This window comes from Lissotriton helveticus, chromosome 4_1 (genome assembly GCF_964261635.1).
Source record: "Lissotriton helveticus chromosome 4_1, aLisHel1.1, whole genome shotgun sequence".
Taxonomy (NCBI): domain Eukaryota; kingdom Metazoa; phylum Chordata; class Amphibia; order Caudata; family Salamandridae; genus Lissotriton; species Lissotriton helveticus.
Window position 1 is genome coordinate 1,387,796,096 of NC_136063.1, and position 72,089 is coordinate 1,387,868,184.

The window sequence follows — 72,089 nt, forward strand, 5'->3', positions numbered from 1 at the left end:
TAAACACTGTCATAAGCACCTTAAATAAACATTGTTTTTTAATGATGCTTAAATAAACAAATAAACATTGTTTTTTAAAATAACATGTAAACACTGTCATAAGCACCTTAAATAAACATTGTTTCTAACGATATATTGCATGTAAACACTGTCATGTTTATGCTCGCTTCCCAGACAATTCGATGTCATCGCTAACGATGTATTAGGTAATGCGATGCACTTGCATGCGTCCTGATGACATGCGAGGTAATGACGGGCACGATGTAATTGCCGCGTTGCAATGTCAGCGCGATGCGATGTATCCGATGTAAGGGGTGCTTCCCATGAATATCCAAGGAAAAGATGGATTAAACCTTTATGTAACATTCTAAAATTAAGACATTGTAGCCAGGCAGAGCGGATCCTACGATCTGATACCTCACGATTGGTGGTTTTTTGTGTATCAAGATTTCTCTGTAATGTAATGTATTTTAGAGCTAAAAATAGTTTGAAATTGTAAAAGCGGTTGCACATGACTCTAGCAATTAACAGGTACAACTAGCCTATCTAACTCAAATTTAAATGATGATTTGTTTTTAACTTCGGTAAACCTGTGGACAATCAATTGTTAGTGTTTTGACCTACAGTAATATTGTGATCTGTGGTGGAATGTCTGATTTTTTAAGAACAACCCCTTTTTTTTAAAAAAATTACGATTTTTAAACTTATATTTATTGGATTTGTAATTAATTGTTTTTATCTGCAAGTTGATGATGAATTGGTGGAAACTCTGACCCCACTTAGTTTATTTGGTTTATTACTGTCAAACTTGTAAAATTGCTCCGATATTGACATCAATGTAGTGTAACTTTTATTTTATGTACTTTTATGGTCTAAATTGACCAAAATAAAGTATTGAATTGAATTGAATTGAATTGAACATTTACAATCCATGACTCTTATCTGTCTTTTTAATGAGACCGTGCCAGTGGTGGTACAGTTGTGCTGGGAGCCACGAATGACATCCTTTGGTGTGGTACCCCAGTAGACCAAGGAAAGGCTGTGTTGTAGACTAAGGTGGAAGGGGAAAATCTATGAACAGGAGAAAGAAATTGCATCAGTAGCAGTTAATGGCACACAGGGCATGTATGCCACCCATGGATTGACAGTGAAAGGAGCAGCAGATACACAGTGCCCACAAGGCGCTGAGTGAGGGTTGGAAGTGAGCCAGTTTGTGAACTCATGAGCTCATATCAATGAGCAGGAGGGGTTGAAGGAAGGGTCAAGAAAGCAGCAGAGGTGGAAGTAACAAGTGGCACTGGCCCCCACAATGATGAGTAGGAGATCTGGACTGAAACCCAGGAGCGCTGTCCTATAGTTGGGGAACTGTACCAATGTGGTGAACTAGAGAATTATGTGAGCAGAGCCCTGCTTTATCAGGAGAGGAGAAACATACAGCAGATGTCTTTCCCTTCAACCTCCCTCTGAGCAAGACGTTTGAAGACAGTGGTGTCTCACCAAGGCTCATAACAGCTGTACTGAGGATACCAGAAGTACCACATACATTACGAAAAGGGTGTTTTGAGAGGAGCATTTCTACAACAAAGGCTGAGAATGATTCTGCACTTTTTCTTGAAAGGTGAAAATGTTTGTACCTCCATTTTTCTGAGACTCTGAAATAGAAATGATTGTTGCATCATATTCCCTGGTTGAGGGTGGCCTTGGAATAGAGGGTACTCATGAGTGTAACAGCTACACTAACAAATTAGGTAAATATTGTCCTGTCAGAGCTGTGCATGAGCCATATCAACCAGTGACACTCCGACTTGAGATTTGAGCTAAGGTGTCTGCCGTGTTTGGGTGAGGCCAAGAAGCCAGATAAACTGGAGATACATACCTGCCATTAAGGGTTATTGGGGGATTGGGTGATGGTGTGAGGGCGTGCTGTGGATTTGAAAGAGCCAGATGTGTCAGAGGATGAAACGGGAATAAAGCTAGAGACCAAACAGCCTGACATCAGCCACTGAGCTGAGAGACGAGCCCTGAAGTGCTGCCTGCTTTCCACCCCAAAATCAGATGCAGTGGTGTGACCTCGGTTGGTTTGCCACTTTTTGCATGCCAATGCTGGCTGACCCTAGCCAGACAGAGGATTTTACTTGCCACGGAGAGAGAGAGGTGGAGATTATGAGTGTACATGTGTATGCCGTTGACAGTTACTGCGTTGTATGTTTATGGGTGCTGTTTCTTATTGATAAGTGCTGTTGGAGCCTACTTAATATCTAAATACAGACACATCTGTTTAATGTTGGGAGCATGTAATGTTCTGGCTAATATGTTTTGTTGCATGTAGCTATTATTTAGTTGCAGAAGGCCAGTTGTACATTACCAGTTTTTTCAGATGAGGAAATGACAAATGTAACTATTCATTTCACGCATGTAGCAACCCAGAATCTACTTGCTAGACTTTCAAGAAAATACACCTGTGACCGTCAGAAAGTTTACTTTCATTGTTCAAACTTATTTTTTTCATATATGTTTACCTTTTGCAAGAATAACTATGTTTACCCCTGATAAACTTGCTCTATTTACGAACTTGTTGGTTGTTTGTAGTTGCCGATATATGTGGCCGCTATTGTGTGCGTTGGTTAAGGTGGCTCGAATTGTGATATGTTAATGAAGACTGATCGACAAAAAAGAAACCCACAACTTTTTTTCTAGAAACAGGCAACAAGATAAAAAAATACCTTGATGTAGTGGGCGTCACAAGTTAGTTGCAGAACATTCACTGGTCCTTCCTGACCACTTCAATGTCCTTTCCCCAGAACCTGTTGAGGTGCCATGGAGACCCCAGAGGGTAAAGCGGCATATCAGTGACCTGTGAGGGCACGTGTAGAACTCATACAAATGTAAGGAGCATCTGCTAATTTCTGAGGACCACCAAAAAGACGAGTGTGCAAAAGAACTAAAATATGAGCCAGGAGGCAACTGGGATGCACACCGTGGCAAGCGGTTCAGGACCAATAGGAAACAGAACACTGAACCAAATATTAGCCTGACGGTTCTCCTCCATGAACCTTGTGTATAGTGATGGATGAGATGATTAGACTCAACCTTTGGAGAAATCTTACGTAGATTTGGCTATTACTAATAACTCTCATTGCCTAATTCCAAATCTTTATAGTACCCGAGTATGTGAGCTCTATGCCTTAACAGTTGCTTATATATTACGAAAATTCAAATCTATATATGTGCCTTAATGTGTGCTGTTATTGAATATTAATTCTCCAGTATTAGGGGTGTCTTTCATAGATTCACATGCCTGAATCATTCCCCGTCGTCGGAGTAGGAGTCCCACGGTATATAAAAAAGCAATAATATGCCATAAAATATATAGCAAATATCAGAAATACAAAACCAGGAAGTAAGTAGCAACAGCTACAGTAGAAAAAACTTCCACACTCGTGACCATCTTAGTCATTATGTGTTAGTCCAAACTGCAGCCAATCAGGCGACAGCACCCACCAGAATGTTCTCCCCAGAGGCTCAGGCTCTCAGATTTTCTACCGCACGTCGTGTGAAGGGAGTCTTCCTGAGCTCTGCTCAGTTTTTTCTTCAAGACCTCTATTTCTTCAGGACTTTATAATGTCTACTTCTAAGTCTCTGTTTAGGTCCTGTGATTCTTGCGGAAAACTTAGATTATTCAAAGAAGATCCCCACAAGAAATGTTTATATTGCCTTTATCCTGACCACAAGGCAAAGGAGTGCAAGATCTGCCGGACCTTTCCCCCTAAGACCATTAGGGACAGAGAAGGAAGACTGCTGTTGTGGCTAAACAGACTAAAAGACAAGGACGACCCTTTGTCTGAGGTAGGAAGCATTGCCTCTGGTTCTTCCCATATTTCCAGTAAAAGGAAGGCTGGAGTTGAAGTAACATCTCCCAAGGTGAAAGTGGCAAAACAGGCCCAGCCTTCTCTGGATTCTTCTGGACCCAGTGTTTCAAAGAATCTTCCTCCATCTGTGAAGATGGATAGTGCGTCTTCTAAAAAGTCTGGGAAATCTGCTGTTCCCAGGAAATCTTCGCAGTCTATGCCTCCTCAACCGCCACCTTTGACAATGTCAACGTCAACTAAGGAGTGTGTTTCCTCTCCTGTGGCTACGTCTACCACCTGCACTATGACTTTCTCATCTCCTCAGCCAGCTCTAGTGATGTCTTCAGCGTCTTCTCCTACGCTGGTTCATGTGCAGATAAGGCCTATCTCGTCGTCGAAGATCGTCCCGTCGACGACGGCTAAGGTACCGTCGACGAGTTCCACATCTAATATTATAGTGTCGACGGGCGGTTCCCCGTCGACGATGAAAATGGTGCCGTCGACGATGAAATCCTTGTCGACGGTTAAATCGACGTCGACGACGTTACCGTCGGCGACACCGTCGACGAAGTTACCGTCGACGACACCGTCGACGAAGTTACCGTCGACGACACCTACCGTCGACGACACCTACCGTCGACGAAGTTACCGTCGGCGACACCGTCGACGAAGTTACCGTCGACGACACCGTCGACGAAGTTACCGTCGACGACACCTACCGTCGACGACACCTACCGTCGACGAAGTTACCGTCGACGACACCGTCGACGAAGTTACCGTCGACGACACCGTCGACGAAGTTACCGTCGACGAAGATATCATCCAAACACTCGTCGACGACGAAACTGGATCAACCGTCGACGACGGTTCTGTCGACGAAGAAAAAGGTTCCGCATCAAGAGACAGATTCGTCGATGACGGAGGGTCATCCGTCGACGCCACCATTGTCAAGCTGCACTGCGTTACAAGTCTGGTCAGCGCACCCGTCTGGAATACCGTTACCCTCACCTGCAACTACGGCAACGTTGTTAAAGAAACGAGCTGATAGTGAGGTCCTCCCTTCTGCGCACATAGTGCCAGAGAAACTTTTGGACTCTGACGATGAGGGTTCTTATGAGGATGAAACTTTTGGAGTGGCCAGAAGTCCGTCTGACCTCCGGATTAAGATTCAGGATGGTGATACGGAAGAAGATATCCAAGAAACAGAGCCTTTGCCACAAGAGAAGAGGCCTGCTTCCGGCATGCTGATGCCTGAGGAATTATTTTGCAACTTACAATTCATGCTCACCGACTACTATAGGCGTTTTCCGCCTTCCGAGTCAGGTGATTCTCGGATGTCTACGCCAAGACCTACGACAACAACGCCGCTTTCAAAGCGGACACAGCCAGTTGGGTCTGAGCCACTGGAACAAGGACGTACAGCATTGCCTATGTCTGAAGTCATAGCTCCTCAAACAGAGGATGATCAGTACTCTGATACTGAGGAACAGGAGGAAGGAGAATTGGATAATAAGTCAGAATCGTCGGAGTATGAGGATTACAATGCAAACACACCCTCTCCGGCAGAACCTACGACATCTGAGTCACCTCCTGTGGACATTGCCTCATTCCACAAGATCATGGATAGGGCAACAAAGAGGTTCCTAATACCTATGGAGTCGAAACAAGATGAATGCTTCCTATATGACTTCAAGTCTTCGCAACAGAAACAGAGTTGGACCATTCCAATCATTGAGTTCATATGGAAGGAAGGACTGAAGATTATGTCCAAGCCTAACTCTTTACCAGCAGCGCTCCCTCGAGTGGATAAAAAATATAGGGCGCCTAATTCAGCTCCAGCATGCCTCATTGGGCAAGCGAAAGCAGACTCTGTGGTAGCGCAGGCAGCGCAAAAGAGATCTTCTAATCCATCAGCACTGGTTTCTGTGCCGCCAGATAAGGACGGGAAACGTCTTGATTCAATCAGGAAAAAAGTTTCCACAATTGCAGCTACGACTATTAAAGTCGCAAACTCTCTGGCCATATTAGGGAGATACGAGAGGCAGATGTGGTCGGACATCTTGCCGTACGTGGACAAACTTCCTGACCCAGATCGAGCAGAAGCAAAGAAAATCCTTCAAGAAGGAGAGTGTGTCTCATCTGAAATGATTGATGCAGCAGTGGACGTTGCTGCAACAGGGTTTCGCCAGCTAGCAGGTGCAGCTGTTCTCAGGAGACAAGGATGGTTGAAAGCAACATCTTTTAGACAGGAAGTCCAAACAAAAATTTTAGATATGGCTTATGATGGAGAGCATTTATTTGGAAAACATGTAGACGATGCGCTGGAAGCCATCAAGAAGGATACGGATACAGCACGTTCGCTGGGCACACTGCAATACAGGAAGTCTTCCTTTCGTGGCACAAGAGGAAGAGGGAATTTCTCTAATAGAGGAAATTATAACCAACAGCGCTCCTATACTTCCACCCAGGGAAACCAAAGATACCAGCTATATCGTCAGCAGACTTACGGACAAAGAAGGGGAAATTTTTCTCAGTCTAGAGGAAAAACCAATTATCGTGGAAGAGACAGTAAAAAGTGAGAGACGCATCCTGCCGCCACTTTGCCCCAACCCGCACCAAATTGGAGGAAAAATATCCCAAAATTACTTAAATTGGTCCAAGATTACAACGGACAAATGGGTTTTAGATGTGGTGGCCAGAGGTCACATTTTGGAATTCGTAAAAACTCCTCCAAATTCTCCCCCAAGAGGACCTCCTCCAGCACATCTCAAGGAGCTGTTTGCCCAGATCAATATCATGATTCAGAAAGGAGCAATAGAAAGGGTTCCTCATCATCAAAAAGGGAAAGGTTTTTACTCAAGATTTTTCCTTATTCGCAAGAAGTCGGGGGAATGGCGACCCATCCTCGACCTGCGTGCCCTCAACAAATTTCTCAAAAAACTGTCATTCAGGATGTTAACACTGCAGGAAATCCTCCATTTTCTTTCGGCGGGAGAGTTTATGGCAACACTCGACCTTCAAGACGCATACTTCCATGTTCCGATTTTTTCCAGGCATCGGAAGTTTCTCAGGTTCAGAGTGGCTGGCAGGGACTTCCAGTTCAAAGGTCTTCCCTTTGGACTGCGCTCAGCCCCCAGAGTGTTCACAAAGATGCTGGCCCCGGTGGCAGCTCACCTTCGATTGCAGTCAATACAGATATATCCGTATTTAGACGATTGCCTTATCAAGGCCAGTTCTTTCGACACGACAAGAACTCACATTCAAAAGGCTCTGTCACTGATGCAAGACCTGGGTTTCACAGTGAACTTCCAGAAATCACGCCTAACGCCATCAAGGAGAAAAACTTTCTTGGGAGCGACATTAGACACCAAGCTCGCCCAAGTATTTATCTCAAGGGAGAGACAGGAAAAGATACAACGGCTGGCCGCTGCGCTGTTGGTAAAAAGCTGCGTTTCAGTGCGCATGTTCAAGTCTTTCATGGGAATGATTTCTTCCTGCATACTTCTCACCCCCAATTGTCGCCTTCGGATGAGGCCCCTGCAGGAAGAGCTCAGTCACCAGTGGATTCAGGTGTCAGGGTCCTTCGAGGATATCATAAACATAACACCACGAATGCGAGCAGCGATTCAATGGTGGAGCCACGGATGCAACATACAAGTGGGATGCTCTTTCCTCACGGAAGTGCCCAGGTTCATAGTAACAACAGACGCGTCAATGACAGGATGGGGCGCACACCTCCAGGGCATGACGGTCAGCGGCAAATGGGACAAGATCCAAATGAAATGGCACATAAACAGGCTCGAATTGCACGCCATCTTTCTAGCCCTGAAATCCTTTCAGGCGACCCTACAAGGAGCTACAGTCTTGATCCGGACGGACAACACCACCTGCATGCATTATCTAAACAAGCAGGGGGGCACGAGATCAGCCCGGCTGTCACACCGGGCACAAGAGATTTGGAATTGGGCTCTGCCTCACGATATACATCTGTCAGCTGTCCATGTCCCGGGAGTCGCGAATGTGTTGGCGGACTCTCTCAGCAGATCCGCAGGTTGCACCCACGAGTGGGAACTACATCAACCATCTATAGACCACATCTTTCAGACACGGGGGCATCCGGATCTGGACTTGTTTGCGACGCATCAGAACCGGAAATGCCCATGCTTTGCAAGCTGGGTTCCCCACAAGGACTCATGCGGGGATGCCCTTTCAATGAGTTGGTATCAAATATTCGCTTACGCTTTTCCACCGATACCATTGATCCCGAAAGTCCTCAAGAAGATGAAGAAGCAACCATGCCGGGTGATCCTGATTGCTCCGCGATGGCCCAGACAATACTTGTTCACCGAACTGCTCCTTCTTTCGGAATGCGACCCGATCCAACTTCCTCGCATTCCGAATCTTCTCTCTACCCACAAGGGCAAGGTATATCATCCGGACCCGAACTCTCTGAAATTGTCGGCTTGGCTCCTCAGCACATGGAATTTGCACACTTAAACATTCCACAGGATTGCCAGGAGGTGCTGGCGAAGGCCAGGGCTCCTTCTACGATCAAAACATACAGACTTAAGTGGAAGCGTTTCTGTGCATGGTGCCAGCCTAATGGTCTTCATCCCATTCACGCAAAGCCAGAGCAAATTCTACCATTCTTTTTGCACTTGGCCAGACTGGGTTTGGCACATTCTACTCTTAAAATCTTCCTGGCTGCCATTTCCAGATATCGTCAGGATGGATCTAATTCTTTGTATTCTGTACGAATTATACAACAATTTTTCAAGGGATTGTTTCGTATGTTTCCGCCTGTGCGGAAACCTCCACCTACATGGCATCTGAATGTCGTGCTAACTCAGCTCATGCGTCACCCGTTCGAGCAGATCCATAAGGTGGACCTGAAATTTGTGACATGGAAAGTGTCGCTGTTACTAGCTTTAACATCTGCTAGAAGGGTTAGCGATATTCAGGCTTTCACATCTAAATCTCCTTTCATCCAATTTACCACTGACTCAGTAGTACTACGGACTAATCCAACGTACATGCCTAAAGTGCCTTTGGATTTTCATTTAAATGAGCCGGTTGTCCTCAAGACTTTCTTTCCAGCCCCGCAGTCTCCAGCTGAACGAGCACTGCATTCACTGGATATTAGGAGATGCCTAAAATTTTACCTCTCAAGAACATCTACTATCCGTAAGACGGACCAGCTGTTCGTGGCTTATGGACGGCAGTGCCAGGGCTGTGCAGTTTCAAAACAGACCATTGCTAGATGGGTCTCCTCTACAATTGGACTTTGTCATCAACAAGCCGGTAGGCCCTTACAGGCCTTGCCAAGAGCGCATTCTACAAGGGCGGTTAGCTCTTCCACTGCCCTTTTTGCTGGTGTACCGCTTCGACAGATCTGCAGAGCTGCTACGTGGTCTAGCAGGCACACCTTTACTAGACATTACTGTCTAGATTCAGCAGACGATGTAGATGCTTCGGTTGGAAGAGCAGTGCTGCGTAATCTTTTCAAATAAGGTGAGCCTCTGTTTCCACCTCCTCTTTTATGCTCTTTAGACGTTTTGTCATATGTTGATGGATTTGTTTTATATGTATACGATAGATATATATATATATATATATATATATATATAGATATGCCACTCTAACGTCTATGAGCATTGCATTGTGAGTATTGCTTACTATTCTGATTGAGGCATGTGAATCTATGAAAGACACCCCTAATACTGGAGAAGAACAATAGTTACTTACCTGTAAACAGGTGGTTCTCCAGTATTGGTGTCTTTCATAGATTCACATGCAACCCGCCCGCCTCCCCCCAGAGACTCACTCGGACATCATGGGGTTTCACTCCTGTGCGAGAAAATCTGAGAGCCTGAGCCTCTGGGGAGAACATTCTGGTGGGTGCTGTCGCCTGATTGGCTGCAGTTTGGACTAACACATAATGACTAAGATGGTCACGAGTGTGGAAGTTTTTTCTACTGTAGCTGGTGCTACTTACTTCATGGTTTTGTATTTCTGATATTTGCTATATATTTTATGGCATATTATTGCTTTTTTATATACCGTGGGACTCCTACTCCGACGACGGGGAATGATTCAGGCATGTGAATCTATGAAAGACACCAATACTGGAGAACCACCTGTTTACAGGTAAGTAACTATTGTTCTTAGTTCCCATTTCGTTTTTGTACCAGCTTTAAAGCCTAATAAATCCTTAGCATCATTGCTCGCCTGCACACATTTTAAATGGGTTTTCATTTTTGTTATCCTTTGTTGTACGCTGCACATTAGCTAAACCTTTCTAATAAGCGTCCCCTTGTTCTGAAGTAGGCACTCTGAAACAAGGATTTTAGAAAGTAGTAGAGTCAACTTTTGCTAATAATACATGTAACATCTTCCAAGGCCTCCTCGCATACTTACCGAGAGGGACCTTACACTTTCTCTTTAGCACCTATCTTTAGGTTCGTTTTCTCTCAAGTCCCTGTTTCCGTTTAGTTGCATTAAAAAAAGTGTATGAATGTAGCACCAAAATGCCAACATTTAAGCATTACATACACCCGTTAATCGGAGGCTGGTCCATTGATAGGCAAATGCCTTGCTTATTTTTGAATGCTAGTTTACTTTTTTGGTCTGCACTTTTATACATCTGTAAGGGGCTTTTGTTAATATAAATTGCTTCTCTAGTTCCTGCCAGAAATCTACCCCTGGTTTGTCATGGTGAAAAGGGAAGACGGAGAAAGGGTTGCAGAATGTTTGGCTCTGGTGAAGCTTAATACTTCTTTGTTCTTCCAGTACGAACTTCAGTCTTGAGGCCTGGCGAGAAGCTCTTGCCTCCACATTTAATAACATAAACTGCCACTCTATAAGCCATAAGAAATTGTCAAATCAAGAACTAGACTGTACTTCGGCAATAAAAGCCCATATGCTTTAAACAGTTCCAACATCTTCCTGACTGGGCATAGGGCCCTACTGAAAGTTTAACATATCACCCTTTCAAAATGCCAGGTAATGACTGAGAAACCCCACAAAGTCAAAATGAAGAATCTTCGATGTCTACTGAACAAATTGTTTACTTACAAAGGCAAAGACTCAGGATCCTAACCGGTGGTCCATCATCAAGCTTTCAATGGAATTATTCTTCCCCCATGCCACCATCCTCTTCTTTGCTCCTGGGCTTGAGTCCTGAAGTAGAATCAATCATGTACAAACGCTGCCGCTCTGGGCAATAATTCATATTCTGTTCTTGGGACTGACATTGCTGGTTTACATGCTCCATTCATACAGTAAGGTTTTATTGGACATATGATTTCCGGGAGGAAAAAAGGGAGCAGATGTGTTGTAGTCAATGAAGAGAAGATGTCACTAGCAGCAAGATCTCTGCCAAGACTATTCTGGATAGGTGAAATTTTCGCCAAAGTTCCTTCCCTATAACTAGGAAGTGCTTCATTTGAGCCGTTGGTTGTAGGTGGGCCTCATATGCACTGATTTTTGGGGACCAGATCTCATTTTTTCATCATCAGTCTTTGACCCCGAACAAATGAGAGAAAGGTAGAAAAGAAGGAAAGGAGGAGGAAGAGAAAGATAAAAAACAGTGTCAAAGGAAAAAAGGAGGAAAAAGAAGTTGCAAGAGTGAGATGAAGCAGCTGAAAGTGTAGGGGTGTGAGAAAAAAAAGAATCAGGAGGTGGAATCTTGATTAGCCAGCCTTGATATTCGGCCTCTCGACATTTGACAGCGTTGGCCAGGGGCTGCTGGAAAAAAACATTGGGCCTCACACTTATTCTTTTACAAACTAAGCACTACAGCGAGTCAGGGCTTGCTTTCGGGCAATGCGACCGGTGCAGCAACACCTGGCATTGGGGGTGGGGGCGCTGTGTTTAGAATTACCCTATGGGTTTGAATCCCCATGCTGCAGAGTTCCTTGTGTGTCCAGTAGTTTTCAGGTAACAATAAAAAATGGCAAGATAACTGGTGATTAATATTCCTGCAGGAGAGAGAGCAGAGTTGTGTCTAATGCCAGTTTTGACTCATCAGAAAGTAGCACAGAGGGGTAAAATGCCTGCTGCAAATGACGTGTACCATACAAATCACAGAATTCTATTTTATGTGGCTAGCTCAGTGGTTTACTGCTTTTATCACAGAGATCATTTTGGTACTTGCAGTTCATATCTACAATCCTAATATAACACGGTGACATATGACGTGTCACCAAAGTGCTGCATGCAAACTGCATGGTATATTATCCTAATGTTGCTTAAATGGGTTAGTTTTGATGGAAATATATTCTTCTTAGTAAATGTATGTTTTAAATCCTGGGTTTGTACTACTCCAGACCAAACACTTTTAAAATACACTGCTTACAAGTATAGATGACGTGATGCCTACACCTTGTAATCCTCGTTTTCTATGTAACATTTCCTATAGACTGACACACACGTATGAGTCATTGTCTCTGTCTAATATGTTAATGTGCGTGTGATGTAAAGTTCTGTGACACCATACCTTGGTATGAGTAGAGCTATAAAACAAATAAAATGTCTGTGATAGAGGGGCTTTGGACAGGGTCGGATTGGTAAGGCGGGCACTCATGAAATGGCTGAAGGGCCGGTAGCTGAGTTCTGAGTCTGTGCTGTTAGGATGCCTCCAGCGGCCCAGGGGGTGCCTGAGTGGCCTTTCTAGAGGCAAATGGGCGGAGGGATCACTCCCATTCTCTCGCTGGGCAGACCCATTATGGTATGCTGATTGAGTAGGGCCTGAGCAGAAGTGGTCTCACTTGCATTCTTGTGTGGCTCAGCAGTGTGAACTAATCTGTGCATTTTTTTCATCTAAGTGACATTAATAAAACATGCCCCCACGCCCTTTCTTTTCATAAAACTTCACTGAAGCAGTGTCTTGTGGAAAGGCAATGCGCAAATGTGGCCCACTGTTTTTTGGTGAGACTCGGACGATTTTTTATCCCAATCCAACCCGGACTATGGAGAGATGATGGGCAATGTTCCAGGGCGGTAGGGAATTAGTGGAGAAGGTAGTCATAGTGGGGGGGGGGGGGGGGGGGGGAGATTGTCTCGGGAGCCACCAGCGCTAAAACGGCCCTGCAATGAAGTCATTATGGGTTAGAATGATTACGTCACTGCATACGTGGTATACTTCCTTTAAGACCTCTGTTCAGACACTAGAGAATTAAGTCGCGACCCCTAGAAGAATTTACCAGCACATGCTTGTATATGGATACCTGTCTGAACCGAAATACACGCCTTTCATATGGCAAGGTGGGGGAGGCCTATGCTGGCCCAAATTACTGTGGCGTGAAAGATGTTGAATGAGATTTGCAGGGCCTGCTCTGAAAACGAGAGGCGTTGGCGTGTGTGCTATTACTTGTGGTAGTATTTCCGGAATGTGTACTCTATTTCAAACCAGTTACTGTTTATTTGTACTGGTAATTTTCATAGCTAAAACGTTCTCGCAGACGCCTTTTGACATTGTGTAAAATTACCCAAGACAGGAAAAATGCAAGTGATTGAGTTTCAGCACCCAAGGGGTCCTTTTCTTTTTTTTTTTTTTTAAGACTCTCACTTTACCCGGCTGTGTGAAAAAGTGAATGATGTCATTGCAGCAATTTGTGCTGTGTTAATGTGATAGAGGTCTGAGGTAGCCTGACGTGCCAATAAGCCACAGTGCCTTCTGTTTCTCGAAAATGAAGCAATGCCTTGGTGGAGGAGCATTAGGCAATAAACTATGTTCAGTCACTGAAGCAACCACACAGCACGCATCGACAGACCTGCCAGCGGTTTGCTGGCATTTTCATATCTCTCTGCTGTGATTGGGTTTTGGTCAATAATTACTCGTTAAAACGTAGCGCTAAATGCGAGGCACAGAAAGGCTGCCAGGTCATGTGCAGACTAAGAGAAGCGGTGTGTGCGTTTAGTGCCTTATCAGTACAGAAATAACCAGATTACCTCATCGCCATGCACTGATAACTGGCTGTGAAATGGGAGAGCCCGCGTTGGTGCTGTTTTTGAAACCACCCTGACAGAGGTCCGCTTGGTTTGAAGGCTTTCGACGGAAGAACAGGGCGTGAAGATACCCTTGAGCTGGTCTGATTGGCCCCAATCCGCTCACGTGGAGTAACATTAGCATGTAGTCGTGATGGCGAGCTCCCACCTTCCTAGGGTTACCATTTTTACATGCCTATATAATATTGGATTGTGTGCAAAGCACTCTATTGCCAAAACTGTCCCAACCATATCTAAATATGTATTTATTCAGTGACTTAGGAGGATTCCATGGGCTCTAATGCATGCACAGAAAATGGAGCCTCGTTCACCTGCATTGATTATTTAAATAAAAAAAACAGGTGAGGTGCAGTAGGTGCCTGAAATCTCTAGGCCGCTGAATTGTTGCTGGTTCCAACACTCTTTGCCCTGATACCCTCTACCCTCTGGCTGCGCCCATTGTGGGCCCGGAAGCTATTGCATGATTTAAGAAGCATCTCAAATCCACGTGCTCCAGCAGAAGTGGGTGCGGCCTGCACGCCAAATGCGAGTTCAGCTTTAGTCCTTGACTTTGAGTGTACAGCAGGTCATTCGTGTGCGTAAAACGCAAAAAAAAAAGACACCAGTATGGTCTGCAGAGTGTGTGTGGGGGTGGGGGGGGGGGGGAGTGACACCATCTCCTGACTCCTGTGGGGGTGGGGCATTGGTATGAAATTTTCCTCAATAGTGTGATGAACTGCACCTTCACTTAACATGAAGCAATTAACAAACAACATGAGGCAGGTTACTTACAGGCGGGCATGGGAGTATTGCCTCTTCCCCCACAGGCCAACAGGGATAACTAAAACATACTCGGCTTCTTTCGTGTCACTGGGTTATCTAAAGCAACCCGGCCATGCAGGCCTGGCTCCGCGTGTTTATTGACCTAGTGCTATCTGACACATTCCCTCGTGTGAATGGAATTGATTCAGACAAGCAGAGTAAACACGCCTCTGTGTTTACAGTGTCTCTGGGAGGGCGGGCGCAAATATTCAGACCCTTTCACCAAAGAAAACAGTAGGCTTTGCAGAGAAGGCCTACTGCTCCCACTTCAGTGGTTTGTTTTGGGTGCCATGGGTAACGTTCATTTGGAGCACAGCGAAGGATGTTATGGTATTTAATGGCGCCAAGACACAGCTGCGCCAACATGTACATGACTGGGGTGTAGTTCGGGGTCATGTTGCAGGATTGTGGTTGGTTGCTTTGATTCTAATCTGTTCTCCAAAGTACCGTCTTCATTCACATCAGGTAGAGGAGCATTAGCATACACGGACATTTCTACCCCCAAGGTGGTACATCAGAAATGCTAGCACTAGAGTGGCCATTTCGACCCAGTCTTAATGGTCTTTCAGAAGATCTGGAGTGTTACTATACCAAACTAAATGATACCTCAAAAAAGCCTTTTCATCTTTTCAGGGGCACCTGTCAAACCAGGACATTCCTCTGTTTTGTCTTACTGATACTCCTTTTATCGACAATAGAAAGACGAGAGGTTGAGCGTGTCCGGCTAGGACCTAGCTTCACCATGTCTCATCTGCCCATGTCACCACTTGACAGCCAGCCTCAAGTGCAGTTCAACGGTGTGCTGGCACAGGGCCGGTCGACCCTCTGCCCCTTGTTCTTTGAAAGCAACGTCCTCTGAGCATGCCTGAAATGGAGCACGGTGTATTTCTCAATGGGCTGGTATACTACGGCGATCATTCATTCATTCCCCTGCCACCTCCGTCTCATTGTGGTTCCCGCATGCTGCTAGGTTACATGTGGTGTATTTGATTTCACGCCCCCCACACACAAAGACTTGCCCGAATTCACCCAGTCAGCACGTAGAATATGCGTACCACACCAGACAGCACCTCTAGGTGAAGGAAGTGATTAACATAATGGACACCTCGCCCTATAATGTGGCCGTCACAAGAGGTTGAAACCCAATCTGGAAAAAACGCACATCCGAGGTAACCAAAATTAATGGTTAGCTCGGATGTTGGTGGTGTTTTGTTTTTTTTAACTACTGCTATAAACCACTGACCTGCGGAGACTTCTAGGAACAATATCGATACACATGCACGTCTACCAAAACGCCTGAGGCGCCGAACCCCACCACCACCCAAGCACCCTCCTTCTCCGCAGGTGTGCACCTGGGCATTTCACAACAGAGGCCCAGGTGCAAGACCAGGTTATACTTTTACAGGGTATCAAACCTCAATGCCCTCTTCATTTTCCTTCAAGGAGGACAAGCGTGGCTAGAAATAGCGACACTGCTACATCTGCAAGGTCAGACCACGCTGACGCCCCCAGCAACCCCCATCTAGTCTGTCCTGCAACATTCAGACTCAGTCTGCGCACCTCTGGTGCCCTCTTGCAGCCTCGCGGTGTTGCAGTCTCCGTGAAGAGTTTGCTAAGGTCCCTCATACTGTACTGGAAAATTCCTCGAGAGCATACCGCATACGGCACGCGCGCGCACAGCCACCCTCACACCCATTACATCATCGCCTGCCAGTCTCCTCAGCAGACACAACGCATGCATGTCTGAGTGCAGGGCTGCACCCTGATCAACACGGCGGGGGAGCTCGCAATTAAGAATGCAGCTACTCGCGGACACATATGTGGGAGGGGCAGAGACAATATACACAAAGCATCAAACCAGTCGCTTTATAGGGTTCAGTTCCAGCTGATTTTATTTCCTTCTCGGAAAAATGGTTTATTTACAGAAAGCATTAATCTGACAGGCAGTGAACTTGACATAAGCTGGCATGGCCCCCTCCCAATGGTTTTGTGGTGTGGTAAGACACTAATATTCTACACAGCATATTGCACAGGATGGATGATTTATATAAAAAAGTAAAAAAAGAATACCATAAGCAGATCTGCCTTCACAGGCAGGTGTCCTAGCAGTGCCTGTCATGTTATATTAACATACATAAACACACAATCTTCTTTTTTGCTTATTATAATACAGACTTAAATGTACAAAGATGTTTTCACTTTCTTGTTTTTCAATCTTAAAACACAACAGCTATAACCTGAATACATATGCTATCGTCATGCCATAAAAGACTAAAAACAATTTATATTTTTCAGCGACAAGTAGAAAAGGATTAAATAGTCAAATACAGGAATGAAAACGCAGTACATAGTGTCGCAAACTCAAATCGGCATTAAGATAGATCCAGTGGTTTAAACGGCACGTCTTCTTGTTTGTTGTGTGTATGTAAAAAAGTGCAAAAAAGATGTGGGTTTTGAAGTTTAAAGCTACAGGATCCCTTGTGCTGTGTGGATGCGCCAGCTGCTTTTAAAGCGTTTAAAACGACGTATTTAAGTCACTTTCAGAGGTTGTGTTGTGAAAAATGTCCAGCTACAGTGCATGGATACTGCTGTATGTGTAAAGGCGAGCAGTGGGCACCGCCGGGAAGGGATCTTGTCACTTTAAAGAGCCTGCAGATCAAGTGTTGTAAACATGGAAAGAGACGCCAGGCGATTTGTGACATACCAGACCCCGGCCGTCTCTAAGTCCCCAGAATCAGGAAATCCAAAACAGCAATTTACACCGATTTAACACCCCTTTATAGATCTGTTTTATGTTTGTTTTTTTACAAAAATACACTGAGAAAATAATCAAACGTTTTCATCTCTTCTCTTTTTTAAAAGTGTCAAAAGTCTACATTTAAATATAAAAAATTAAAAGATAAAACTCTAGCCCTTCCGCGAAGGAGACATAAATGGGGTGCGGGTTTTATACAACGAGACTACCAAACAAAATTTCTTTAAAAAACAGTCAAATGTTTGGCCAGTATATAAATATGTCCACATAACATGGCATTTGAGTACATTAACGAGAAGGAAAAAATTACACGAGGATGGAAATCGGTGTGGCAAAAAAACAAGTATTTTTGATTACACCTACCAAGGAATAGCACATACATACTCTGAGTAACATTTGGTCCTGATTTCCTTTTTAAAGTCCAGCACAGATTTGAGTTGCGTTTGAATCCTTTAAAGAGTTAAGAGCGGAAAAAAAGCTGGTGATTTGTGTCTGTAGGAATCAAACATAGCGCCATCTATCTGCGTATTACCCTAACACTATTTTTAAACTGTTCAACAGTCTCGACAGGAAAAAATCTTCGAAAGACAGACAGGATAACATGCTAAGAATAAACAACCCACCAGCGAAATCATCCGGCGCGATTCAGAATCAGGGAAAGAAAAGGTGTGAAAAAGAATCGCGCCCCCTTTCCTGTACCACATAAATACGTTAAATTGGCGAACTGGAAAAAACAGTCTCCTTTGCAAAGTTTGTTTCTTAGTGTCCAGAAAAGTCATTGATACAAGAAGAGGTGGAGCAAGAAAAAACATACGCGCTGCCTTCTCGGTTAACGTGCAAATCCATCTCAGTCTTTATTATTACTTTGTATTTCCCTGCCTAGTTTCCAGTTTTAGAGGGGCGACTGCCAGTCCTCCTACGCCCTCTGGCCCCTGCTCTGGGAGGAGCAGTCATTCTCGGGAGAGTGGACCCAGCTCCCTTCTTCCACGGGGCAGTCCCTGCCATTAGAACTCTCCCAAGTTTTGGTCTGGACTCCTTCAAGGAAACATTGTCTATTAAAAACGCAAGTACTAAAGAAAACGTAGCACTGCTTCTTTTCTGGTGGGCCCCAGACACCTGCCCGCAAAGTGCCGCCCTCGCCCCCTCTCCAGCCCGTGTCAGGGAGCCGGCAGGGGTGCAGGGCGGGCGGCTGGCTCTTCTCGCCATTCCCGCTGTCGAAGGCAGAGCGAAGTCCCTTTGGAAACACAAAGGTGGGTCGTGCGGGGGTGTAGTGTCGCCCCCTGTCCCCGGGTGGGTTCCTGGCTGTGGTGTGCGCGCGGCTGTGCCCTGTCCCGCCGGCCCCTCAGTAGGTGAACACCAGGTTGGAGATGCTGGACTCCAGCCAGTCCCCGGAGATCATCTCGCTCACCTCGGGCGTGCAGTAGTCGGGGAACTCGAAGTGCGAGCCGGCGCCCGCCTCCAGGCTAAAGTCCAGGTCCCGGTCGAGCGCCGAGGAGCCCAGGCACATGCTCTCGAAGCCCGGGCTCGGGTTCAGCTCCAGCAGCTCGTCCTCCAGCTCCTCGTCGGACGAGGACGACGAGTAGTGCGAGGAGGCGGACGACGAGCAGGAGGCGGTGGAGAAGGAGGTGGAGGGCGCCGGGGACGGGGCGCGCAGGCTGCCGTCGCCGCCGCTGCTGGTGTAGCTGTGCGGCGAACCCGGCGAGGCGGATCCGCCGTCCTCGTCGTGCAGCGGCGGCGGGTACTCGTCGTAGAGGCTGAGGGGGTCGCCGGGGTCGGTGGGGCTGCAAGGGCCGGCCGGCACCGCCATGGGCGAGGACGAGGTGAGCCCGCTGCCGAAGACGTAGAGCCGCTTGGGCTGCGGCGGCTTCTTGTCCGGCAGGCGGCCGGTGGAGCCTCCGCTGCCGCTGGAGGAGGTGGAGGAGCAGGAGGAGGTGCGAGACTTGTACAGGGAATGGTGATCCAGGCACAGCGGCTCGGGGTACGACCTGCCCGGCTTGGCGTGGTGGGGCTTGCCGGCGCTCTTGGAAGAGCCACTGCTGCTGCTCTTCTTCACGGCAGGCTTCAGGCTGTTACTCCCGCCGGCACTGCACAGCTTCTCCCCCGGCTTGGCGGCGGGGTTGGCTGCCTTGACCTTCTTCCGGGGACGGTACTTGTAGTCAGGGTAGTCGGCCATGTGCTTGAGACGCAGCCGCTCCGCCTCGCGGATGAAGGGGATCTTGTCGGCGTCCTTGAGCTGCTTCCAGCGCTTGCCCAGCCGCTTGGAGATCTCGGCGTTGTGCATGTCCGGGGATTGCTCCATGATCTTGCGCCTCTCGATCTGCGACCAGACCATGAAGGCGTTCATGGGCCGCTTGATGTGCCCGCTGGGGGTCTTGCACCACGCCGGATCGTCAGCTTTACCCCCGGCCGAGGCGGTGGAGCCCGGGGTCGGAGATTGCGCCACCCCCAGCTCGATCATCCCGGTGCCGGAGTCGGACGAGTCCCCAGCCAGCAGCGCCTCGGTGCTCTCGGCAGCGGCGGTGCTCTGCTGCACCATGGTGAGAGCGATGTCAGGATTGCGAGCCGGGCAGAGCACAAGGGTGCAGTCAACAAGCGGAGGGTGCAGGGGCTCGCCCGGTTACAGTCACTTCACTATCGGTCGTTTCAGGTTACCGGGAGGCAGAAGCGTGGACCGGCGTCTGATGATGCATCGGTGGCAGTTGCAGGCTCCCGCGCCCTCCTCGAAAAACCCAAGTAAGTAGACAGTTTGTGCAGAGATCCCTGCAGCCCAGGCCTGGACAGTCTCTGTGCCTGAGCGATTTGTAATGTGAAGTCAAAAAAGAAGAAAAAAATCAATTCCACTAGGGCAGGATTCGTTTATTGGTATATTTAGTGGGGGAGTTTGCTGTGCCTGAGTAGGCAGCTCCTCACGTGTGAGCTCCTTGCATGCACAGGATGGTGAGCTGTTGAGGTTGTGCTCGCCTCTATCTTTCGGTCTGACATATATCCTGCCTCTACAGCTGCTTGAAGCGCTCCGGCTGCATGCCTCGCGTCGCTTTATCCCTTCCCCAGGCGGGTGCTAACCAATCAGTCGCTGTATCCAACGCTTCTCCGCGCTGAGCCCCGCCCTCTGCCGCCGCGATTGGCTCGCAGCCGATGCAATAATAATCACCGCGTGCAATGAGAGGCTCTGGCGCTGACCTCATTCCCAGCCACAGAGCAAACTTTTTGAAAACGGGGACACGAGCGGCGGCTGAGATTTCTGGGTTTAACGTGAGCCTATCCGGGGACTATGGACGCCGTCTTGGTTCTTCAGGGGAGGATGTACGAACGTGTTAAAGGGTGGGGGCGTGCCCTGTAACCGGAGTCGGGGTGAAGGGGAGGTAAAGGGGGCGTGCGCACTGTACATGGACTCCTGCCAGAGCCGTGGAGCCAGAGACCATGCCTGTCAGGCAGCACTGACGGGACCCGCATGCCCTCCTGCAGCCCTCACTGATCAAAAACAACAGCAGGGCAGCGGTGCCGGCGCCAGTCGTACCAGCTCCCCTGTTCCTCGGTTCTGAAGAACGTCTCGTGTGTTCTCTCGCATGTAGTGACTGACGGGTGTTTCTGCGCAAAGCAGTGCACACACGGCGTTTGTTGCCTGGGACGTTATTTGTTCTGAGAACTCTCGAAGATATGTTGACCACTATCTATGGTGACTATACCCTCATCACACTATTGGAATCGCATGTCACTTGCTCATTCTGTCATCCGCCCTTTATTTAAAATCACATCGCGTGTGCTCAGTTGTTCTAAAATGTTTAAAAATGCATTTTATACAGCCACTGGCGCAAGTGTTTAATGCCACGTGCGATGGTAAATGCTCAACGAAAATCACAGACTTGTCTTTGATACACCTTTTTTTGTTCACAAGGTAAAAAGAAATACGGTATAAAGTAATGGGTCCCTGAACCATCTGTGGAATAGCTTGAATGTCTTGAAACTAAATTGTAAATCCGTCATCTCTGCCCTAGAGCGCTCTGAATCTTGGCTAGGAATTGGTCGTTCCCCTGTCTAGTCCGTGCAACGATGTCGAAGCACCCCTGCTCTCAGCCAGCTCCAATGCAGAATAGTCCAGGAGCTGTACAAGAGGAATGACACCTCTTGCAGCTGTTACAATGCAGCCGAGCAGTGATAGCATCTCCAGTAAGGTCGCGAACGGGTTGGGATATACAAACATTTGGTTTTGGAGCTTCCCAGAGTACCTCAGCAACCGTCAAGCTTAGATTGGTTTAGAGATAGGATGTTTTTTTCAGGAGGGCGGGCGCGTATATGCCCACACTGCTCTACGTGACCCTAATTCGTGGGTCATGCCTTAACCTGTCTCCATTTTCAGCCAACTCATGCCCCGGCGTTAAAACACTCATACAGCCCACCGCATCTCCATAGGCAGGTGTGCCTGGGTGCTTTCGTGACAACTCAGAAACGACTAGCGTAGTGGTAGTGCTCTACGTGTACTTTATTTTGTTGCCCCTCTTGTGAAGGCTCTGGGCAGCCGTCCCTTTAAGGTGCCTTCCTTCGCGTCCCCCGGGGACAGGTGTTTTTGTCTGCCTTTCCGTGCACTTCCTCCTCCGGCGCGCGCAGCATGCACACTACAACAGCGGACGCCAAGCACGTGCTGCCCCGGCGGCGGCGCGCGGCGCGGGCGGGGCTTGTCACGCCGCTATTGTTTACTAACGGCGGTGGGCGGAACACAGGGCCTTGTCAGGGCTGTGAGGCGGTAGCTGGCCTTCCAAATCTCCTCCCGCGGGGCGGGGCCTGTGCCTGTCTGGAGGAGGTGTTGGCTCCATGGGGCTGTACTTCGGCGCCGGGGTCAGCACCAGTCATTTACTGGCTGGAGGGCTGTGTGTCGCCAAGTACCGGCCAACCTTCGCTCTGTATGGCGCCCAAAACTTCACAGTCTTGAAATGTAGAATAAGCTTCTCGTTCCGAGACCGCTGAGCTGGTTGGGAAGCAAGCGTTTTTATTCTACGAAGGGAAGGGGGGGTCTTCTATATTCGACGCCCGCGGCACGCGCCCTCCAGACAGCGCCTGTAGACGGAGCCTTTTCCCCGCCCTCGCCGCGTGTCCTGAGCAGGGTGACGGTTCACACGAGGCTGTGTTCGACACTGGCGGAGGCAGAGGACGCTGGGGGGCAGAGCTGCGTCTGCCTCCATGTAACCATTGGGTGCAGGCGAGGCGAGCACAGTCGACTGAGGTGACAGAGCGCTCGCTCTCTGCACCTCGTCTGCTCTTTAGAGCACCCAGGCCAGTGAATTTTCTGTATCCAGTTCCGTGCAGTATCTTGCTCGTTGCTCCACAAGAGGGCTTGTGACCCCTCTAAAGCATTAATACTTGTTCCCCCCTCTGTAGTCCGACGTTAAGCTGGAAAGGTAGTAAAAAGGAGTCAGAAGCACCGATTAACAAGCCGTGGAGTGCCAATTGGATTTTTTTTTACTTTAAAGTAAAATACAAGAATGATATTCTGCGATCGCGTGTGAAGAGTTTACAGAGCTGCAACTCACCTCGTTCCACTAAAGATGCTGCGTAGATAAAATACGTTTATTTTTGAAAAATAAAGCTTAGTTGATCAGGTTGCCTGCTGTCTGTCTACTTCTGATGCAGGTTTGACAAGAGTGGACAGTCTCTTAGTGTTTCCCATTAGTTGGTGAACGCAGGTTTAAATTGAATTTATGTAGCGGTTATTACCCCTGACGAAAGCAAAGCATATCCTCTGTGGCCACCGCACGGAAGTCTGCCCCTAGTAACAGGACACAAGCAGTGGTCGAAGTAGAAGGGATCGGAGGAGCACGACCTGCCCATACGTTTTTAATTTAAGGAAAATGGTTTCCCTTACTTTCTGGGAAAAGATCACCCCCCTGGAACGGTTAATTACGAGAGTTGAAATGCTTCAGATGAGGTGTAAGGCAGGGAGTCTCCTATGCTGTGGAAGGTGAACATACAGGTAAACAGCCCTTCTTGGCAGGGTACCTGCTTGCCTAAAAAAAATGTAAATGTGTACAATGAGTCAATCAGCAAATGTAAAGGATATCCAAAGCCTGTATTGGCTTTAATTAATGAAATCACTCGTCACTGTCCAATGAGACATTTTTTTTTTTTTTTAGGTCTCGCCTAGGCAGCGCTTGCAATATCTCTTCAAGACATGCTGTATTCAGGATGGGGGCATAAAGCTCAGCCCTCTTTCCGCCCATCTTTTTAATTAGCTTCTGTCCCTGTCCTTTGTAAATGGTGGCTTTTTATTGGTCAATAGGCTTAGTAGTCCCTCCGTAGTACTGCCTTATCTCTTCTTGTAACCTCCCATGAGGACACCCCCTGTTACATGTGTTGTTACTCCCTAGGTTTTAATTACAGCCTCAAGGCACTATTTTCTTAAGAGGCTTCAGGCAAGACACTCACTTGGCCCTAAGCTAAGCTGGCAGTGGTTACTTTGCTCACTAGAACATCTCACATTTATATGAGACCATCTATACATTTCCCTTCATCAGCTCCACACCGAGTACAACCGAATCCAAAATGAATGTAATAATTCTTTTGTCACATTTCCAAGCTCCTAATTGTATATATGGACATAGCTATTTGAATGTACTCGTAGTACTGTCTTGCTTGCAATGGTTCATGGGTAGGGTGGATTTTTAATATCTTCTGCAGGGTGCAGTACCATATATGACCAAAAGAGGTCCACAGTGCTGGTGCCTTGCTTACTAGGGACCTCTAAAAGCAGCTTTCGGTACTGCACAGAGACATGCAGTGCTGATGCCTTGCTCACTAGGGACCTCTAGGAGCAGCTTGCGGTACTGCACAGAGACGCGCAGTGTTGGTGCCTTGCTTACTAGGGCCCTCTAGGAGCAGTTTGTGGTACTGCACCTAGACATGTAGTGCTGGTGCCTTGTTCACTAGGGACCTCTAGGAGCAGTTTGCGGTACTACACCGAGACATGCAGTGCTGGTTCCTTGCTCACTAGGTACCTCTAGGAGTAGCTTGCGGTACTGCACTGAGACCTACAATGCTGGTGCCTTGCTCACTAGGTACCTCTAGGAGTAGCTTGTGGGCACTGAGACATACAGTGCTAGTTTCTGGCTCACTACACAAGCATTTGCAATGCACTAGGTCTCACATTACTGAAAGTATGAGCTATTGGCGTTACATTATTATTTGCAACGCTAATACCTTAAACTATCAGTAATGCGAGGCCAATTATATTGCAAATGCTTTTAGTGGTATTGGAAAGGAGTTACCAGCTGGGATGAGAAGTGTGATAGCGTATTTCCCACTGATTAACGTAACTTCCATTTATTTTACATTTAAACTTGTATATTTTATATGTACGTACCTGAAGATGAAAAATTGAAAAAGGGACAGAATATTTTGCTTTATAGCCAAGCCCCAGACCCCGCTCCCACGCGCCCCGCCCCCATTGCACACAGCATCTCAGTTCCCTTACTTTTTCTAATGCACTTCGACCGCTGTAGCACAAGTCACACCTGGGTGCCTCCACGAAATTTGGGGTGGAGACTCTTTAAGAAGGCTCACATTTTCTGCTCTCCGCCTTTCCCCGCGCAAGGATGCATTGGAAACCACCCACCCAGCTTTGAGAGCAAGATGTATTATCTAATGTTTCTGTTTTTCAGTGTCAGAAGCTGAGTTACTGGGCTTTTTTAACACAAGAAGCACAATACGCCCCAAAAATGGAAATAAGGCTGCAAACTGTATGTCCTCGGGCCATGTGATTGTCTGAGTAGAAAGAAACAGTGACACACTTATCCTTCAAAGGACAGTTGGTATCCTTAGCTTTTAACCTCTCTGTGTCTCACGGGTGCAACAACTCAAGATTTCCAAGAGGGCAGCAGCCCCACTTGAGAAGAGTGAGCCATGGATGTCGATGTACTACTGAGAGTATTGTATTCCTGGTGTTACTCAGTTTTGTATTGAGGGTGGGTGTCAGCGATTAGATTTCACCATATCGCCGAGTACTCGAATTAACCATAAGCTAACGCTACCTGCGTGTCAATAAAGTTAAGAAACTTTCAATAGTTTCTCCCAACCAAAAAACTGTGGTCCACGTTTGTGTTGTTGCATGTATAATCATATCATTTGTTGGGTTGAAATGATGAACAAGTCTTGGTGTGGAAAAGCTAAGATTCAAATACAACGAAGGACATGCCAGATGTTCTCTTTCTGAAGCTTATATAATCAGAACTACAGGGGTAAGTATTATTAAATCTGGACATTTCATGGTAGGCCATCATTATATGCAAGAGGTTGGCTGGAGCAAGGGAGAGCAAGCCACATGTCATAGATGCTTTTTTAGTGTCTCGTCTAGTAGAATCGACAGGAAGAAATGTTTTTTTGGGGTAGATAATCCTTTCTTTATATAATACTCAACATGTAAGGGGAATTTAGCCACTGTTTCCTAATCTATAAAGGGTCAATTTCTGCAACGTTCTTCTAAGCTCTCTCCATCGCTAAAAGTGGCGGTTGATCCAACCATAGAACATGCTACCACTCACTACTTATCATTATATTTTCTTACGTTTGACACCCCACCAAAAAAAAGCTGTTTCTTTCTAAGAACCACAAAGGTGTCCAGCTTTAACTGCCACTGGGTTTACTTCATAAGAAAGCACCAGGGATGTTATTGAAATCAGTGCTTAATCTGCGCCGGTGCTTTACGGTGCTCAGCCCCGGCTCTTATTTCACAGGGCTGGAGCTGTAAAGTTTTCCTTCATTGGGTGGCTGGCCCGATAATAATAAAAAAATGAATGTACCTGTCCTTCAGGATGGCTGCCTGGTATATTTTAACTCGTTGAGTGCGGTAGACGGCCCCCGGCCGCCCGACGTCACAGTGGGCGTGTGCAGAGGATGGCCAGGGGCTCTCTGAAACACGCCCACTCATTAATTCCCCAGCAGCACGGCAGAATTTGCAGCGCAGCCAAGGGGTTAACAGGCTAGCCCACCCTGGTCCAGGCATGATGATACTGCATCTTCTTTAGGTTAGCACAGCTGCTTGTTACGCAGACCGTCCTGTTTAGTCAATTTTGCTGACGCAGATTTGATATTTTTTTTGGAAGCCTGCCACCAGGCTCCCGTAGCTGAGCTGGGGCGAGGCAAGCTGGATCTGCCCAGGATGAAGTTTTCTGCAAAGGCACTCAACAATCAGCATTTAAAAATGTTAAAATTTTAACTCAGCAAGTTAAAAGTGCGCACTCCTCGCTGCCTAGAAATAAAAACGTCTGGCCTTATTCTGCCCTCGTCGTCGTGTTTGAGACAGAGAGCATTATCGGCCTGAGACCCTTGCTGCTTGCTTGAAGACATCCATATTTGGAAAGCAAAGGCTTGTAAGTCAGGCAGTCGGACAAGGCAACATGGTTCTATACAATTTTCAAAAGGTAAGTGTGTGTGTATGCACGTGTGTGTGTTTACTGATTTAAAAAAAACGGAATGATTGTGAGCAGGTGCAGGAGGGAGTCTGGGCACTTTCCTATCATTTGCCTTTTCACATTTACACCGGCAGTTTGTCTGAGTAGCGGCATTTTAGGGGAATGTTTAATTCTAATCCATGTTATAAAAATGTATATGCATACTCACCTGTTGAAATTATATATCCCTTATTAATAAATAGCAAACTAAGAATACCAATGTACTGTGTGGTTTCCTAAAGGGAACATCATAAGAGACGCAAAGCCATTTGTACCATTTTCCAAGAGGGAAAGATATTTAAACAGATTATTTTAGTTCTTCTATGTTTCGATCCCAAAACAATGACAAAATAAAAATGCATTACAGCTTTTTTTAAAAAGAAGTAGTTGCGTAATGGAGGCTGTTTTTTATAGCTTTGGAGACAGAGCAGGTTCTATATATTCATTTAATTTTAAGAAAAATAAAACGTGCAGTGACAATTAGATCTTGTATGTTTGCATCATGCAATATAAAACCCATATAAAAACCTAGAAAATACTATTTACAAACATTCCTAGTAGATTATATTAGCGTGGGAATCTTCAAAGCAAGCAGGCCCTGTGAACTGTTTTAATTTGTAGCCCTGGAAAGCCCTATTTCTACCATGTGCAGAAGCTGGGTTTGGAACGTGGCATGTTCCAACCGCTCTCCTTCCGTAAAGGGCAGAGGTGGGATGCTGAGGCCGGAACTCATCCCATTGGTTCCTCCCTCACAGTGGTTCCCCAGTTTGTGACCCAGAGGCAACAGACTGTGTTGTCAGTGCTTAATCGGAGGTGAGGGTTGCCCAGTGAAGCCCACAACCACCAGCACTGATTTTAGGGGACCAGCATGTATTTTATCTCAACAATCTTTGAACCAGGTCCTCAAGTGGAAAAACGCAAAGGGGGGAAAGAACGAAGAAGAGGAAAATGGAAAAACAATGACAAAGAGAGAGAAACTAAGAAAGAAAAGTAACCTGCACGAGTGAGATATAGAGGCTGGGAGTGTCTGGTGGTGTATTAAAGAGGCTTGAGGTAGAAGCAAGAGTCGCAGTCTTTGCATTTAGCACCCCAACGTTCCATGACCCCGGCCGAGTTTGTCTGAGGTCAAGTTTGAGCCCCGGCACTTAATTTTTTACAAATTAAGCACTGATTGAAACAAGCTTTTTAATTTGTAATGTTGTAATATTGATTGTTTGTTAGATTTCCTTGTCTCTAAACCTTTCGATCAAAATGTGCCGATATCTTAGAAGGCAGTCTGGGCACTTTGAGAAACCTCTCGAAATCCAAAGTACGACTAGAATAGGAAGTAACTAAGGTACACTGAAGTGTAAATTAAAACCATAGTTTGCAACGATATTCCTTGATTGGAATACTGTTCTTTCTTTTGAAGATGTGAATGGATTGTCTCGCATTTAGAAAAGGAAAACAAGTTATGTCTTTGAGCTAAGTTTACCAACGAGATCCACCAATAGTATTCATCCAGTCCATAGCGTCACACATGTAAAGTGAAAATACTTTCACCTTGTATGTTTATCACTGGCAAGACAGAACACCAATCCGATTTATGTTTAACCCCTTTCAGCCGCTCTGTGACTACTTTTACTCTTTGAGGAAAAAATCAAATCCCCCAGCCACTTTTGTGAAAAATTGAGTGCTGAAATGTAGCTTCTTGCATACATAAGGGAAAATAAAGCTTTTAGCTCAGCTCATTGTGTGCTCCTGTTGGTCACCAATAACAATTTGTAACAACCTATTAATCCCTCATAAACACACCTGTGCGATGAGTTTCAAAAGTACTGTGCATTAATACTCCAAAGGTTTTTGAAGGACAGAGCCATTTCAACAGCTTCAGGGTGAGGGCTCCAGAAAACACGAATCATGAAACAAGACAAAGCGGCAGCAGCATTACTGAGGACCGCAGGTAAGTATCTGGTACTAAATACGTTATTAATGAAGCATGACTTGCATGAGCAACCAACAATTACCTTGCATTTTATTTGTTGTTAGTTTTGGATTATATCTACTACCGACATACTGCCAGACCGAAGGACAACCCACCTGAACCCAAAAGTGTTTTTTTCAATATGCAAAGCCACCAGAATAGGAAAAAGGTCTAAAAATAGTCCCCATTCTTAACCAGGTCAGAGGCATGCAAATCCTGGGCTACCCCTGCCCATACAAAGTATGGTCCCAAAACCCATGCTGTCTGCTGCATCAGTGAACAAGTATGTGTCCTGACTGGTCAGTTTTATTGTCAGGCAAACAATGCTATCATTGCAATATGTGAGGAAAATATGCCTAATCGCCTAAATCCTTCCTAACAGCACTGACCCAGGTTCTGTGATGTTTTGCCTTCCGACTAGTCTTTGTCTGGACATTTGATTTAGAGAGAGTAGGGCCCATGGACATAATTTAGGAAAATTTAAGCTGGCCAGTCAAAGCCTGGAAGTTGTCTTCCATGACCTTTACTTTTTGCAACCATATGTTGTGCATTGGATGACCTCAATTGAAACATCTCATCCATAGGCGGATGAAAAAAGCCCTTCAACAGTATTCATCTCAATACCAATTGAAAGTTAAGCAAGATGCTGGTCCTTTGTTTTTTTGTTGTGCACATGGTACGCCTAAAAATGGCGTGACGTGCAAAAGTAGATATGGCCTGTGTGTATAGCTCAGAGGAAGCTGGAGTCAGGAACAATACGTTCTATTAAATCACAACGTTCGCCTGGCTTTAGTCTTAAAAAACCAAATCCCAGAATGTACTAACTGATTGAAAAAATGTACACGAGACAGCAAAACTCGCTGGCCTACATTTATCAAAGAAGTGTTTGCCATCAAACTGGAAGCATAAGAAATGCGTTACTTACCTGTAACTGCAGTTATCCAGTATTGGTGTCTTTCATAGATTCACATGCCTGAATCATTCCCCGTCGTCGAGACGGGAGTCTCCGGTACATAGAAAAGTAATGTCCTATAGACATATGTAGAGAAAAATAGGCCTAAGGGCCTCGCCTTAGTAGCCTATCTATGTCCTTTTGTAAAAAGGACCAAACTCCAGAAGGCAGCCAATCAGCTATCACCTCCCTCTAGAACCTTCCTGTCAGGAGCCTCAGTCTCTCAGATTTTCGTACGCACCAAGCTAGGTAGGCGTAATACTGTTAGAGAGATAAGTGAGTCCTTCCAGGGGAGGCGGGAAGGTTGCATGTGAATCTATGAAAGACACCAATACTGGATAACTGCAGTTACAGGTAAGTAATGCATTTCTTATCCAGTATTATGGGTGTCTTTCATAGATTCACATGCCTGAATCAGAGTAGCAAGCAATACATTATGCACATTTCTGATTGAACAGCATATACCAGTCTGTAGATAATACATATCATGCGACTATGAGCCATCAATAAGTAACAAGAAATAAGTAAATAAATGTGCATACCAGCGAAGGATGGTGGGAAGGAGGAAGGCTCACCTCATTGGAATAGATGGCGAAGCACAGCCTGGCCCACTGCTGCATCCTGCATCAGTTCCGTATCCAGGCAGTAGTGCCTGGTGAAGGTATGCGACGACTTCCATGTCGCCGCTCTGCAAATGTCCAGTATTGGCACTCCAGCGAACAGTGCAGCCGAGGTGGACATAGCTCTTGTAGAATGAGCTCTTACTTTAGAGTGCATTGGCCGTCCGGCTCTGTCGTGGCAAAAGGCAATTGCCGAAGATATCCATCTTGAAATACTTTGTTTGGAAAGCGGCATGCCTTTCCTTGGTCTGCTAAAAGCGATGAATAGCTGATTAGTTTTCCTGAACTGTTTTGTCTTATCAAGGTAAAACTTAAGACACCTCTTCAGGTCCAAAGAGTGCAGTGTTCTTTCAGCTGCAGTGCTGGGATTTGGGAAGAATGATCGGAGGACTACAGGCTCATTTAAATGGAAGTCCGACGGGACCTTAGGAATAAACCGAGGATTAGTTCTTAAAACCACTCTGTCTTCCTTAAACTGCATGAAGGGATTTTGTATGGAAAGAGCCTGTAATTCGCTGACCCTTCTTGCTGAGGTCAGTGCCAGTTTATTTTCCTGAGGCACAGCCGGGAAAAGTCAGGAGTATAGCACTGTGTTTTAAAAATTGTGTTGTAGAAATTGATTACAAATTTTTATACTTTGTGTGATATTTTAAAATTGAGTGCTGCTCACCCCACGTTGCTCTCAGTCCCTCCCGCACTGCCACCGCGAACCCTGCAGCCGACTAGGAGCTGTTCAGGGATTCACGCGGCCGCCATTTTCCGTCCTGTTTGGTGGTGACGGTCTAGTTGTTTCTTAGACGCCACCCTCCAGACACGCTGATGCTACTTAATCGTGCTAAAACCCTCGCGCGTCAGCTAGATTGCCAGTTTATTTTCCTGAGGCACAGCCGGGAAAAGTCAGGAGTATAGCACTGTGTTTTAAAAATTGTGTTGTAGAAATTGATTACTAATTTTTATACTTTGTGTGATATTTTAAAATTGAGTGCTGCTCACCCCACGTTGCGCTCAGTCCCTCCCGCACTGCCACCGCGAACCCTGCAGCCGACTAGGAGCTGTTCAGGGATTCACACGGCCGCCATTTTCCGTCTTGTCTGGTGGTGACGGTCTAGTTGTTTCTTAGACTCCCGCCCCCCTCTTCCCTCTATATATGGCTGCCACTAAATGTCCGCGCAGCGGGCGCACCGGCGGCGCGCCGAAGGCACGCCAAAGGCAAGCCCGTCTGCGCCCGACCGAGTCCAGGGGCCACACCCCCTGGTTTTTTTGTGGAAGATAGGTCATATAGCTCGAGCCTCCTACATCAGTTCCGCCCACCTATGTCACCTAGGTGCGGCCATACCATACATCCACTGGAGATTTCTCGCCGCTGCCCGCACTGTAAATTGGAGCTAATTACTACTACGACCACCAGGTCTGAGGCAAAGGCCTACTCCATGTTTCTGCTTAATTGTAGGTCTCTTCCTAAGCATTGTTTAGAAATCTCCTTGTTGTTAGACGAACATACACCGGACGTGATCTTTTTGACCGAAACTTGGCTGAGTCAAGATTCTCAGCCGGATCTGGTGCAGGCCATAATTCCTGGTTACCAGATAGTGCAGTCAGATCGATCGCAGGGCAAAGGCGGTGGGCTTGCGATCATTTATAAAGATAGCTATGTTTGCCGCTGCCTGACGGAGGAGATTGAGGACTGCAAGAGTCTTCCTTTCGTGATCGAGTTCTCCCCCAACATCAGTTTTACTGGTATTCTCAGTTATCGTCCCCCCCGGAACCATCAGACAATTTAATACTTCTCTCTTGTCGGTGGCCTCCGATTTGGTTACTTCTCCCTCAAATTTTACCTTACTTGGAGATTTTAATGTTCATTTTGATAGTTTGTCGGACCCCATGGCCTTAGATTTGATGTCGAGTTTAGCCGCCAAACAATTGGAGCAACTAGTTCCCTCTCCAACGCATGAAAGAGGCCATCTCTTAGACCTGATCTTTAGCAATTGCGATCAACTTAAAGTGGGTACTATCAGTCGCCTACCATGGTTGGACCACTTTTTGATAGCCTTTACTTGGACCACTAGCAAACCTCCACCATCCATCTTTACATCTCGGAAAACCCGAAATTGGTCCAAACTCTCTAAAGATAATTGGACGAAGGTCCTTAGTACCACTAGACCACTACTCTCCCATGACCCATCGCTAAATAATAACAAATACTATAACTGGATCACTACCTCTCTAGATTTGATTCTTCCTCCGTTCTTATCTGGGTCAAAGAGACAGAGTAAATCAGCACCATGGTACACAGAAGAACTTAGGGATAAAAAGCGCTCCTGTAAAAGACTAGAGAGGAAATGGCGCACATTCTATGACCCCGCTGATAAAGCCACTTACAGGGACGCTATTAGGAATTATAAAATCGCCATAAAAACCTCATAAGCAGCCTTTTATAATGATAAAATTACATTGGCTAAATCTAAGCCGAAAGAAATATATCGGATAGTCAACTCTCTGACAAAACCCCTCCCGCTTGTGGCAGACAATAGTAACTCTCTCTAGATGCAACGAGTTGGTTGATTTTTTCTTTCAGAAAGTTAATAAAATTTACCTCTCCATTCCAGACTCTGTCACTGAACCACCCACCCAATGCTCTGATTCGGCACTAGATATAGTAATTCCTCCTCAAGATAAGCTAGATTCCTTCCCTTTGTTGAATTTGGAAACACTGGAGTCTCTAGCACAACAAATAAAATCTGGCTCTCCATGTGACCCCGCTCCTCCGGGCCCGCTGGTGTTGGCCAGCCAAACCATTCTCCCTACTCTCATGGAGTTGTTGAACTCCTCCATTCTGAGTGGGATGGTACCTGTTGCATGGAAGCATGCAATGGTACGGGCCTTGCTGAAAAAACCTGCCCTTGACCCAGCAAACCCCAGTAACTACCGCCCGATCTCTCTGCTCCCATGGGCAACTAAGATCTTGGAGAAGCACATTAATACCATCCTGACGAAGTTCCTCGAGGGAAATCATCTCCTCGATGCTTCCCAGACGGGCTTTCGCCCCAAACATGGGACAGAGACTGCCCTACTGGCTGTGACAGAGGAGGCGAGGCGGATCTTGGATCGGGGGGGTCAGTGGCAGTGATCCTTCTCGATCTGAGTGCTGCTTTTGACACGGTACATCATAAAATTCTGATGAACCGTCTCGCCGACCTAGGAGTGTCCGGAGAAGCCCTGGCTTGGTTCAACTCTAGAGGAGCATACTCACCTTTTGCTCATTCCTCCTATTTTAGCTGTAATAACATTCTTTTTTACACTGCATGTAACACACTCACATTGAATTCTCTCTTGCTTTTCGGAATTTTAACTATTGTGATGGGAGACAGCGTTTACAACGCAGTCATTACATCGCAGTTCCTTTACAATGCAGTTGTTACAACGACCACGTTGTTAGAACGCAATGCCTTTACAACACAAGTCATTAGATCGACTTGCTGTAGGGGGCGCCCTAACCTAAGGAATAGTGTAATTTACTATTCCTACACCATCTCTACTGTTGCGCAGGCTGGAGTTGGAATAGTAAATTATAGTATTCCTAAGTCCAGCGCGCTCCCTACAGCAAGTCGATCTAATGACTTGCGTTATAAAGATATACGTTCTAACAACGCGGTCGTTGTAACAACCGCATTGTAAAGGAACTCGATGTAATAGCATGCGATGTAACATGCTATATTTATTGTGATAAATCTGTCAAAACTAGGATCCTTAAATTCTAACTCCAGAGCATGGTCTTAAAATTCATCAACATGAGGTGTGCCTCAGAGGTCTTTTCCATCTATTTTGGAGCTTATTGAGCACTGTATTATAATCTGTGACACTTATTTGGTCACCATGTTGCATGACACGATTAGATGCTCTACTTCCTGTTTTATTTTTTATATACTTAGCAGCCCACTGTGGCTGGTTTGAATGTTAATGGTTGAACAGCATAAGTGTAGCCAACATAAATAGGATAACAATGTAATGTAGACCATCATGAAGAATATTTCAGTGTAATGCCATTGTGATTCCATTTGACTACAGCTTTAAAAAAATCAGTAGGACGACAAATGTGTTGACTGTTTGATGGACAGGTATTGCCTGTTTTCCCGAGGAACTATATGCCGCTCGCCCATTAACACACAAAAAAAATAATCTAGAAAGGACTTTATTCTTGTGGACTACTTTTTAAATTTTTTTTTCTTTATTGTTTTTTTGTCCATTGATGGAACAAACAACATTACCAACAAAGCCAGCTGCTTACAGTCACAGCACATATAATCAGTACGCTAATTATATACGGATTGCCAATCCAAAAAGACGAACAACAAATACCCCAGCATACCTGGCATCTTGATAAGACAAAGCATGTTATACATTGCATATCTAATGAATGGATGATATGACTTTATAATTGCAGCCACGCCGTCTCGTAACATAATTCCAGCAGGGACTCTCTGCATATGTGTTACCCAGACTTGGTGCTTGATCTCCATTATGTAATGTGAGATTTATCTAGTTTACACCCTGGCTGTCATAGGCGTGCCCACTAGTGAGTTAGTTGCTCTGAGGGGCCCGTTCCCTCCACTCCAAGAAAGGACCCCCGATGTCTTTTGGCCTTGATGCCATTGGCATTAATTGCCAGAATGTGTTCAGTTGTGTATGACTAAAGGTCACGCCCTGAATCCAATCTTTCACGGCGGGGCTGCTCCTTCTCCCCCAATACATAGCATCCCTCCTTTTGGCCAACAATAACAGTAAAGCATGTCGTTTACGGGTCCCCTTTGGTGTATCCTTAACATATCCTAACAGTCCCTTTATGGGATCTGGGTTGCCTGGTGTGTCAATGATGTCATGGGTGGTGGTAAACATTGTTGTCCAGCAGTTATCTAGCCCAGAACAGTCCCATGCCATGTGTAAGAAGGTGGCTGGGGCCAGTCCACACCTCCAACACTCGTTTGTCCGCCCTGAACCCCATACGGTGAATCTGCCTAGGAGTCGTGTAAAATCTGTGTAAAAACTTAAAGCGAATCACTCGAAGCCTGTAGTTGGGGGACAAGGCCGTTTGTTGAGTTCAACAGAATGCCCACTGTTCCTCTGTTAACAGAGTGTGCAATTCTGCATTACATGCTTGAAAAGCTTTCGGCGTCAATATTGCGGCAGAATTTTGCATGTTATAGATCCTAGTAATGAGTCTGCAAGTGGATTCCATTTTTAACACATTCTCATGGGCTAGCAACGTGGGGGGTGGGTTGGGGAAGGTGTCGTGGAGTGCTCTGCACGAGGCCCTAAGTTTGTGATGAAAAAATAAGTCAGAGAAGGGGACTATGTGCCCCTCGTCGGAAGTGGGGCAGCACTAAACTCCTCTCCTTGGTAGAGATCTGCAAAAGTTTGTATCCCCAACTTCAGTGCCAACGCCCGATTTGAACCTTCACCCATAATGGGTGGCATTGGATTGTGTGCCAAAGGAATGGAAGGGGCGTATAAAAGTTTTAGATTCGCTCTTTCCCGTTGTTTGTCCCACCCCCATCTCAATGTTTCCACAGTGACAATGTCTCCACGTGGTCTTTTATAATTCTGATATATTGCCACATGGAGGGGGACTGGAGCAGCGACATCCATCTCTATGGCAGTGTGTGGCTGAAAAGGGATTGGGTGGACCCAAAAATGCAGGAATTGTGCCTGTGCACTGAAAGCATATAGCTGGATATCTCGAGCCCCCAACCCGCCTTGGGACAGTGGTAGTGTCAACAATTCCCAGGAGACCCCTGCTTGCCTACCCGCCCATACCATGGAAATCAGTAAGGAGCGAATGGTACTAAAAAAGGCTTGGTGAGAGGAATCAGGACGTTAACAAAGTAGTATAGCAATTTCTGCAGCACTACCATTTTAGCAATGGCTATTCTACCCGCAAGGGAGAGAGGGAGGTTTTCCCATGCTGTGATCTTGTCGTCCAGCCACGTTACTATGCGCCTGTAGTTAATTTCCCAAATCTCCTGCATGCTCCTACTGAGCCAGATGCCGAGATATTTGACCGTGCCGTCTGCCCATTTGAGGGGGTAATCCAATGGAAAGGGCGTGGTGGCATCGGTCAGGGGAAAAATCGTGGATTTCGTCCAGTTTATAGACACTCCAGATATGCCTCCAAATGTTATCAATTCCCAGAGTGCAGGAGTGGCTTTCGTTTCCGGGTCGCATAAGTAAAGAGTGACGTCAGCATATAGTGAAATTAGGAAGCTCCTAGAACTAAATCCCAGACCTCTGGCTGTATGGTGTTGTCTAATAATGAGCTGCCAGTGGCTCCATCGCAATCGCGAAAAGCAGGGGAGACAGCGGGCAGCCCTGTCGCGTGCCCGCGAAATGGTGAATGGTTCCGAAATCATTCCATTGACTCTCACTCTGGATGATTGTCGTGTATATAGCAATCGAATAAGACTGAGAAAAAGGGGGCTGAATCCCATTCTCTCCAAGACAGCAAATAGATATGTCCAGTCAAGCGTGTCAAACGCTTTTGTGGCGTCCAAGAAAATCACAATGGCTTTTGAGTCTGGGTAGAGGTAATGCACTACAGAGAAAAAGGTGCAGAGATTATGGGAGGTGGCCCGCCCAGGGATGAAACCTGACTGACCTGGACAGGCAATTAGCGGGAGGAGGGGTTGCAGCCGATTGCCCACCAGCTTAGCCAAAATGTTGATGTCCATGTTAATCAATGATAGCGGCCGGTAAGAATCCCGTTCGTCCCCGGGTTTCCCTGGTTTAAGCAGGATGATAATAATGGCCTCACGCATGGAGGGCGGTAAAATTCCTGTGGTCTTGGCCTCTTCGTACAGTGCTATTAGGTGTGGTGCCAGCTCTTCAGCATACATTTTATAAAAAGCTGTAGTTAACCCTTCCGATCCCAGGACTGTATCCAATGGAAGGCTTCTAATCACCTTTATTACGTCTTCCACCTCAAAAGGAACACCTAGTATATTCCCTGTCTCACATCCCAGCCAGAGCAGCTCCAGTGAGTCTAGGAATGGCTGTACATTTTCTTGCATATGGCCATGTGTAGATGTGTATAGTGTAGCGTAAAATGTGGTAAATTGTTTTAGGATCACTTGTGGTCCTCTAATGACTTAAGGGGGGTCACCATTGACCACCGAGACATATGCTGTTGTGCGTGGGGCTCGAAGCATGTTCGCCAGGGTTCTCCCAGGTTTGTCCCCCCTCACTATATCTCCTGGCTTGTGAGTATTTGCCTAATAAATTGACTTCGCGCTGGGCCTCCTCTTCAAATTCTAGCAGTTTCTCCTTCAACTGTGCTACCAATTTGGGATCATCTGTAGTGTAAAACTGTGCTTCCAGCACCTTATTCTGTTTCTCTAATGATTCAAGGGTGTTCTGTATGGCTTTCAGGCCCCTGCTTGTCGTGAATACACTGCCCTCTGATGACCACTTTAAAGGCCTCCCATAGGGAGGCCTGCGTGGAGACCGAGCCCTCGTTGTGAGCAAAGTAGTCCATTATGTCTTCTCCTCCTTAAATGCTTCATCTAGCAAAGCATGTGGGGGGAGCCGCCAGCTGAATATTCTGGATGGGCGGCTGGTAACTCCAGTCGCAGTAGGCTTGGCGCATGGTCCGATAGTAACCTGGAGAAATGTGAAACTGCAATCGTCCAGGTCGCCACATCTCTTGACACCAACCAGAAATCTAGCCTGGACCAGGCCTTATGAAACTCTGATATACAGGTGCCTTCCGGAGATAACGGCATTTAGTGCCACACGTGCATTGGGGTGGAAGAAACAGGACTGACCTTTCCTGTCCAGAGTGTCATCTGAGATCACATTGAAATCTCCCCCAGATTATGGTATCACACTCCATCGCTCGCACTCTGGCCCAAACCTCCTGGAAAAACGGTGGGTTGTCAACGTTGGGGCCATATACTGCCACTATAACTACCCGGGTCCCGCCCAGGACGCCCAGTAGTATAATGTACCTACCCTCTGTGTCTATGTGGGATTTGATTTCTTTCCAGTCCAGTTCCCTCCTGACCAGCACCGCCACCCCTCGGGAATAACTAGAATTGATAGATGAAAAGACATGCCCCCAGCATCTATGTTGTAATCTAGTGGATGGTGAGGTGTTCAAGTGCGTTTCCTGCAACAGGCATATGTCAATGTGGTGTCTAATTTGATAAGAGTGAACCAGGCGCACCTTCCTATGATAATTTAATCCCCGGATGATCCAGGTTAAAAAGTTGAGACTCGTCATAGCAAGCCCATTGCGGTCCAATGAGATCCGACAGACAGGGTACCATGCACTTTCGCCAGACTAGAAGCAATGAAATGCCATACGAAAATGCGTTGAATATGAAACCAACCTATCATATACAATGAATATGTAAGAGATGTATACCACAATACCAAAGCAGGGTATTCTAGACAGTAAGATATTAAGCTGGCTAACAAAAAAACAGTAACATTCCCCCCCTCCCACCACCCACTCCATCCCCCCAATCAGGTTGTGAAGTACCCTCCCCCTTTAACATGTACTACTCTGTCTTGTGCTCTGAGGAGGACAAACCAACCAGTGGGAAATATCCCTGAGGGGCGTTTTGTCGCCGGCATACTCCCCTACATGAAACAGGGTGGCCAAGAATAAAGCAGAGGGTCAAAAAACCTTGTAAAATCACACATTTTGCAGTTCCACGAACAGTCCGCCGCCAACATTGTGTAAACCAAATGTATGAACGTAACATCAATTGTGAGTGTATGCCATACAAAGAATGTACAGAAGTAGACATCAGTGAAGAATAAAGGAAGTTAACCATGCACAAATCAGTCATTGTCACTTAGCCTGTTTCCAGCTGACTCCTTGGCACCCGGACCCTGCACCCGCTTCTCCTTTCCCCCAAGGTGCTTAGCAAATTTCAGTGCAGATTTTGCGTCTGTAAAAAAATGAGCGGAGCCTTCATAGGACACCTTAAGTTTAGCTGGATATAACAGTGAGTAGAGGATTTTGGCCTGGAGCAGAATCCGTTTATCAGGCAGGAATTCTCTGTGTGCTGCCTGTACAGCAGGTGTAAAGTCCAGGTTAAAGAAGAGGTATTTCCATTGTGTGTGATGGTCCACATTTACCTGGCCAACCGTAGAATGAGGTTCTGGTCCTGATAGTTCAGGATGCGAGCCAGGAGAGGTCGAGGCGTTGCCCCCACCTGTGGTTTTGGACAGAGGGTGCGGTGAGCGCGCTCGACCACAAACACCCTGGATAGGTTAGGATCAAACAGTTCGTGGAGCAGGTCAGCCACATAGCGCCCCAATTTTGATATGGCCGATGTCTCTGGAATTCCCGTGATTCGTAGGTTGTTCCGACAGGAACGGCCTCCAAATCCTAATTTTTGGATTGGCCCAGTATTTTGTCCATGTGCAAGAGCTGTTTTTTAGTTTCCACTTGGAACTTGTGGAAGTCCGAGTTACTCTTGTCCAATGCGTCTAGCCTCATTTTGTGTGTTCCCACCTGTTTTTTAATGGCATCCAGTTGAAACGTAAGGGCGTCAAACTTGGTGTCGATTGTGCGGAGGCTAGAACGCATTGCCAGCATCAGTGTACGCAAGTTTTCCCCGTGATCTTCTACTTGCGATTCTGGTCGGCTTCCCGAACTCTCACCCTGGTGCTGTTCCGTGGTTCTAGTGGCTCTTCTATTTTCGAAGGTTAACTTAGGTTGTTTTGTGTTCTGCTTTCCCATAATGAAAAACCTGCGCAACCGCAACCCTTTTGCATGACGATATACCTTTAGCACTGTCCGGACTCGCAGTACCAAGACCCTTGTCAGAGCCCGCGGGTGCACTCTCCAACACACGCAGTGGGCTGCGGTGCCTGAATTATAGACCAGCATTATTATGGGCCACGGGCAGATGCACCTCTGAAATAATGCACACTGTCTCTCTCGGGTCGTGGCCACTCAACTGCGCCGCCCCACACTCTCCAAGCGCACTTCACTGGCTCCCAGACTCTGGTCTTGCCAGGCAATTGTCCCAGTGCTTTGCCCAATGCATCAGGTCTTCAGGGCACGAGGTAGCTAGATCTGGCCTCCCCTCACCAATGTTGGTTGTTGTTGCTATCTGATGTAAGGGGCAGCCCGAACAGAGTAGATGACTGGCGCACCTACCCCGCTCTCCTTACCCAGGGAGAGCCTCCAGTCCCTTAGTCCACCATGGTGTTGTCGCAAGCACTGCCCCGCCGTTGCCTGAAGTCAATATGGCGGCCGCCTAATCTTGAGGCAATTCACACAGCTGCATTTTCCAAAAAGGCTCCGAGGCTCAGGCATCAATCCACGGCGCTCACCATAGAGTTCATGAGTATTATTGCCACCAGAGCGGGCCCAGCCCCCAGAAGTCCGCCTCTATTCCCAAGTCGGGTGTTTTTTAACTTGGGCCGCGGCATCCTGGGTGTGGTGCTGCAGGGCTGCCTGGAGCTGGGCGGATTGTCGGGCAGAAAGGGAGAGCAGCAGTCAGGCAGGTCAAATGCACACAGGGGCACCTCAGACCCAGGGACGCCCCAGCGGTGAGTGTCTGATGGGTCCGATCGACCCCAGCCAATGGTTGCTGCGCCCCCGTATTGTCTACACGATATCTGGGCCCTCTCGCCGCCCCACTGGGCCTCAGCAATCTCCGGTGCCGGTACAGCCACGTTGATATTGCAAATGCGCTACCCGCCAGGCATCGCTTCAATAGCGAGGTGGACTGCTGCAGCTTTGCACCCCCACAGCAGGACTCAAGCTGGCAGGAGGCCGGGCTATACGCCATCCGCCACCCGGCACGTTGCACACAATCCCCAGCCACAGCAAGCAGGCCGTGCAGCTTCCAAGGCCTCCCGAGCACCACAGAAGTTACCAGCTGTCCACTCAATGGGCTTGTTGGAAGCGGTATGCTCTAGGCGAACCACAGAGGCACTCAATCCATCGTGATGACCCTCATGTGTACGAATTTTGTGAGGATTAATTACTCGGCTGGCAGAGCTCGCTCAGCAAGCGCCCATCTTGCCACACAATAATTTACAACAAGGGGTGGTGATGGACAGAGTCTCTGAATTAAGCAGAGTACTCTCACCCAGTCAAGAGATCAGGGCTAGATCCAACACCGTTTTTTAGCTCATTGCACCATCCCAGTTTCAGAACCTGGCTGTATGCAAATTAGTCTGTCCCTGGCCCAGTGCATCATGGGAACAGGGCAGACCAGACTACAAAAGCCAATTCTTACACTGGGAAGGAAACAAGCTTCCGGGGACCGGTTTCTGCCATTTCAGGCGTCTTCGGCCCGGCTTGCTTGAATCCTGATGGTGCAATGAGCAAGGGACTCACATCTGAGTATACCCTTCCACGCTTAGGGTGGACAAAATAATTTACAACAAGGGGTGGTGATGGACAGAGTCTCTGAATTAAGCAGAGTACTCTCACCCAGTCAAGAGATCAGGGCTAGATCCAACACCGTTTTTTAGCTCATTGCACCATCCCAGTTTCAGAACCTGGCTGTATGCAAATTAGTCTGTCCCTGGCCCAGTGCATCATGGGAACAGGGCAGACCAGACTACAAAAGCCAATTCTTACACTGGGAAGGAAACAAGCTTCCGGGGACCGGTTTCTGCCATTTCAGGCGTCTTCGGCCCGGCTTGCTTGAATCCTGATGGTGCAATGAGCAAGGGACTCACATCTGAGTATACCCTTCCACGCTTAGGGTGGACAAAATAATTTACAACAAGGGGTGGTGATGGACAGAGTCTCTGAATTAAGCAGAGTACTCTCACCCAGTCAAGAGATCAGGGCTAGATCCAACACCGTTTTTAGCTCATTGCACCATCCCAGTTTCAGAACCTGGCTGTATGCAAATTAGTCTGTCCCTGGCCCAGTGCATCATGGGAACAGGGCAGACCAGACTACAAAAGCCAATTCTTACACTGGGAAGGAAACAAGCTTCCGGGGACCGGTTTCTGCCATTTCAGGCGTCTTCGGCCCGGCTTGCTTGAATCCTGATGGTGCAATGAGCAAGGGACTCACATCTGAGTATACCCTTCCACGCTTAGGGTGGACAAAATAATTTACAACAAGGGGTGGTGATGGACAGAGTCTCTGAATTAAGCAGAGTACTCTCACCCAGTCAAGAGATCAGGGCTAGATCCAACACCGTTTTTTAGCTCATTGCACCATCCCAGTTTCAGAACCTGGCTGTATGCAAATTAGTCTGTCCCTGGCCCAGTGCATCATGGGAACAGGGCAGACCAGACTACAAAAGCCAATTCTTACACTGGGAAGGAAACAAGCTTCCGGGGACCGGTTTCTGCCATTTCAGGCGTCTTCGGCCCGGCTTGCTTGAATCCTGATGGTGCAATGAGCAAGGGACTCACATCTGAGTATACCCTTCCACGCTTAGGGTGGACAAAATAATTTACAACAAGGGGTGGTGATGGACAGAGTCTCTGAATTAAGCAGAGTACTCTCACCCAGTCAAGAGATCAGGGCTAGATCCAACACCGTTTTTTAGCTCATTGCACCATCCCAGTTTCAGAACCTGGCTGTATGCAAATTAGTCTGTCCCTGGCCCAGTGCATCATGGGAACAGGGCAGACCAGACTACAAAAGCCAATTCTTACACTGGGAAGGAAACAAGCTTCCGGGGACCGGTTTCTGCCATTTCAGGCGTCTTCGGCCCGGCTTGCTTGAATCCTGATGGTGCAATGAGCAAGGGACTCACATCTGAGTATACCCTTCCACGCTTAGGGTGGACAAAATAATTTACAACAAGGGGTGGTGATGGACAGAGTCTCTGAATTAAGCAGAGTACTCTCACCCAGTCAAGAGATCAGGGCTAGATCCAACACCGTTTTTTAGCTCATTGCACCATCCCAGTTTCAGAACCTGGCTGTATGCAAATTAGTCTGTCCCTGGCCCAGTGCATCATGGGAACAGGGCAGACCAGACTACAAAAGCCAATTCTTACACTGGGAAGGAAACAAGCTTCCGGGGACCGGTTTCTGCCATTTCAGGCGTCTTCGGCCCGGCTTGCTTGAATCCTGATGGTGCAATGAGCAAGGGACTCACATCTGAGTATACCCTTCCACGCTTAGGGTGGACAAAATAATTTACAACAAGGGGTGGTGATGGACAGAGTCTCTGAATTAAGCAGAGTACTCTCACCCAGTCAAGAGATCAGGGCTAGATCCAACACCGTTTTTTAGCTCATTGCACCATCCCAGTTTCAGAACCTGGCTGTATGCAAATTAGTCTGTCCCTGGCCCAGTGCATCATGGGAAAAGGGCAGACCAGACTACAAAAGCCAATTCTTACACTGGGAAGGAAACAAGCTTCCGGGGACCGGTTTCTGCCATTTCAGGCGTCTTCGGCCCGGCTTGCTTGAATCCTGATGGTGCAATGAGCAAGGGACTCACATCTGAGTATACCCTTCCACGCTTAGGGTGGACAAAATAATTTACAACAAGGGGTGGTGATGGACAGAGTCTCTGAATTAAGCAGAGTACTCTCACCCAGTCAAGAGATCAGGGCTAGATCCAACACCGTTTTTTAGCTCATTGCACCATCCCAGTTTCAGAACCTGGCTGTATGCAAATTAGTCTGTCCCTGGCCCAGTGCATCATGGGAACAGGGCAGACCAGACTACAAAAGCCAATTCTTACACTGGGAAGGAAACAAGCTTCCGGGGACCGGTTTCTGCCATTTCAGGCGTCTTCGGCCCGGCTTGCTTGAATCCTGATGGTGCAATGAGCAAGGGACTCACATCTGAGTATACCCTTCCACGCTTAGGGTGGACAAAATAATTTACAACAAGGGGTGGTGATGGACAGAGTCTCTGAATTAAGCAGAGTACTCTCACCCAGTCAAGAGATCAGGGCTAGATCCAACACCGTTTTTTAGCTCATTGCACCATCCCAGTTTCAGAACCTGGCTGTATGCAAATTAGTCTGTCCCTGGCCCAGTGCATCATGGGAACAGGGCAGACCAGACTACAAAAGCCAATTCTTACACTGGGAAGGAAACAAGCTTCCGGGGACCGGTTTCTGCCATTTCAGGCGTCTTCGGCCCGGCTTGCTTGAATCCTGATGGTGCAATGAGCAAGGGACTCACATCTGAGTATACCCTTCCACGCTTAGGGTGGACAAAATAATTTACAACAAGGGGTGGTGATGGACAGAGTCTCTGAATTAAGCAGAGTACTCTCACCCAGTCAAGAGATCAGGGCTAGATCCAACACCGTTTTTTAGCTCATTGCACCATCCCAGTTTCAGAACCTGGCTGTATGCAAATTAGTCTGTCCCTGGCCCAGTGCATCATGGGAACAGGGCAGACCAGACTACAAAAGCCAATTCTTACACTGGGAAGGAAACAAGCTTCCGGGGACCGGTTTCTGCCATTTCAGGCGTCTTCGGCCCGGCTTGCTTGAATCCTGATGGTGCAATGAGCAAGGGACTCACATCTGAGTATACCCTTCCACGCTTAGAGTGGACAAAATAATTTACAACAAGGGGTGGTGATGGACAGAGTCTCTGAATTAAGCAGAGTACTCTCACCCAGTCAAGAGATCAGGGCTAGATCCAACACCGTTTTTTAGCTCATTGCACCATCCCAGTTTCAGAACCTGGCTGTATGCAAATTAGTCTGTCCCTGGCCCAGTGCATCATGGGAACAGGGCAGACCAGACTACAAAAGCCAATTCTTACACTGGGAAGGAAACAAGCTTCCGGGGACCGGTTTCTGCCATTTCAGGCGTCTTCGGCCCGGCTTGCTTGAATCCTGATGGTGCAATGAGCAAGGGACTCACATCTGAGTATACCCTTCCACGCTTAGGGTGGACAAAATAATTTACAACAAGGGGTGGTGATGGACAGAGTCTCTGAATTAAGCAGAGTACTCTCACCCAGTCAAGAGATCAGGGCTAGATCCAACACCGTTTTTTAGCTCATTGCACCATCCCAGTTTCAGAACCTGGCTGTATGCAAATTAGTCTGTCCCTGGCCCAGTGCATCATGGGAACAGGGCAGACCAGACTACAAAAGCCAATTCTTACACTGGGAAGGAAACAAGCTTCCGGGGACCGGTTTCTGCCATTTCAGGCGTCTTCGGCCCGGCTTGCTTGAATCCTGATGGTGCAATGAGCAAGGGACTCACATCTGAGTATACCCTTCCACGCTTAGGGTGGACAAAATAATTTACAACAAGGGGTGGTGATGGACAGAGTCTCTGAATTAAGCAGAGTACTCTCACCCAGTCAAGAGATCAGGGCTAGATCCAACACCGTTTTTTAGCTCATTGCACCATCCCAGTTTCAGAACCTGGCTGTATGCAAATTAGTCTGTCCCTGGCCCAGTGCATCATGGGAACAGGGCAGACCAGACTACAAAAGCCAATTCTTACACTGGGAAGGAAACAAGCTTCCGGGGACCGGTTTCTGCCATTTCAGGCGTCTTCGGCCCGGCTTGCTTGAATCCTGATGGTGCAATGAGCAAGGGACTCACATCTGAGTATACCCTTCCACGCTTAGGGTGGACAAAATAATTTACAACAAGGGGTGGTGATGGACAGAGTCTCTGAATTAAGCAGAGTACTCTCACCCAGTCAAGAGATCAGGGCTAGATCCAACACCGTTTTTTAGCTCATTGCACCATCCCAGTTTCAGAACCTGGCTGTATGCAAATTAGTCTGTCCCTGGCCCAGTGCATCATGGGAACAGGGCAGACCAGACTACAAAAGCCAATTCTTACACTGGGAAGGAAACAAGCTTCCGGGGACCGGTTTCTGCCATTTCAGGCGTCTTCGGCCCGGCTTGCTTGAATCCTGATGATGCAATGAGCAAGGGACTCACATCTGAGTATACCCTTCCACGCTTAGGGTGGACAAAATAATTTACAACAAGGGGTGGTGATGGACAGAGTCTCTGAATTAAGCAGAGTACTCTCACCCAGTCAAGAGATCAGGGCTAGATCCAACACCGTTTTTTAGCTCATTGCACCATCCCAGTTTCAGAACCTGGCTGTATGCAAATTAGTCTGTCCCTGGCCCAGTGCATCATGGGAACAGGGCAGACCAGACTACAAAAGGGTGCAATGAGCTAAAAAACGGTGTTGGATCTAGCCCAGATCTCTTGACTGGGTGAGAGTATTCTGCTTAATTCAGAGACTCTGTCCCTCACCACCCCTTGTTGTAAATATTTTTGTCCACCCTAAGCGTGGAAGGGTATACTCAGACATGAGTCCCTTGCTCATTGCACCATCAGGATTCAAGCAAGCCGGGCCGAAGACGGCTGTAATGCCAGAAACCGGTCCCCGGAAGCTTGTTTCCTTCCCAGTGTAAGAATTGGCTTTTGTAGTCTGGTCTGCCCTGTTCCCATGATGCACTGGGCCAGGGACAGACTAATTTGCATACAGCCAGGTTCTGGAACTGGGATGGTGCAATGAGCTAAAAAACGGTGTTGGATCTAGCCCAGATCTCTTGACTGGGTGAGAGTATTCTGCTTAATTCAGAGACTCTGTCCCTCACCACCCCTTGTTGTAAATATTTTTGTCCACCCTAAGCGTGGAAGGGTATACTCAGACATGAGTCCCTTGCTCATTGCACCATCAGGATTCAAGCAAGCCGGGCCGAAGACGGCTGTATTGCCAGAAACTGGTCCCCGGAAGCTTGTTTCCTTCCCAGTGTAAGAATTGGCTTTTGTAGTCTGGTCTGCCCTGTTCCCATGATGCACTGGGCCAGGGACAGACTAATTTGCATACAGCCAGGTTCTGAAACTGGGATGGTGCAATGAGCTAAAAAACGGTGTTGGATCTAGCCCAGATCTCTTGACTGGGTGAGAGTATTCTGCTTAATTCAGAGACTCTGTCCCTCACCACCCCTTGTTGTAAATATTTTTGTCCACCCTAAGCGTGGAAGGGTATACTCAGACATGAGTCCCTTGCTCATTGCACCATCAGGATTCAAGCAAGCCGGGCCGAAGACGGCTGTAATGCCAGAAACCGGTCCCCGGAAGCTTGTTTCCTTCCCAGTGTAAGAATTGGCTTTTGTAGTCTGGTCTGCCCTGTTCCCATGATGCACTGGGCCAGGGACAGACTAATTTGCATACAGCCAGGTTCTGGAACTGGGATGGTGCAATGAGCTAAAAAACGGTGTTGGATCTAGCCCAGATCTCTTGACTGGGTGAGAGTATTCTGCTTAATTCAGAGACTCTGTCCCTCACCACCCCTTGTTGTAAATATTTTTGTCCACCCTAAGCGTGGAAGGGTATACTCAGACATGAGTCCCTTGCTCATTGCACCATCAGGATTCAAGCAAGCCGGGCCGAAGACGGCTGTATTGCCAGAAACTGGTCCCCGGAAGCTTGTTTCCTTCCCAGTGTAAGAATTGGCTTTTGTAGTCTGGTCTGCCCTGTTCCCATGATGCACTGGGCCAGGGACAGACTAATTTGCATACAGCCAGGTTCTGAAACTGGGATGGTGCAATGAGCTAAAAAACGGTGTCGGATCTAGCCCAGATCTCTTGACTGGGTGAGAGTATTCTGCTTAATTCAGAGACTCTGTCCCTCACCACCCCTTGTTGTAAATATTTTTGTCCACCCTAAGCGTGGAAGGGTATACTCAGACATGAGTCCCTTGCTCATTGCACCATCAGGATTCAAGCAAGCCGGGCCGAAGACGGATGTAATGCCAGAAACCGGTCCCCGGAAGCTTGTTTCCTTCCCAGTGTAAGAATTGGCTTTTGTAGTCTGGTCTGCCCTGTTCCCATGATGCACTGGGCCAGGGACAGACTAATTTGCATACAGCCAGGTTCTGAAACTGGGATGGTGCAATGAGCTAAAAAACGGTGTTGGATCTAGCCCAGATCTCTTGACTGGGTGAGAGTATTCTGCTTAATTCAGAGACTCTGTCCCTCACCACCCCTTGTTGTAAATATCATCTTGCCACACAGCCAGACCACACCCCCGTTCTTGTGGACTACTTGATTTCAAACCTAACTAGACAGCAACATAAGTGCTCCAATATCCATTATTTATCATTGTGAATAGCAGAGACCTTCTTGGCGGAAGCTATTTTGTCACCTCTAAGTAGCGTGGTATGATATTATGGCAGCATTTGTTCCACTATCACTGTTTGTTGTAATACTGATGAGCACAGTACTGTATTTTGTAAGATGTGCAGTGATTGGTAAACCATAGCTACCTTGATTAAAGGTCCATAATGAACCTGCTCTTGTGCTTGAGGATCCCACCTTTCTTCTCCTCCTGTGTCGCTCTCTCTATTTTCTCGCTCTCCTTGCTGCCTCTCTTTGTTAGGTTTGTCTTCGCCTTTAACTCTGTCTTTCTTGGTTTTGCCACTGCTTCTGCTTATCTGATCTGTGCTCTTTGCTGCCTGTTTTCCCACTCTAACTCATTACTGCTACCTTCTGTTGTTCATCTCACTCTTTATCTGCTCGTTTCTGCCATTTTCCAGTTGTACTCTTCACAGCAACCACAATTCTAGTCACGGTAAAGTCACAAGCAGACCCCAAATTAGCCTGCGATCAACCCTGTGGTAGCTTGTGCAGAGAAGTCAGGCTTTACTTACAGGCATGTGTGAAGCTTGGATTCTGTTTACCTTACCACTGATAACCAGTGCTAAAGGGCTTAGGCTCGCTTCTTAAAATATGGTAGAATTCGCTTACATCCAATTGGCCTATTTATTTACTCCCAAGTCCCTAGTAAAGTGTTACTGAAAGTGCCAGGGCCTATAAATTAAAGGCTACTAGTGGTCATGCAGCACTCATTGTGCCACCCACTTACCCGCTTCAGCGCGGCTCGAATTCTCGCGCTGTGCTGAGCGTTCTAATGAGCCAACGGGCTCATGACGGAACGGTTTCGTCATGAGCACAGGCCAACCGACGCTCATGATGGAACCGTTCCGTCATGAGCATGGACGGGGTTAAGAAGCCTTTTAGACTTGTCTCAGGCCTGCCATAGCAACCTGCGTGTTCAGTTTTAAACTGCTGTGTCGACCTGGCAATGTAAACCATTTGCCAGGGCCAAATATTCCTTTTTAATAAATATATGCCACTCCTGGGGTAGACCCGAACAGCCCAAACACAATGCAAAAACAAAGTCAGAAAAACAGGAGGGAAGAACCACGCCATGGATGCCTGGTCTAACATTCTTATTCTGACAGCTTCTATTTTTTACCTGTTAACTCTTTTTCTGCTAATTTCTGCAATTTTGTAATTGTTGCCACTTTTTCTGCTTTCTCTCTGTTCCACTGTTGCTTTTTGCTGCTGTTTATGTAACTTTTGGATCCTTTCTTGCTCTGTGTTCTCCCCCCACACTTCTTCTTGCGGTCTTCACCAGCTCTTCCCCCCTCTGCTGCTGTCTGCTTCTTACCCGTTTCCTGCCTTCTGTGCTGTCCCAGCTCTTTCTCTTCCTGTGCCCTCTCCCAGCTCTACCAATCACCCCCTGATCTCCTTTCTCTTTCCCTCTCTCCTCCCAGGACCTACTTATTGGCGGGTGCCATGTGAACACATTGAGAGCACACCCATCTGCATCTGTACATGACATAGCCATGCCCTGCACCACGGACCCTAGCTGCGACCCACACACAGAAACTGCATTGCAACCCTCTGGGCTCTCAGCCCCACCCACCGCTTGCTCTGCTGCTGCTGCTGCTGCTGCTGCTGCGTCACACTACACACCACTGAAGAGGCATTGTGTGCCACCCGTTAGTTCACTTCCTACAACACTCACTGACCACCACACTTGCACCAACAGCAACAGAACCCAGCCTCTCACACACTCACCTCCCACCAACCTGACAGCGTACTACCCTATCATCCATGCTCCTCACACCCCATATACCTAAATTAACAAAAAGGTCACTAAAATATTGTGTGTTTTATATACAGCTCCAGAAAGTACATCATTGTCTATAGGTATTGCCCAAAAACCATAAACTAATAGAGAACATTATTGTTTATTCTGTCTTATATACAGCTCTAAAGCATCGAGTCGCCCCCCCCATTTATAATGGACTGTGTTCCTTGCCATGATTTAGAGCCACTAGTAGGAATGAGAGATTCCTCCGTATGAAGTGAGTGTATGAGATATTATCAACATTTTCAAGTATTATATAGTTAAGCCCCTATCAGCTTAGAGTAACCTATCGCACATTTATGTCTTGTATTATTTAGCATTCGGTACCTAGTAGGGCAACGGACACTCATATTCGATCGCCGTTCAAGTTTTCAACAATCTGAGTAAGTGTTGCCCATTTAATAGGCTTTACGAGGATATTGTTAGACATATATTTAATGCTGAGCATTTAATTTAAAACAGACATCGGTCCCTATATTATTTTTTCTAGTAAAAAATTTGGGCCCCCATTTCTTATCTTCTACGTCTTATTTTTTGTCTTTATCAATTTGCGCTCTAATTCTTCCCTTATTTTACCATTTTTTGTGTAACATGTTTTGTCGAAGTAAAATGTTGTATGTAGAAATCCCCTATTTTGCTTCCTTTAAAAATTGCCTGTTTATCAATAGTACAAATGATCTAATAAGATTGAATAAGTAAATTCATCACTATAATTATGAAATGTTTTTGGAATAATGAATTTCATTACAAGAATAATTAAATGTTTCTTACTAAAACTTGCTGTTGTTTGCTGTTATTATAATCATTCTTTATTAAACTGTTTGGTTAAAGTTATTCATGAATAATGAATATTCTAGGTGTATATATATTGTTAGTATGTAACCACTGTGTTGTCCTATGTTTTATATCTTTTTTTTTGCAATAGACGGTTTCCTGATGAAGGCAGTAGAGTCGAAACGCGTGTAGTTTTCATCTACCGCTTGCCCCTATCAAGTTTTCATCCCCTGCCAACCCCCATCTAATCGGTCAAGGATTAGGAATTGAGTTTGATTGCTTTAATTTGATTAAATAATCTTGTTATACTATCACTTTACACCATGTATTTTTCCATTGATGATGTTGTCTTTTTGTAAAAAATCTAATCAAATGAACTAAAAAAATACATTTGAAATTAAAATAAACAAAATTATATATTTTTTCAATATTGAGTGCTCATCCTCTGTATGGTATGAATTGTGGTTACTTCCTTATTGAACCTAGAATATTTGTATGTGGTTATACAGAAGCTTGCTATTGGTCTCTTTACTCACCTCACACCGAATATGCCACAAAGGATCTGGGACCTGCTGCACAACCACACACCAGGCTACCGTTCCTTGCTGAAACCTGGCTGAACCCAGCACAGACGGCAACATCGCCACTTCCCCCATATCCCCGGCTACAAGATCACCAGGCAGTACAGACAGCATCTACAGACCACCAGGACCACGCACCAACTCTATAGACTTTGGTGCGCTCTGCATCCTCGACTCCAGCACCTTCATCCTCCTCGAAGACCTTAACTTTCACCTACAAGAATGTGCAGACCCGTACATGACCGCACTTTGGAATACCTAGGGAACCTCAGCCTCACCCAACATGTGAAAGAGCCCACACACTCTGCGGAACAACTCCTGGGCTCTGTCTTCACCACCCTTGACAGCATCTCAGTTAGCAAGCCCACACCAGTCCCCTGGACAGACCACATCCTCGTCAAGTTCAGCATTTCTGTCACACACAAACCCACCACCACCAGACCAGCCCGCCAAAACTGGAACGACATCCCAGAGAAAGACTGGACTTCCACACTCACAGCATGCCAGCCAAAACACAGCAGCAACCTACCTGAAGCCCTCAACAAGTGGATCACGTGCAGCACAAATACCCTGGCACTCCTCAAACATAGCAAAGCCACAAGATCCTAATCTCAAGCAAGGACATGGAGGCATTTGGGATGGAAAAAAGGCACTACAAACAAGTGGAGCACAAATGTAGAATGAGCCATGACAACGAAGACAAAGCACCTTCAACTCTGCCCTGAGACACTACCACCAACAGATCTGGAGCACCGAAGCACCATGCTGGCGGACCATATCTACACTAGCAATAACAGCAGCAAAGAGATCTTCACCATTGTAAAAGATTTCAACTCTCCAGTGGCTGCCTTCAACAGCATCACCACCTCACTAGACCTATGCAGCAAGCTCTCAGTTCTGCTGCAGTAAGATAAGCTCCGTATACAGCAACTCCGACCCTCAACCAGACCCGATAGATCCCACTACTAGACTCTTCATCTTGGCCAAAGAAACAGATATGGCCATTTGGACCTCCATCACCACAAAAGATACCATCTCCAACATAGAGTCCTTCCACTTCAGAGCTGTGTCTGACCTGCCTTCATCAGAGGACTATCCGATCAGTACAGCACTCATCCTTAATGCCTTAATCTCATCAGCCACCTTCCCCACCATGTAGAAACACGTCACATAACCTTCGCTCCTCAAGAAGGCCTTTGTAGACCCATCAGTTCTCTCCAAACTACAGACCGATCTTACTGTTACCGTACCCCGGCCAATATCCTATCCGAAGTCCTCATCAGACACCTCTCAGATCTTAGTAACTACCAACTCCTCAGTGCCACTCAGTCCAGCTTCCAACCTAACGACATCAAAGGAACAGCCATCATTGCCACCGCAGACGTTCGCATGATCCAGGACAAAGGAGACACAGCCACCCTCATCCTCTTGGACCTCTCTCTGCAGCATTTGATATGGGATCCCACCGTAGCCTCATCCTACGCCTAAATGCAATTTGAATCCAAGGACTCGCCCTCTGCTAGATCGACTGGCAGAACACAGTCAGTCAGCATCCTTGCTCTCTTCTCGTTTGGACAAATGCATCCTCATCGGCCTAGTTCATCAGGGATCCTCTCGTAGCCTGACCTCCTTCAATGCATACATGATACCACTGGTCAGCATCATCCGCTCCCATGACGTCAATGTCCTCTCCTATGCCAACGTCACTCAGTTCCTACTACCTCTCTTGGACAAGATCCCAAAAGCCAAGAAGATGTTAACAGCCTGCATGACCGAAGTCGTCAACTGAATGAGAACCATCTGTCTCAGACTGAACAAGGACAAGACAGAAGTCATGATCTTTAGCAATAAAATCTCACCGTGGGACCATGGTGGCTGGCAGAACTAAGACTTAACTTCACTAAGAACTTTGAGTGTGACGTGAAGCTGAAAACCTGGATCTTCAATTAGTCCTTCCATCCGCCTTATGCAAGACTACACCAACCCTGCTAAGCACCAGGATACTCTCCCAGGTGATAATGCGCTCTACAAATCCTAATCACATAACATCATTCTCTTCACTTTCTGATTTTTAGTATTGTATTGGTGTAACATTCATTAACCCCTTCAGTGCTGCGCGAATTTCGCTGCAGTGCTGAAGGGTCATAAATCACATTGACTCATGACGGAAATGTTCCGTCATCAGCACCGGAGCACCGACGCTGATGACGGAACCGTTCCGTCATGAGCATGGAAGGGGTTAAGGTGAGGTCATGAGTGTTGCATTTGTATAGCAAGTTATCTGTTGCATGCTATTGTGCGCATTAGGAATTCGGATCCTAAATATAGCCTGAGAATTTCAATGCTTTTTCTTTTTAAATCATAACCATATATGTGTGTGTGTGTGTATATATATATATATATATGTGGTCACTCGAGCATTATAAAACTAAAAAAATGGCACTAGTTCTTTGCATGTGAACAAGGGCTCTTGAAGCCCGAAACGCGTATTGCCCTCCTGTTTTTACCATCTGCAATAAAAGTAAGAACCTGTGAAATACGTGGTCCGTCTCCTGCTTTGCCTCGCCGGTCCTAGGTGGATCAGGAAGTGGCGTTCGTGGAGTCTTCTGCTTATATATATATATATATATATATATATATATATATATATCCCAGCGGCGGTCATAGGAAATGCCTTTTTTATTTTGCTAATAACTTTGGCCCTATTAAGCAAAACCTGGCCAATATCTTCTATGAGGAGAAACTGGTCCTATCTTTCGAAAATTATATAGCTCCCCACCCCAATAGGCCCAAAGTCTATATATCGCTACAGGTCAGTTTCTGGGCTGTAGACAAAGTACCCATTCTTACCTCCAGAGTACGACTTACGTAGACGCCAATATAGTTTCTCATTGAGCAGTCGTCTCAGTGTGTCTGGTGCTAATATACATACTCTCCTATTGGATAATTAATCCCACCTGATGATCACCTTAGGCTGCCTCACGGTCCATATAGAAGGAATGGGCGCCCTATATGGTATGAAACCGGTGTCCCAAAACATTTTCTGTCTCTTAAGTGTGCCGTGTTTGGTCATCATGGCAAATGCGGCCACCATCTTTGACAAGAAAAATGAAGTAATAGAACGTACTATATATTATTCCTTGCAGGCCTGCGCACACAGTATGTCTTACACCAGCAGGGTTACGGTTAAGAGTCCCCTAACTTTAACTAAATTGTTTTAAGCAAAGAGCACAGGAAAAGCCCATACTAACCTCTTTGGGTTACCAACCCATCATACATGCGGCCTCATTGACACTTCGTCTATAAGTGGCCGCTCATGATGCAGACCTGCAGCTAGGAATCCTCAAATACATATTAAATCAAAGATATATTTCAATCTGTGTGGTACTTTAGTGGGTGCTGAGTTTGTGGATTGAGTGCACTTGTGGAACAAGACATTTTCCCTGGGGAAGATTTGATTTTACTGTTACTTGTTTGATGAATCTCCACAAAACAAAAAGTGATACATTTTGACTAGTTTGTCAATGGAAAGTTTTGGGGTGATCCGTCAAGAGAGCGCAGAGAAAAAGGGGGGCCCTAAATCCAGAATCCCCCTGCATTACTTGGGCCCTAAAGTATCTATAACTGGTGAACCTCAGTGGTTTTGTTAAATTAAAATGGCATGTTTTAACTGAAATTTTCACTCAACTATAACGTTCATTTAACCTTTGGGACCTGATGTTGGAGGCATTTTTGAGGTCGCACATGGCCTGATTTGCAGAATCAGGTCATTTGCAATAGCAAAAATGCTTTTTACATGTACAAACACCAACCTGCGATTCTACAGAATTGCAATTTGGGTTTGCGATTTGGTATTTGAAAGGGGCATGTTTAAGATATACCTACCAAGTACCGAATCGTAGTGGTATGCATTAATGTTTTGCAACCAAAATGTGGTTGCAAAACATTAATATTTTACTGACACCTCAAAGGAGGTGGTAACCCATTTGCAAACAGGAAAGAGTCCCCAAAGGACCCTTTTCCCTTTATGAATGTTGACAAAACATTTTTTAAGAGTAGGCAGTGGTCTTATGAACCATTGCCTACTTAAAGAATGAAAGGTTATAGTTTTTTATTCTTTAAGATAAATGGTTTACCTTTAAAAAAAGAAAATTATTATTTAAAAGCAATCACCAACATGGTTATCTTTTGACCTCAGCAGGACACCATCACTGTGATGGATCACTGACATAATATCGACAGTCAAAATATCGACTTACCAAAATATCGAGGTAAAAATATAGAATGCCAAAATATCGACTTCCTATCTACAAACAGGTAAGTACAAAAATATCGACTCCAAAATATCGCTAGGAAAAAATATAGACAGTCAAAATATCGATTTTTTTAAATATAATAAAAGTAATTTTAAAGTACTATAATAATAAATATAATTAATTAAAACATACTTAAAATACTTAAATAAAATTAAAATTAATAAATAATTATTGTAACTTAAAAAAAATATATATATATTTTTAAATATATATATATATATATATATATATATATATATCTATATATACATATTAGTAACAAAACATATACAATATTTTTTCCGTTGGATAGCGAGAGGTTTAAATTTACTATTCCCACTCCAGTGAGAGCAAAAGTTGGGAAAGCGTTGGATAGCGTAGGGATAAAAATTACTATTCCCACTCCAAAGAGTGCAACAGTAGGGAAAACGTTGGATAGCGTAGGGGTAAAAATTACTATTCCTACTCCAAAGAGTGCAACAGTAGGGAAAGCGTTGGATACCGTAGGGGTAAAAATTACTATTCCAACCCCAGCGAGTGCAACAGTAGGGTAGGCGTTGGATAGCGTAGGGCTAAAAATTACTATTCCCACTCCAGCGAGTGCAACAGTAGGGAATGCATTGGATAGCGTAGGGATAAAATTTACTATTCAACCTCCAGCGAGTGCAACAGTAGGGAAAGCGTTGGATAGCATAGGGGTAAAAATTACTATTCCCACTCCAGCAAGTGCATCAGTAGGGTAAGGGTTGGATAGCGTAGGGGTAAAAATTACTATTCCCACTCCAGAGAATGCAACAGTAGGGAAAGCGTTGGATAGCGTAGGGGTAAAAATTACTATTCCCACTCCAGCGAGTGCAACAGTAGGGAAGGCTTTGGATAGCATAGGGGTAAAAAGTACTATTCCCACTCCAATAACTGCAACAGTAGGGAAAGCGTTGGATAGCGTAGGGGTAAACATTACTATTCCCACTCCAAAGAGTGCAACAGTAGGGAAAGAGTTTGATAGCGTAGGGGTAAAAATTACTATTCCAACTCCAGCGAGTGCAACAGTAGGGAAAGCATTGGATAGCGTAGGGGTAAAATTCACTATTCCAACTCCAGAGAGTGCAACAGTAGGGAAAGCTTTGGATGGCGTAGGGGTAAAAATTACTATTCCCACTCTAGAGAGTGCAACAGTAGGGAAAGCGTTGGATAGCGTAGTGGTAAAAGTTACTATTCCCACTCCAGAGAGTGCAACAGTAGGGAAAGCGTTGGATAGCGTAGGGGTAAAAATTACTATTCCCACCCCAGCGAGTGCAACAGTAGGGAAGGCTTTGGAAAGTATAGGGGTAAAAAGTACTATTCCCACTCCAATAACTGCAACAGTAGGGAAAGCGTTGGATAGGGTAGGGGTAAAAATTACTATTCCCACTCCAAAGAGTGCAACAGTAGGGAAAGCGTTGGATAGCGTAGGGGTAAAATTTACTATTCCAACTCCAGAGAGTGCAACAGTAGGGAAAGCGTTGGATGGCGTAGGGGTAAAAATTACTATTCCCACTCCAGAGAGTGCAACAGTAGGGAAAGAGTTGGATAGCGTAGGGGTAAAAATTACTATTCCCACTCCAGAGAGTGCAACAGTAGGGAAAGCGTTGGATAGCGTAGGGGTAAAAATTACTATTCCCACTCCAGCGAGTGCAACAGTAGGGAAGGCTTTGGATAGCATAGGGGTAAAAATTACTATTCCCACTCCAAAGAGTGAAACAGTAGGGAAGGCGTTGGATAGCGTAGGGGTAAAAATTACTATTCCAACTCCAGCGAGTGCAACAGCAGGGAAAGCATTGGATAGCGTAGGGGTAATTTCTAATATCCCCACTGTAGTGAAAAAAATTAATATAAATCACATAATTATAAATTAATCAATTATTACATTTTAATTACCAATTAAGAATTAATTAACAATTAAAAATTAATCACCAATTTATTTAAATAAAATACCAATTAATTATCATGTTTAATTAATTATAATAAATTACTTCCCACCCTATTCCCCTATAAACCAACAACCCGCTACTAAAAATAAAATAATATTATTCACATAATTATCAATTAATCAATTAATAAAAATTAATTATCAATTAAAATTTTAATTATTTACGAATTAAAAATTATTTGACTATTTCTTCTAAATAAATACCAATCAATTAATTCATTAACATATTTAAATAATTATAATAAATTACTTCCCACCCTATTCCCCTATAAACCCACAACCCGCTACTGAAAAAAAAATATTATTCACATAATTGTCAATTAAACAATTAATTAAAATTTATTATCAATTAACAATTAATTAATTATCAATTATAAATTAATTACCAAATAATTCAAAATAATTACCAATTAATTAACATATTTAATTAATTATAATTAAATTACTTCCCACCCTATTCCCCTATAAACCCACAACCCGCTACAGAAAATAAATTACTAAAATTTAAATATGTATCAATTAATCAATTAAAATTAATTACCAATTATATTTTAATTAATTACCAATTAATAATTAATTAGCAATTAATTCTAAATAAATAACAATAAATAAATTAACATATTTAATTAATTATAATTAAATTACTTCCCACACTATTCCCCCATAAACCCACAACCCGCTACAGAATTATATTACACAAAAAAAATTAATATTAACTTACCTAAAATTCGATATTTTTGTTGTCTATATTATGTCTAGTCGATATTATGTCCATTCTATATTTTTGATTCGATATTATGTCCATTCCATTCGATATTAAAATTTTCTAGTCGATATTTTGGAAGTCTATATTCTGTCTAGTCGATATTATGTCTGTTCTATATTTTTGACTCGATATTATGTCTAGTCGATAAAAAAACCTCGATATTTTGACTGGTTACCCACTGTGATGGCTGTCATTCCTAATGGGTTGCAAATTGCCATGTAACCCATTAGGACTCTAGGAGTCCCTAATTAAAAAAAGAATGTTTCATACATTAAGAATAGTGATTACCAATAACCAATATGGCAAAAAATCGCTATTTGGAAATCACAATTCCTAAAATTCATACATTTGCCCCTTTGTTTTTCTCTGTGATTCTTTTCAGTTTTTTGTAATGTGAGGCTGCAAGGGCGGTACCAAATAAATCCTGCACAGGTAACTGCATACATCTCCTCTTGTGTGCTGCCTTCATGGGAGTGCTTGGAGGGGCACTTTTCACTGAATCTTCCCCTGAAGAGCGGGTATCCTTTAGTAGGAGGGACATTTTCTTGATCTATAAGGAATAATACCAGCCTCCTTTCTCTGTCCTTAAGGATTTCAGCTGTAAACATCTTGCAAATATCACATTCCAATGCCTTATGAACTGGGTAAAGGCAATAAATATGCTGTGGATGTGGGTCATCAGTGTAAATCTTCTGTTTCCATAAGATGAATAGGGTTTGAAAAAAGAGGTCTTCTCTCTGTCAGCATGGTGACTATTGATGACAGTTCAGATAAAAAGATCTCCCTAGCCCAGAAAATATACAATATTCCCAGAAAAACAATGCACAGTACTTCATTGCCAAAGATATGGCTTGTTTCAAACCCAGGGCAGTTAAAAATAGTAATAGTTTCAGGTTTACTGAAGGGTAGCAGAGCCCTGCCAGGGGGCTCCCTCATGCACAACATGTGCTAGAAATCTGAGATATGGTGGCAACTAGTGGGAATAGGAAAGCTTAACACCTTGGCTGCTTGAGATATTCCCCTACTGTGCTAGACCATAATAGAAATGGGTGTGGTCATGACGAGCTCAGCTCGTCATGAGCACACGAGCACTGTGCCTCATGACGAGCTGAGCACCAAAGGGGTTAAGCATCCCCCTCTTTGGCTGATGTTTGGGTTCTTTTAAATGAGGTGGATATGCTACTAAATAGATAATGTTGTTTCAGGCCTATGGTCATTCTTATATTGTGCACTGCAATGTACAGGGGATTCCTAGTCTGATGGCGGGAATGATTGAAGCATGCAAATATATAAACGGTCCAATGTTAGAGAGAGAGAAAATGAAAGTTTTATACATCAAGAATAGCAATTACCAAACAACGAGTCTGAACAAATCACTATTTGGAAATCATTATTCTAAATGTTCTTACGTCTGACCCTTGGTTGTTGTAGTGGATTTTTTAATGTGAAGTAACATACTAAAATTCTTAACTATATCGTCACTTTAATCTTTGTTTTTTCAGTGATTTTATACGTTTTTTTAAACATAAAGTATGATGTCTAACATCGTGCGCCCAACCCCTTGTGGGCGCCCTACCAACCCGAACAGGGCTTTGTCTATTGCCTTTACCTGAACCCAACTCTGCGGACGCACACAGCTGACTTCTTGATGAAATAATATAGCAGGGCACATTTTAAGAAAGATAGACTTTGTCAAAGGGCCAGTGCACCAAAATATAAAAAGATTGTCTATTGGCTTTATCAAAGGGTCAGCATATTAACATACATAAAGCAGGTCTATTGTGCAAAAGTCAGCAATAATTGTATTAAATAAATATAACATAAATTCACTCATTTCAATCTGTAATCATAATGATTATCATAAAATTGTTTAAGAAAGACTTTGGTTTTGAATCTTTCTTTTAAAAAATTTCAAGACACATATTGCAGCCATAGAACCCATCACAAGGGTTCCCTGCACTCCATCTGAAGAACATACAGGTTAATTGCAGAGTGCTTAAAAGAATATGATAAGCTCTCCAGAGGTAATGGATTTAATGACCTAGTAGACTTGCTACATTTTTTTAAATGTTGCTGGGGTGCTGCCCTCGCAATATAAAAAAAATGCTTGGTGGTTCCCCGGCCCATTCTAAGGGCACCACCAGGATACAAATATATTAACAAAAGCCCTTACAGTGCATTGTGGGGCTCTCCTTGCCTGTAGCAGTGAATAATAAATTAGTGGTTTCTGCAGCCCATTAATTATTCTTTTTTTAATTTTAAAAAGATTATTGGGTTCCTTGGTGCTCACCCGGGTCATCCACACCTATTTTTTATGTTGGGGCCATGGGGTGAGCACCAGTGTCCCAACAGTCTGACTGGCTCCCCAGCCACCACCATGGTAGGAGCTGGCCATTTAAAAAAAAAAAAGAAGAATCGTGTATGGGTGCCTACCGGGGGCACCCATATTTACCTAAATGTTGGAGCTGTGAAGGAAGCCACAAGGCCAGCAGCCCCATCTGGCTCCCAAACTAGCGCCCACTGTGGTGCTGGCAGGAGCTTGCTGTTTCTTTGCTTCTGCCCAGATGGAAGCAGCTTCATTTTCTGCTCCTGCTCTGTCGGGTGCAAATGTGTGTTTCCTGCCTAGGCATGATGGATATGTTTTAGGAGGGGGCTGCACATCCCCTCCCTTCAAATTGGCAACAACCCTCAAGGATGGAGTTCCCAGGGCCTTATAGATTCCTGGGGAGGGGGGGGGCGCATGTCACCTCCCTTTAATGTCAAATGTGGCCCCATGGGATGGGGTCCCCAGCGGCCTTTGTAGCTCGTAGAGGGGATGTGTGACCCCTAACCTAATTTTTAAGAAATATCCCTTGAGATGGAGTCCCCTTTGCCTCTTAATGACTTAGCGATCAGGACAGCATGCCCCATCCCCCAAATTCTGTGCCCCATCCCTGGAGGGGGTTTATTACTAAAATGTAGGAGACCACAATTTTTTTAAATCAGAGCTGTGAACCCTCCACAGATCTGCAGGGCCAACAAAAAACAATTGCACTATTTGGCTCCTCCCCAACAGCAGTGGGGGCAGGGTGTCTGTTTTGAGATGTCATCAGTGATGTGATTTGAGGTGTCATTGGTGATGTCATGAGGGATGTCACTGACTGATATGAGGTCATAAGCAGTGCATATTGGGCGCGTAAGTTATAGTTAGCTCAGTTAACTATAACTGCTGAATTTCTCTGGTTTTGTATGAGTCAAATGTCAGTCTAACTATAACATCCCTGTAACCTTTAGTATTTCTCAGTGAATTTCTTAGTTTTTTAAATTCTATTTCCTAACTATAATGTTCCTGTAACCTTTGTTTTTTTCAGTGATGTTTTTTTAATAGTAGTCCCGTTTGTAGAGTGGTGGAGAAAGGGGACGGGGCCTCCGACCAGCGCTCACAAATCGCGCTGTGTCACACTTACTAAAGGTAACAGGAGGGCTTCTTGGCCCCTGAACCCTCAGCTACCGAGAAGACTACATCCACCAACCAGGAGTGCACCAGAAGGTGCGTTTGCATAGTGGTGGAGAAAGGGGGCATGGCCTCTGAAGACCTTTTAGCAATCCCGCTGTATGGAACCTACTGGAGGTAACAGGAGGGCTTATTGGCCCCCACTCATTCTCAGCAGCCAAGGATACTTCATCCCCCAACTAGTAGTGTGCCAGGAGGCACGTTTGCAGACTGGCGGAGAAAGCGGGCGTGGTCTCTGATGACCTCTCATTAATCCCGCTGTTTGGGACCTACTGGAGGTAACAGGAGGGATTTTTTGGCCCGCAAGGATCCTCAGCATTCAAGGGAATTTCGTTCCCCAATTAGTAGTGCACCAGAAGGTTTGTTTGCAAAGTGGTGAAAAAAGGGGGCGTAGCCTCTGACCACCTCTCAGGAATCCCGCTGTGTGGGACTTACTTGAGGTAAAATGAGGGGTGTCTGGCCCCCAAGCATCCCCAGGAGGCATGGGGACTTCATCCCCTAACCAGTAGTGCGCCTGGAGGTGTGTTTGCAGAGTGATGGAGTAAGGGGGCGTGACCTCCAATGACCTCTCAGCTATCCCACAGTGTGGGACTCACTGGACATAACAAGAGGTTTTGTTGGCCCCCAAAGACCATCTGGAGCCAAGGGGACTTCATTCCCTAACCAGCAGTGCGACAGGAGGCGCGTTTGCAGAGTGGTGGAGAAAGAAGGTGTGGCCTCCAAAGACCTCTCGGCAATGCCATTGTCTGGGACGTACTGGAGGTACCAGAAGGGGTTCCTGACCCCCAAGGACCCTCAGCATCCAAGGGGGCTTCACCTCCCCAACCAGCTGTGCACCAGGAGACGAGTTTTCAGAGTAGTGGAGAAAGGGAGCTGGGACTCCGGTGACTTGTAGGTTCCGCATTTTTTTACATTTTTCACTGGAGGGGCCTCAGTGGCCCCCCTTTTCTGGGCCGATTTCAACCCCAGGGACCCTATCCCCTGGGGCCTAGCCTCTAGTGTGAGTGTCCCAGTCCGACTTAGGGTATCTGCTTAGAAGTTTGAGGAGTGCAGGGGGAGCCTCAATGCTACAGCTGTCCCTGCTGGCTCTCCGGCTCCTGTGGGAGCTGGCATTGCTTTTACAGATAGGGAGCTACTAACTCGCAGCTCCTTGTGTGTAAAAGCAATTGTGCTTCGCTTTGAGCAAGCAAGAGCAAAATGCTCTTGCTTGCTCAAAGTGGAGCACAGTTTGCTATGGCTCCTGCCAAGATATAGCAAACAGCTAAATCCCCGGGGTGGGCACACGGGGACATAGCAGGAGCTGGACATGGGGAGGTGTTTGTCCCAGGGGCCTTGGGGGGGTCTGCATAGCCCTCCCACATTCAATATCAGAAAAGCCTGAGGGATTTGGCGGTCCCCAGGGCTATGGGGGTCTGAGTGGCACCCATTAAATAAGTAAAGATGCCCCGGGTAGGTGGTGGTCCCAGGGGCAAGGGGGATGTTGTGCGGCACCCTCCTGCATAATTTAAAATAAAAACCCCAGGGAGATGGTAGTCCCCTGGATTTCATTAAACCCTAGGAGGGGGGGGGCATGCGCCCCCTCCTTTTTTTCATATGCCACTGAGATTTGGCCCACCCGGGGGCTTCCTTGGAAAGAAGCTTGGTAGGGTCCCTGTGAGACCCCACCCAACATATATGGGAGGTCAGGGTATTTCTACCCTGCCCCTTTTTCTTTTACAAGTTTTGTGGGACCCCGTTTCAAGCCGAGTCCCAAGATGACTGCCAATACTTCCTGTTTGAAGTGTTGGCAATCTATAAACAAAGGAAGAGGATTCCAAATGGAAATCATTACCTGAGGAGTCACAGCGTGTATTAAAAAGAACCCTCACTCACCAACCTAGTTGGTGACATGCTTCATCATAGGGTTCCCACCTGCCTCTTGGGTGTGGTACGACGCCTGATTACAGCAGAGCAGGTTTGTTGGACAGTGCAGGGAGTGGGAAATATTGTGTAGTTTAAAATTACATTTACTTATTCCTAAAAAGTTTTAATAGTGGAGAAGTAAGGTTATGTTAAAAGGTGATGAGTGTGGATGTTACAAATGGCTTTATCGACCAATAACATCCAAAGTGAATAAATAGTGGCCGGTCTACATGTTTCAGCCTCCTCATGCAAATTGCGAGGCTTTCGTCAGGACCAGAGGTGTTGGCAGCCAATCAAATCTTAGTAGAATACGCAAATCTACTGCAAGGATCCATGTCCCCAGATATCTATATTTTTTAACCATAAATATCTCTAAAACTACTAAATGGATTTACACAAAATTACAAAAAGCATGCTTTCTGGACCAACATCTAGCTTTCCGCCAAATGTGGTGTAATTCCGTTCAGCGGTTCGGGCTGTAATCATGTTCAAAACCCCATGGGAAAATGCATTGGAAAAAAACCTTTTTTCTCTGTCCCCGCTTGACTGATCACTCCGAAACTTTGAACACAGCAGCTGAACCAAAAAGGTGAAAAGTGTTAAAAAGGTTAAGAAGATTCATCAAGAGGCGCCAAGTTATTGGTAAAACAGAAATGCTTTTCCTATGGAAACATGGTCCTAACTATAAGTATATACTGGCGAGCACCATATATATATTCACTGAAAAAGTGAAGGTTAACGTAACATTATAGTTAGGTGAATATGTCAGTGATAACATTAACATTTTGAACTTAAAAGAATCACAGAAATTCACCAGTTATAGTTAGCAGCACTATCTGTAACTTGCGCTCCCGCAATGCCCTGCTTATGACCTCACATATGATATCACTCATGACATGTTCTCTGACAGCATTTATGATCATCAGTGATGACATCTCAAATTACATCATTAATTATATAACTGATGATTTCATCCAAGCTTCGTTTTCCCACATATTGCTGTATAAATTGCTATGGCTTTACACATAGCATAGTTCACATTAACAATCAACCACAGATATATGGAAAACTCTCATTGAGTTTAGTGTTCAGTCTGTATACAACAATTCAGAGAAAGCCAAATATTTATTTCAAAACATATGCCCTAGTGCGGATAGCTTTTATGAAACTGCTGACACACACCAAACCTACATAAAGAGATATAGTTGATATCAGTAGAGAACTGAGTATGGTGAACAGTTTTTACTCTATGGAGAGAGTACAGTCTTAGCACACTGTTTCCAAACAGTTAAACTCTCATGAACATCCCACAGAGTATACAAAACAACCTACTGATATCAGTGTAAATTCTTTGCTTAAGTTGCCAAAAAATACCCTATTTGCTTAAAATAACCAAGATCTGGTACTGCTAAAGATCATATTACCTGTACCCTTCGTACTGTGATAAAATCTTTACAGATAGCCCTTCTTCTAAAGTAAAAACAAGCATGCATACATAGGCTAGTACCTGATGCACACACTCTTCCATGTTAAGTATAAATTATGATGGTGGCACAATTATTCCTAATAACTGAAGGCCCCTTACAAATGATAGTAGCTACTATACAGAATCTTTCTCCTGTTGGAAACTTTTTATGCATAACCAAAAAGTTGTGTGGAGCATAATGAATCCAAGTTAACTGTTGCTTGCCCACAGAATTTCTCTTGAATGTTAACATTTATAACATGTTGAATACCTCTACACGGCCAGCTATTGCCGGATCACATGCCTTTTTTGAACAATTACACCATTAGTTGCACAAAAGTGGTGCAAAATTACGTCGAAAAGTAATATGGTATTTACTCGCGACGATGTAAACTGTAAAACAAACTTGGACACTCATTGATGATGTCATCAGAAATGTAATCAATGATGGGTTTTTTTCCTTTTTTTCTATCCCCACCCCGTGACACTCCGCTCTCTCTGTGCCCCCAAAACCTTCAGTGAACCCTCAATCCCCTTCTCTAACCCCGGCTATCCCCCCTCTCCTCCTTCAATGATGTCATTTGAGATGTCATTTATGTCATAAATTATATCATGGAACGTCATGAGTGCTGTCATTTGAGGTCATGAGCAGTGCATGGTGGGGGCATAAGTTATGGTTAGTGTTGCTAACTATAAATGGTGAATTTTTCTGGTTGTTTTAGTTCAAAAGGTTAATGGTATCACTGACATATTCACCTAACTATGACATTATTAACCTTTTGTTTTTTTCAGTGAATGTCTATGGTTTAACTATAGCATTACTTTAGAACATTTTTTCCAGTGAATATATAGGTTTTCTTTAATGTAAAGTAATAATTACTATAACTATACTATAAATGCCCTGCAGCTAACCCCCCCCCCTATTGAGACCTCTTTCTCAAATAACAGGTGTTCGTAGGAATATAGTAGTTTTACATCACATTTGTTTACAAGACATGTGATTACAATGGGGTTGTTACAACGACCGCATTGTTACATTGCAGTACCATTACAACGCAAGCCGTTACAACAACTTGTTCTACGGTGCGCGCTGGACTTAGAAATAGTATAATTTACTATTCCAACTCCAGTGTGTGCAACAATAGGGAAGGGGTTGGAATAGTAAATTATACTATTCCTTAGTTTAGAGCACACCTAGAGCAAGTCGTTGTAATAACTTGCGTTGTAATGGTACTGTGATGTAACAACACAGTTGTTGTAATGGCCGCGTTGTAATTGCATGCATTGTAACGCATGCAATGTGATGCTGTTTCCAGTTCGTAGTAGTGAGTTAGGTGGGACTGGCCACTCCTATGAGACATCACTTTCAGGTGACAAATGGATATAGTAGGGTGTTTGGGGAGTGACTGGCCTTTCCTTTGACACTTCTCTCTCACATGACAGGTGTCCATAGTAGGGTGTGTGGGTGGGCTGCCCTCTCCTTTGAGACCTCTCTCTCAGCTGATGGGTGTGCATAGTAGGGTGTTTAGGGAGTGAATGACCTTTCCCTTGAGACCTCTCTCTCAAATAACAGGTGTGTAGTAGTGAGTGGGGAGGAACCAGCCTCTCCTTCAAGACCTCTCTCAGATGGCGGGTGTGCGTAGTAGTGAATAAGGAGGGACTGCCCTCTCCTTTGAGATCTCTGTCTCAGATGGCAGGTCTTCGTAATAGGGTGCGTGGATGGACTGACCTCTATTCGAGACCTCTCTCTCAGATGACGGGTGTGTGTAGTAGTGAATAAGGAGGGACTGGCCTCTCCTTTGAGATCTCTGTCTCAGATGGCAGGTGTTCGTAATTGGGTGTGTGGATGGACTGACCTCTATTCAAGACCTCTCTCTTAGACGACGGGTTTGCATAGTAAGGTCTAAAGAGTGGGGCTGGCCTCTCCTTTCATATCTCTCAGGTGACAGGTGTTTGTAGTAGAGTGTGTGGATTGACTGGCTTCTCCTTCAAGACCTCTCTCTGAGATGATGGGTGTCGAAGTGAGGTGTATGGGGAGTGACTAGCCTCTCCTTTAAGATCTCTCTCTCAAATGAGGGATGTGCGTTGTAGTGAGTGGGGAAGGACTAGCCTCTCCTTTCAGACCTCTCTCTCAATTGACGGGTATGCGTAGTACAGTGTGTGTATGGACTACTTTGAGATCTCTCTTTCAGATAACGGATATGCGTAGTAGGGTGTATGGAGAGTGACTGGCCTGTCTTTTGAGTTCTCTCAGATGACAGGTGTGCATAGTAGTGAGTGGGGTGGGACTGGCCTCTCCTACTAGACCTCTCTCTCAGATGATGTGTGTGCAGAATAGGGTGTGTTGTTGGACTGGCCTCTCCTTTGAGCTCTCTCTCTCTCTCTCTCTCTCTCTCTCTCTCAGATGACAGGTGCTTGTAGTTGGGTGTGTGGATAGACTGGCCTCTCCTTTTAAACTTTTCTCTCAGATGATGGTTGTATGTGGTAGGGTAAATGGGGAGTGACTGGCCTCTCCTTGGAGACCGTTCTCTCAAATGACAGGTATGCATAGTAGGGTCTGTGGATGGACTGGCCTCTACTTTGAAATCTCTCTCTCAGATATTGGATGTGTGTAGTAGGATGGATGGGGAGTGACTTTCCTTCCCTTTGAGACCTCTCTCAGATGACAGATGTGTGTAAGAGTGTGTCTGGACTGACTGGCCTCTCCTTTCCGACCTCTCCCTCGGATCCTAGGTGTGCATAGTAGGATGTGTGGAAAGAGACTGGCCGCTCCACTGAGATCAATCACTCTCAGATGATGGGTGTGCATAGAAGGGTGTGTGACTGTACTGTCCCTTCCTTTCAGACCCCTCTCTCAAATGACGGGTGTGCGTAATAGGGTGCGGACAGGGACTGGCCTGTCCTCTCAGACCTCTTTCTTGGATGACGGATATGTGTAGTAGGGTGCAGAGAGGGACTAGGGTCTCCTATCTGACCTCACAGATGACAATTGTGCGTAGTAGGGAGTGTGGAGGGACTGGCCTCTCTGCTGACACCTCTCTCTGTAATGATGGGTTTGCATAGTAGGGTGAGGGTAGGGACTCAGCTCTCCTTTCAGACCTCTCGCTCAGATGATTGGTGTGCATATTGGGTATGTGAAGTGACTGGCCTCACTGCTGAGACCTCTCTCTCTCTTCAATGATGGGTGTGCAGGGTAGGTGAAAGGAGGTACTCGGCTCTCCCTACAGACCTCTCTCTAAGATGACAGGTGTGCATAATACATTGTGTGGAGGGACTGGCCTCTCTGGGGAGACCTCTCTCTCTCTAATGATGGGTGTGTAATTACGGCTTGGGGAGGGACTGGGCTCTCCTTTCAGACCTTTCACTCATTTGATGAGTGTGCGTAGTAGGGTGTGTGGAGGGCTTAGCCTCTCCTGTTAGACCTCTAACTCAACTCTACTCACATCTCTTTCCAGGCCAATGAGCCTCAATAGTAGCCTTTGATAAACATAACCCCCAGTAAGACTCCTTCATACAGTAACAAGTGTGCACATCAGAGTGTTTTTAAACATCACCTACTCCTTCCTACTTTTCACGATCCAGAGTATCTTATTTTAAAATAGGAATTAACTATTTACTCATCACAGTACTTATCTGTAACACCCTTCTTCTCAAAAACAAGGACCACAATATGCCTTCTTACTAATAGAGTGTATTGAGAACTCACCTACTCCTTTTTACTATTCTGGATCCCGCAAGAGTCCTGCTAGATCATAAAATGACTTAAAACAATAGACATTTATAATATTCGCAGTAGTTATCCCTTAGACACATCCTCTCTAAATCTAGGGAGACAGCGTGCCCTTCTGCTGTCCCCTTATATAGCTTTTAAACAACACACCCAATATTTCACAGAAAACAGTAATGGTGGCCATTTCCTTTCTAACGTTCCAACAGCCAGCCAATCAAAGCACTTGATCAACTTGTGGGAGCCTTTTGCTAGAGATTGAAGGATCACAGGAAAAACTGACTTCTAGACTAATCATAGGGCTCCATTTTCTTATTTTGCACTCTTTCGGGAGGCTCGCAGGACTCTTGCAAGCCAAACTGCCAAAATATACAATTACTTTTTGCTGTTATTTTCTCAAAAACTACTGAACAGATTTACACCAAATCACAAAAAGTAGAGTCTACATGCGAAGAGCTACAGAATTTGGTGTGATCCTGTTCAGCTGTTTTTGCTCCAACCTGTCTTAAAGAAGTTATGGAAAATGCATGGGGATTTTTCGTTTTGTGACCGCCCCTCTTTTCTCGGCCCCGACTTGAAGGATCACCCAGAAACTTTCCAGGGAGCAGCTGAGATGGATAAACTTTTTTGGGGAAAGTTTTGTGAAGATTCGCCAAATGGGGCCAAAGGTATTAGCAAGTTAAAAAAAAGTGCTTAAACTATGGAAAAGCAGATCTAACTATCACTACCTACTGCTGCCTGCCAGTAGGTGATACATATGGATGTATATATATATATATATATATATATATACTGAAAAAACAAATATTAAAGTGACATAATAGGTGAAAAATACACACAAGGTCTGAGATTTAAATTTAAAAAACAAAAAATCCACTGAAATTCACTAGTCATAGTTAAGTGAGCTAACTGTAGCTTGTTCCCCTGCCATGCACTGCTTATCACCTCACGTTACATCACTCATGACATTTCAAATGACATTGTCAATAACATCTCAAATTACATCACTATTGACATCACTGATGACCTTGTCCAGTCAATGTGACAGCATCCTATTGGGTTGGTTGACTTGAAGTAATTCAACACTCTACATCTGTGACCAATTTTTTATCACAGTCACGTAATAATGGACATAACTTTGACCACGTAAGGACACATAGCATATCTATCAAGTCATCCACATTCAGGAGATGTGCCCTCTTTTTAATCCTGTTCACTCACTTTAATGAGGTCACACCTTTTTCAAACCTTGAACACCTTCCAAAAATGAGTTTGTGCACTATTCACCTTATTGGACTCATTCTCTTAAAGACTTTACATGGCCTGCATTTTTAAGTCAAATGTTTGACAGGTATGCTTTACCACTGATGAAACACACTATGGGCAGCTGTCCATAGTTTGCTAAAATACACTATACACTCTCCTGAGATAAGCACAATGATATACAACTTTATAGCCAATCGTACAACTCTAGCTGTGTTAAACCACCTGCAAGTGGCTTATACCTACATTTTACATTAGTCAACAATCTGCAATGCCTCAAAATCTTCATTAGAGTTCTGGAAATTAACATCCACACCTTGTAAATGTCTTGTTATAGGAATTTTTCTATAGCAATGTATTACAACTATTTAATATGAGCATTTGCCCAGATATCTACTGATTGATGATCAGTTGTCAATAGAAGCTTTGGCTTTTCTCACAGATTTTGTTTACAACCCAAAGGCTTTGGCTGTAACCCACAACCTACTTTCAAGCATGCCTCTGCAACCCACGTAAAACTACTTGCTCATCCTTTACCTTGATTAACTAGTTGCACCCCAAACTTTACTGATTTGTAAAGGGTGCACCATATAACTTTCAACATGCCAAGCACCCATGCCTCCAGGGCTTATTCTATTTCCATTCTGTGCACCCATATGTGTGCTTAGTAACTCCATGCTGTATATGAGTATGATGTTATCAGTGATGCCATTTGAGATGTCATCAATGATGTAACATTAGGCCATAAGCAGTGCATGACAAGAATGCAAGGTGTAGTCAGTTCGCCAAACTATAACTGGTAAAGTTCAGTGATTTTTCAGTTTTTTATAATTTAATTCTTGTGTGCCGTCATCACCTAACTATACCTCTAACCTTTGTTTTTTTCAGTGACTGTCTGGTTTTTTTTCAACAGGTTTTTATTGAGATTTTTATAGAAGAAAAGCATTTACAACATAAGAACACATAATGTAAAAAGCCAGTACAACATAAGAAAAACATAATATAGTAAAGGGAATAATTATAAAAATGGAAATGCAAACAAGACACAGACGCATGTTGTGAAGTTCCATTGGTATTCAGAGGGAAAGAAAAAGTAAGAACACAGATTGGATGGGGGAACAAAGCATATACAGATTGTTATGAATGCATGCATTGATCATTGCAGTGTTTTAAATGGGGATAAAGAAGTGCAGGTACTCATTAAATTGAGCTGGGGCGTGGCTAGTGGGTGGGGCTGGAGGCAGGGTGAAGAAACACTAGCTTAATTTAGCCTAGGAGAAAAAATTATCAAAAAGGTAGCCTTAACGAGAGATCATGATAGGCACCTTTTAGACCTTATGATTACTCTTGCATGCAAAGTAGTGCTCAGTAAATGGAAGAGTGCTTCCGACGTTTCTTTTCAAAACCTGGCAGGAGTGGCTGGCATCCCTGAGGGGTGCTGACAATGACGTCCTCCATTCATCCCCTTGGCAAAAACCTCACACCAAACTATGGAGCTTGCTTGACTCTTTGGAGCTATGCTACGACCCACCCTAGACTAAACGCCTTACACTATACTATGCCCGTGACAGCAAATGGCTT

At 45.4% G+C, this 72,089-nt stretch overlaps 1 protein-coding gene and 1 long non-coding RNA gene across 2 annotated transcripts; one reads left to right on the forward strand and one right to left on the reverse strand.

Annotated features, from left to right (window-relative positions):
- Positions 1-16,522: 16,522 nt before the first annotated feature.
- Positions 16,523-20,476, reverse strand: SOX4 (SRY-box transcription factor 4). Its single transcript, XM_078687930.1, has one exon. It carries the CDS (start codon positions 19,946-19,948, stop codon positions 18,755-18,757), a length of 1,194 nt encoding a protein of 397 aa, XP_078544056.1. The 5' UTR covers positions 19,949-20,476; the 3' UTR covers positions 16,523-18,754.
- Positions 20,477-21,048: 572 nt separating this feature from the next.
- Positions 21,049-51,478, forward strand: LOC144827525 (uncharacterized). Its single transcript, XR_013610233.1, has 4 exons — positions 21,049-21,088; positions 50,394-50,490; positions 50,591-50,656; positions 51,199-51,478. It is a non-coding gene; the product is annotated as an uncharacterized LOC144827525 (long non-coding RNA).
- Positions 51,479-72,089: the final 20,611 nt, after the last annotated feature.

Excerpts from the sequence above, each read along its gene's own strand:
- SOX4 (XM_078687930.1), bottom strand. The coding sequence starts at position 19,948 with ATGGTGCAGCAGAGCACCGCCGCTGCCGAGAGCACCGAGGCGCTGCTG.